This window comes from Peromyscus eremicus, chromosome 3, assembly GCF_949786415.1.
Source record: "Peromyscus eremicus chromosome 3, PerEre_H2_v1, whole genome shotgun sequence".
NCBI lineage: Eukaryota > Metazoa > Chordata > Mammalia > Rodentia > Cricetidae > Peromyscus > Peromyscus eremicus.
The window spans coordinates 90,705,062-90,776,616 of NC_081418.1; the positions used below are offsets into that span (position 1 = coordinate 90,705,062).

At 39.3% G+C, this 71,555-nt stretch overlaps 4 protein-coding genes and 1 pseudogene across 4 annotated transcripts; 3 read left to right on the top strand and 2 right to left on the bottom strand.

Annotated features, from left to right (window-relative positions):
• The first annotated feature begins 16,775 nt into the window (after positions 1-16,775).
• On the top strand, positions 16,776-19,256 carry LOC131905933 (regenerating islet-derived protein 3-beta). The gene is made up of 5 exons (XM_059256724.1): positions 16,776-17,035; positions 17,560-17,678; positions 17,860-17,997; positions 18,589-18,715; positions 18,980-19,256. Exons 1-5 carry the CDS (start codon positions 16,960-16,962, stop codon positions 19,045-19,047), a joined length of 528 nt encoding a protein of 175 aa, XP_059112707.1. The 5' UTR covers positions 16,776-16,959; the 3' UTR covers positions 19,048-19,256.
• Positions 19,257-22,376: 3,120 nt separating this feature from the next.
• LOC131905934 (pancreatic beta cell growth factor-like) lies at positions 22,377-25,902 on the bottom strand (annotated as a pseudogene).
• Positions 25,903-31,233: 5,331 nt separating this feature from the next.
• On the top strand, positions 31,234-33,679 carry LOC131905935 (regenerating islet-derived protein 3-alpha-like). The gene is made up of 5 exons (XM_059256725.1): positions 31,234-31,309; positions 32,012-32,130; positions 32,319-32,456; positions 33,241-33,367; positions 33,612-33,679. Exons 1-5 carry the CDS (start codon positions 31,234-31,236, stop codon positions 33,677-33,679), a joined length of 528 nt encoding a protein of 175 aa, XP_059112708.1.
• A 13,464-nt stretch (positions 33,680-47,143) lies between these two features.
• Positions 47,144-49,351, top strand: Reg1a (regenerating family member 1 alpha). The gene is made up of 5 exons (XM_059256727.1): positions 47,144-47,207; positions 47,749-47,888; positions 48,194-48,331; positions 48,991-49,102; positions 49,284-49,351. The coding sequence occupies exons 1-5, from the start codon at positions 47,144-47,146 to the stop codon at positions 49,349-49,351; spliced, it is 522 nt and encodes a 173-aa protein (XP_059112710.1).
• A 4,304-nt stretch (positions 49,352-53,655) lies between these two features.
• Positions 53,656-55,869, bottom strand: LOC131905937 (lithostathine-2-like). The gene is made up of 5 exons (XM_059256728.1): positions 55,806-55,869; positions 55,125-55,264; positions 54,682-54,819; positions 53,905-54,016; positions 53,656-53,723 (listed from the first exon to the last, which is right to left on the bottom strand). Exons 1-5 carry the CDS (start codon positions 55,867-55,869, stop codon positions 53,656-53,658), a joined length of 522 nt encoding a protein of 173 aa, XP_059112711.1.
• Between the last annotated feature and the right edge of the window lie 15,686 nt (positions 55,870-71,555).

The window sequence follows — 71,555 nt, forward strand, 5'->3', positions numbered from 1 at the left end:
TAGGGCAATAGGAGCACACATTTTTAATTTTCATAAATATGATAAAATTGCCCTACACAAGAGCAAGTATGACATCAATTTATCTGCCCTCTTTTCATGTAGAAGAATTCTATTTTCCTGCAATCCTGCTCACACAGCTTGTAATTAGACCTCTAGACCTTTCCCAGTCTGACAGAGTCAGCATAGTTTTATGTGAATTAACAGAGTATTTTCTAGTAAGTTACAGGTGTATAGTAAAACAGAGCAGAAAAATAGAATATTTCCATATGATGTAGTGTGACTTAATTTGCAATTGTTATATATTATGAAATTTATTATATAGCTATTATAATAATTTTATATGTTTAAAAGAATATATTTCCCTTATTGTCAACCATATGATCACATTCCCTACAATGTTTTTCTGTTGAGTTCCTGGTTTCTTTGCATCAATTTTAAATGATTAATAATGTAATATGATGCTCATAAAATATAATGCATGCTTCCAGGTTAGCTTTAAGAGGCTTCATATTTTTAAATGTTTGATATTTTATTTTTAGAAAAGTATTATTATGTTTTATTGTCTCATGTGTTCATTCTGCAATATTCTCAAATATCTTTGACTATTCATATGCATGAACTCTGAATCCAATTTTTAATTGTTGCTACACTATCTTATCAGTAAGAAAAACTGCAGAGGCTTCTTACCTCTAGTAGAAGCTTTCATAAACTATATGGGTCTGCATGAAGGATATGATCTAAGATTCTCTATCCTATGTGTCAATAAATATAATATACAAATGGATAAAAGGAGCAAAGAAATCACATGTGACAGTGAGATATAGGACCATACAATTAGGGTTCATCAAATATTGAATTCCTAAAGCTATGCAGTACATAGCACTTGTTCACATTTTATAGGCCTATCCATCACGGTGCTGTTCCTTGTGTGACAGATGAGTCTCTGTGCACATGTACCCAGGTGAGATATCCTGTTTGAAGTTTGATTCTCAGTCATTTATGAGCAGCTGCAAAATAGAAATAAAAATTCTAAGAGAGTGAGTTTGAGAGGAATGTATAATTCACACTATATTATAATAATACTAATGGTGATATTTGAGAATTAGTGTACAATGAAACATGAAGAGAAGAAAGGTTAGATAATTGAAGACAGCAGATATCAGAAAAAAGGAATCAAAAATTAATACGTCAGAAAAGAGATCAATCTTGGGGAATGCACATATGATAGATTGGAGTGAGAGGAGAAAGGGGGAAAATAAACTTTAGGAGAATTTACAATTATAGAGTAGCATATGGGAGAAAAGCTTAGAACTTACTTAGAATTCAGAATTAGAACAAGGTATGAAACTCAACCAGGGCTTTGAACTGGGGACCTACTCATGGATCTCAAACTGATCCAAGGGCTTGTGTATGAATAAGAGACATGGCTGTGGATCCTACCCCTGCACTGGATAATTCACTGGAATTAGAATCTGGATCTTTTCATTCTTATGTTGGACTATTATTTTCAAACTTGGACCAGGCTCCAATAAGTAACATTTTTTTCTAGGTCTTAAATCTGAATTTTTTTTCATCTGAATGTGGACATCAGAACTGGACACAACCCCTAAACTTTCTGCCTGCATTTTTCAATATGTTGATTTAGTTATTAAAAATGTTTCTTGACCCTTGTTTTATAAAACAGAGATGGAGAAAAGATGGACTTATTGGCCAGGGAATCAGGTCGGTGATCTCTATCCATCCTGTTCTCCATTTTCAATCCCCCAGTTTTATCCCAAATTCTATAGCAGACCACCTGCTGAGGTTTCCCATTCTCTCTGACCCTATTCAGGATTCTACACAGATCCTGGGGATATACCCATCTTTCTTCCCTATCATGGACCCTCTCAGCCACCCATCCCCATTTCTTCATTTCAGCTCCCAGTACCTAGAAACATGCTCTACCTGGTAATCCCAGTGGTCACACTTGGCATGTTCTCAGAAGTGTTCCCTACCAGGCAAACCAACAGCCACCACACTCTCTAAAGAAGGCACCAGAAACCAAGGAATGGAACATCCTGCCCCCACAAAAAAACCTACAAGAACAGATATTGGTACCTAGGGTTACAACCATTCTAAACCTGGATGCCTACATGACAGTATAAAAACATAATCAATAACATCTAGGTCAATATGTCTCATCTAGAGCCCAGCAACACTATTAAGTAGGCCTTGAAAATGAAACATAAATGAAGCACAAGACAAGTACTTCAAAATAACTATTAAGAATATGCTGAAGGACCTTAAATAGGATATAAGTAAATTTTTAAAGGGGATATAAATAAATCTATGAAAACACACAAAGCATAGAATAAAATGAAGAAAACTGTTAAGACATGAAAATAGAAATTCACTAAACAAAACCCAAGCTAAGGTAAAATTGACAATGAAAAGTTTAAGAACTCTAACATGAACCTCAGAGGTAAGCTTTACCAACAGATTGCATTAAAACAGAAGAGAGAATATCAGGCATTGAATACATGAGAGAAGACATAGATAATTCAGCCACAGGGAATGTTAAATCTAAGAAAATCCAGGCATAAAACACCCAGGAAATCTGAGACACTATGAAAAGAACACATCTAAGAATAATAGGAATAGAGGAAAGGAAAGAAACCCAGGTGAAAGGTACAGAAAATATTATCAATACATTATAGAAGAAAAATTCTCCAATCTAAAACAGGAGATGCCTGCAAAGGTACAAGAAATCTACAGAATATCAAACAGACTTGCCTAGAAAAGAAATTCCCCATGGCATGTAATAATCAAACCTACTAAACCAGCAAATCAAATGAGGGGAAAAAAACCCATACCACTGCAACAAAATGACAGGAATTAAAACTGCTCATTGGTACCTTTCAACATCTATGGTCTCAATGTCCCCAATAAAAAGATATAGACTAATAGATTGGATTAAAAAACAGGGTCCATCTTTCTGAAGCATACAAGAAACACACTTTGACATGAAGGACAGACATTACCTCAGAGTGAAAGGATAGAAGAAATTTCAAGGAAATGGACTTAAGGAGCAAGCTGGAGTAGCCATTTTAATATCTGACAAAATAGGCTTAAAACAAAAATAATCAGAAGGGATAGGAAAGGACATTATATATTCACCAAAGGAAAAATTCACCAGAATATTGCAATTCTAAACATCTATGAACCAAATACAAGGACACTTATGTCCGTAAAAGAAGCTTAAATCACATATCAACCCTCCTGCAGTGATGACAGTTTCAGGATCCCATTCTTTCCAATAGACAAGTAATCCAGACAAGACTAAACAGTGAAATACTTGAGCTTATTGTGAGATATTTGTACAGTTGTGTGAGGATGTATTTGCTGTGAATGGTATAATAAAAAGCTGATTGGCCAATAGCTAGGCAGGAGGTATAGGCCGAGTTTCTGGGGAGAGAAAGAAAGAGGAGGAGGAATCTAGGCGCACAGGAGCCACCAGGAGACACAGAAAGGAAATAGGAAGTTCAAGATGGAAGAGAGGTAACGCCATGTGATAGAACGTAAATTAATATAAACTGGTTAATTTAGGTTGTAAGAGCTAGTTAGGAACAAGCCTAAGCATTAGGCCAAGATTTCATAATTAAGAAGTCTTCATGTCATTGTTTGTGAATTGGATGGCAAGACAGAAAAAGTCCGTTACAGGAGCTAACTGAAATAAAAAACAAATTGAAATAACACCCTGAATTCTATTGATCACCACAGATTATAGGTGAATAACAGCAACAATAGAAACATGAATACTAAATAATTCAATACTGTATGCCAAAAGACACAATCATTTGGAAGTGGTTATAGGTAAACCACTTGGATAAAAGCAAGAGGATAAAAAAAATGAGAATTTTTTTTTTTTTTTTTTTTTTTACCAAATACGTATCTGACAGAGGGCTAATAGCTAAAATATCTGAAGAAGTTAAAAAAAACTGGACATCAAGAAAACAAACAACACAGTAAAAGATGGGGTACAGATCTAAGCAGAATTCTCAAAAGAGGAAACACAAATGACTGAGAAACACTTAAAGAAATGTTCAACATCTGTAGTCATCAGAGAAACACAAATCAAAAGTACTTTTAGATTTTTGTCTTAACACCAGTACAAATGGCAAAAATCAGTACAGCCAATGACAATTCATGCTGGCATGTATAAGGAGCACAGGGAACAGGTATCCATTGCCTGTGGGAGTGTGAACTGGTATGACTACTATATAAATCAGTGTAACTATTATATAAATCATCAGGAAGCTGGGACTAGATATACCTCAAGATCTAGCTGTGTCACTCTTGGGCACATACCCACAGGACACTGCATCCTACTACAGAGTCACTGCTTATTTATGTTCTTGATTTTTCTATTCATAATAGCCAGAAATTAGAAACAACCTAGATGTCTATCAATAGTTGAATGGAAAAAACGTATATGGTAAGTTTACACAGTGGGATATTACTCAGCCATTTAAAAACAGAATAAAGGAAAATGGGTGGAAAACCCACAAAGACAAATGTTTTTACTTATATATAGATGTCAGCTTTCAAATCTTTGATAAGAAAGCTACACTCTATATAATTACAGAGGTTGTGTAGAGATTAAGTGACCTAGGAAAAGGAAATCAGTACTCATGGAGGTAAAGGCATGGAGGGGAAGGAATGAGATCAGATGGGGAGGGTTAGGAAGGAGGGGACAGGGGAGAAAGTAGGAGAAGGGTCAGAGGAAACAAAGGGCCATTGGAAGGGTAGAATGGAAACCTAATACAAAAGAATCTTCTCTCTCTCTCTCTCTCTCTCTCTCTCTCTCTCTCTCTCTCTCTGTGTGTGTGTGTGTGTGTGTGTGTGTGTGTGTGTGTGTGTGTAGGCGATGTAAATAAAATCACCAAATAATGGAGGAGACAGAACTCCATCTGGACATCTCGTCACCAAAACTTTCAGTACCAGGAATAGGTTAGATCTAACAGAGTTTTGAGGTATACATCCTGCCTCCCTATTCTTTCCAGGATTTTTATCATGAAGTGGTGTTGGATTTTTGCCAAATGCCTTTTTCTGCATCTAACATGATGGTCATGCAGTTTTTGTCTTTCAGTTCTGTTTAATCATGTGGATTATATTTATTGATTTAAGTATATTGAACCATCCCTGTATATCTCGAAAAAAAAAAGCCTACTTGATTATGGTGGATGGTATTTTTATGTGTTCTCAGATTTAATTTGCAAGGAAAATTGGTCTATAGTTCTCTTTCTTTGTTCAGTTTTTTATGTGGCTTTGGTATCAGGATAACTGTGGCATTGTAAAATGAATTTGGTATTGTTCCTCCTGCTTCTATTTTGTGGAATAATTTGAGGAGCAATGGTATTAATGCTAAAACTATCTTGCCCTTAGCTCTGATTTTTTAGGTGTGGATGGGAGACTTTTAATTACCACTTTGATTTCACTAGTGTATATAGGCCTCTTTAAATTGTTTATCAATCAAAGTTAAGTCAAGATTAAATAACAGAACTAATATAGGTGTTGGCCAATGAGCCCCATGGGTCCCCCCAAAAACAATCCAGGCTATGAAGACTATTGGTTGCTATCCATAAAACTGACTATAAGACTGTATTACTGAATACAACACATACAAATCTCATTTAATATGGAGAAGCTGAGCTAGTGCCTACCTAAGAGCTTCACTACTTTGAACTAGTGTTGGCTGCACCATGAAGGTACTCTGTATACTACCAGAGTAGAAAAGTCAACACCAACCCATCTATGAACCCTTTGATCTCCTAACATGAATGATCTGCAAGGTACACTAGTCCAATAGTATCACAAAGTTTACAAGAGCAACTTACCAATACCTGATTGGATTTAAAGCCACTCCACAAAAATGGAACCCATACATGGCACTGCTTGAGTAGCCAAGAATCTGAGACTTGATAGGCTAGGGATCTAGAAGAAAACAAAATACTGCTATTTTACTAAAGGAATGTAGCAGTAAGATGACTTCTAATGATATTCTGCTATACTTTGTAGATTAGTGTTTTGATCAGTCATCACCAGAGAAGCTTCCTCATGTAGTAGATGGAAAAAATACAGAGACCCAGAGCCAGAAAATGTGCAGAGAGTGAGAGATCTTGGAACACTCAGTCCTAAATAGCATGGCTGTAGTTGGAGTTTTCTCCAGTCCTGCCCAGGTCTACAGCTGCTCAGACCCAAATAAACACACACAGGCTTATATTAATTAAAACTGCTTGGCCATTAGCTTAGGCTTCCTACTGACTAGCTCTTACAGTTAAGCTCAGCCCATTTCTGTTAATCTATATGTTGCCACGTTTTCTGTGGCTTTACCTGTGTGCCATTTCATGCTGCTCCCTGGATGGCAGGCTGGTGTCTCCTGACTCAGCCTTCCTCTTCCCAGAATTCTCCTCGCTGCCTATCCCACCTATACTTTCTGCCTGGCTACTGGTCAATCAGTGTTTTCTTAAACCAGTGTACAAAAAGCATTATTTCATAACACATGGCTCTATCAAATCCCTTCCCTCAGGGCTGAAAGTGTAAGAGCCAGTGGAGATAGAAGACGCCAAGGAAACAAGGCATCTAAACATAGCATGTCCAATGCACATATGAACTCACAGAGACTGAGGCAGCACACACAGGGCCTGCAGGAATCTATGCTAGATGGAATCCCAGGGCGTGACAAGAAGTGCACATATGTCCCCATCCCTGACCTAGAAGGTAACTCTAGTTGGTAACCACTTACAAACAAAAAATTAGAAATTAGTTCAATTCAATGGAGTCTCATGAGATACAAACTACTCTTAAGGCCAAGTCTCATGCTCAGCAGTAGATGGCCAATGCAAACCAACTTCAATGGCATCTTTCATGATTCTTTGTCTCATAATGCTTTATCAAGGCTTATTTATTTGTTTATTCATTTATTTTAATGTTACAGGTCATTTGAGCATGTATTATGTCTTCCTATTTTGTGTTGGTGGGACTTGTGTGGGTACACATGTGTTGTCTCATCATCATCCGTATGTTTCTTGTGGTTTTTCTTTGGCTCTTTTGCTCTGTTTGTTTGCTGTTTTCCAGTCTCTTCATTTCTGTTTTACCTTATTTTATTTTGTTATTAGTATTTAAATGCCCATTTTCTGATGACAGATTGAAAAGGTGTGGACTTGGATGGGAGAGGATGTGGGAAGGATCTTGGAGTAGTTGGAAGAGAGAAAACCATAACCAGAATGTATTATATGAAAAAAAAAACTGTTTTCAATAAAAGAAAAACTTCTAGAAAAAAATCTATTTTCAATGAAAAACGATGGACTTCTATTGTGTTATTTCTTAATTTCTTTCTGTTTTCTCCTTTATTTCTCTTGAAAAAAGTTGAAGACACAAGCTAGGCTCAGTAACACAGGCTTATAACCTGCTATTCACAACACTGAGGCAGGAGAATCACTAATTTTAGGTCAGCCTGATAACTTAGGGAGACCCAGCCTCAAAGTAAACAGCACAAATAAGGCTGGGTATTTATTTAAGTATTTACATGCTTGCCTAGCATATGTGAGTTCCCAGCACCACTGGATGGGGTAGGAGGAGAAGACACTAAGAAAGATGACAATATGTGATTATTTCTAACTCTAGATTATACATCACAGAATAATTCATGGCAAAAAGAAAAAGCAGCATGGTCAAGGAAGTACTTATTATTATTTTTTAATCTCCTACTGAAAAGTGCATGAAATCATTTTCAGAAGTACAGAGATAGGCTGACATGAGCAAGCTGTTTGAGTAACCATGAGGATAATGAGACTGAAATGTAACCTTTGGTTTTCCTGAATGAAGAACATTTGATATTATATCTAGTTTTCCCTGAAATAAGAACTAACAATGAGCAACAGTCTTTAAAAAATATGTAATTGGAGTATTTTTCCTAGCATTATAGCTAACACAATATACAACATGGAACTATCCCAAGTTCAATGTGTGTGAGTTGGAAATCAGATGAAATCGACAGTTTTCTGATAAAAAAAAAAGTTTATTGGCCCCAATAATGACATAGTTCATGAGATAGGCATAGTTCAATGATTGCATGTGACTTCCTCAATTCCAGTAATCAACATCAGCTTTCTGGTTCTTTAATAGCTTTGCTTATTGGCCTTAGAGATTTGAAAGTCTGTCATTCTGCCTTATTTTACAAGGAGCATATATAGCCTTGTTTTATCCTTGTCACTTTTCCTAATCACCTTAAAATAAGATGCAAGGACTAAAGTAACAGCTGGATAAGATTACTGTATCTTAAAGCAGCATGTTTCAGTGGACTATGTTCAATAAGAATGAGCTCAAGGATATTGTTGACGTGGAGCCTAATACATCTTCCAGTAACTCTCCACATATGCCATGCTTGGAACAAGAGTACTGGGCTCCTGTAAAGCGATCATTTCCCACTCATATTCTAAATATAATTGCATGAAGCATTATTTGACACAGGAGAGAAGATTGATACAAAGTACAAAGAGAATCTCTTATCTTTTGACAGAGGAAACATTAGAATCTAGCTTTGGTCATTCCAAGAATAAGAATTCCTTTCTTGCCAAGAAATGAATTGTAAATATCACAAGGCCAACTCGGTAAGCATAGAAATTGAACAAACTCCTCATGTCTAGCTAGTCAGCAGTAAAACAAAGGTGTTCCATTGCAGTTAAAAACATTGTATCTCAAAGGCCTATTAGAAATCTTATATTATTTCAATTAAAGACAAAATGTGACTGAGGTTTTTTTAATTATTTCTTTTTTTTTGAGATTATGTATGGCTTAGTCTATGTATGTAAAAAGTACTTTTATTTTTTTTAATCCAAGTGGGAATAAAGTCTGCCTAGAACTTAGAAGAGACAGAAACTGTAAAAAAAAAAAAAAAAAAAATTGCTCTCACAGAAGGATGCCAGTGTCATTGTCAGGAGGGGAGTGAACTGTACATTCTATTTACATTTACAAAGTTTTCTCAATTTCAGTAATTAACATCAGATTTCCAGTTTTTTAATAGCTTTGCTTATTAGTCTTAGAGATTAGAAAGTCTGTCATTCTGCCTTATTTTACAAGGAGCATATAGCCTAGTTTTATCTCTGTCACTTTTTCTGATCACTTAAAATAAGATGCAAGGATTAAAGTAACACCTGTACATATGATTACTGTATCTTAAAGCAATGTTTTTCATTGGACTATGTTCAGTAAGGATGAGTTCAAGGATATTTTTGATATGGAGCCTGATACAACATCTTCCAGTAACTCTCCACACATTCCATGCTTGGAATAGGGTTCTGGGCTCTTGTAAAGGGATCATTTCCCACACATCAGATCTCTTGGAACTGTTGTTACAGTCAATTTTGAGCTGCCCAACTTGGATGTTGGTAAGTGAACTGTGATCCTTTGTAAGATCAGCTCACACTTTTAACTGCTGAGCCATCTTCCTAGCCCTGCAAGTATTTTTTATTCTTTGGGAATTTAATCTGTGCATACAATGAAATACAATCATATCTACCACTATTTCCCTCCAACTCATCCCTGAAATGTGTCTTCTGACATTTTTAAATGTTAAAATTCGTCTACTGAGCCTCTACATAAGAGGCTTTGTCTACCTAAGCTCATAACGCTACCAGGGTTTTACTTTATAGTTCCATGTGCATTTTATTTTTAAAATGCATGTATCCTTTTAGGAAATAAATATGATGTCTATCGCTATGATTAGATTACTTAAAGAAGTTCCACAGACTTTTAAGACCTGATTTTACAAGTTATGAACTTATTTTCATAACCTCACTAGAGATGAAGGTATGTAGTAACAATAGCAGTGTGATTTTCAAATTCTGAAGAAATTCCCAGCCTAACTAAAAAACAAAACAGACAACTGCACCCTTTTAGCAAATCCGCATGGAACTGGTTATTTTCCCAATGGAAATGAGGTGGAATTGGTTTTATTCCTAGGCAATGACTATCTTGCAAGAGTGCTTGAGTAGCCTCTTGCTGAAGTAGAGGTGGGCTTTATAATCTATGAAGTATTGCACTGATTTTATACAATGCTGGCTCTGACATTTCTGTAGCCTCTGTCCATTACTCTCTTCATCTGTATCATGTCACTGTAGCCCCATCAAGTGTTAGGTTGCCTGGTTGCTTCTTTTCCTACCACTTTGCCATTATTTATTGAAACAACACACCTGACTCATGCCTGCTCTAAACCTCAGTTTCTTATATAACTTTAAATGTTGGTACTACTTCTAATTTATTTTCTCAACTACACTTAATACTCAGAATTTACATGATCATATTAACTAAATTAAATGTAACTTCTTGTGATTCTATAAGTAATTTATTTTGACATGAACGTTGAGTATCTAAGACTTGATATCACAGACAAACAGTGAAGAAGGAACTGAGGGGAAAAAATCCTCACGGAACTTGAAGAAAAAGCTGACATGCTAATTAGAATGAGGAAGTATTCCTAACAAACCCAGGGGTATTGGAAAATTTCCTGAAGCAATGACGAACCCTACCCATGACCTTATCTTATGCATTCCTGTCACTCACGTAAGTGCCCTTTCCTCAAACACTCTTATGAAATCTCTATTTGCTGGCACTACAAACTACTCTAGATGATAGTTGACAGTCTGATTTGTAGGAGATAAAGAAAGCTAAAAGCCCTAGAAGAGGCTCTTGCTCATGTAGTGGAGGATACAAGCAGTGTCATCATCAGAGAATGAGAAGAGTCTGCAACTCAACAACTCCTGATACAAGATTTCTCAGTGGAAACAAAGAGTATAAACACTCTACTTATATAGAAAACTTTAAAGGAGTTGGGGACCAATAGGAAGGAGATCAAACACGGGCAACAGGCAAGAGGCAGTTGGGTGTTTGGATGTCTTCTTTATGATCACATCCCTTTAAGTGACTCTGATTGCCTCCTCAAAAGTATGATACTGCATCCCATCCTCCAGCATGTTCTCAGTGCTGCTTTTTCCATTTATACTCCCATTTCAGGGGCAATGTTAACTTTCTCTGCTGGCATCACTGGGCACCTTGAGAATGTACACAGCCAAGAAGCAGGTGAAGGTTCCTGAGATTCTCATGTGTTGATGATAAGGAAGGATTTACACACACACACACACACACACACACACACACACACACACACACACACACAAACACACACACACAAAACTGTCCACAACTTCTCCATTACTCTGTCTTCCTCTAGATCACTAACAATGGGAAGTTTTAGACTGCGCCATTATCAGAAACTTCTAATTTATATCAATCAGTGGGTGGATTAAAATGACACCGTGTGAAAGAGGTGAAATGGGAAGTGCAGTGTGGCAACTTTTAGCCCTAGAATGAGATAGAAGAGTAAAATAAAAAGACTTTCTCATAAAATATGCATTTTTAATAAACAAGAATTTCTGAGAGAGAAATAGTGGGAGATTATCAAGATTTTAGACAATCTCAAAAGACAAACCTCATAAATGTTTTCTAAATTTACATCTCCACCTAATGTCCACTTTCCATCATACCTTCCCTGTATTTATCTCCTCCTACCCTAGGTGAAGCCTATCAGAAAGAACCGCCCTCTCCATGCATCAGCTGCCTCAATGGCCCCAAGGCCTATGACTCCCACTGCTATGCTTCATTTAGAACATCAAAATCTTAGTTTGCTGCAGATGTTGAGGACTGACAATTGTGTCTATGGAGGTGGGGGACAACTGTCGAAAGTGTTTGTCAATCACAGGGGGAATATTTTTTTTAGTTTCTGTGCTTAATTAAATCAGCATGAACACCCCATTCTTTTTTCATGTAACCATCTCCCTTTACCTATGTCTACCCTGCCATTTGCCAGGAGAGGTCACTTTGTTCTCATCCCATACCCTACAGAGTTGGCCTTCAGAAGAAGCCCCTGGGGCATATCTTGTTTCTGCTCAGTGAAACTAAGACTTCATCCCCGCCTTTCATGGTGAAGAATCATGTGACCAAGTACCAGCATATTTGAAGGGATTGCCATGATGCTATCCTTGCACAAGTCCATCCTTTCTATTTTTTCTTAAGTGCTGCTGCTGCCCAGGCACACTTTCTGTGCCTCTCAAAGGACCCAGAGGACACCAAGCTTAAATGCTGGGTGACAACTTCAATAAGAAGAAGTGCCCATGGTAAACTGGGTTGCAGAGATTTGTGATCATCTTCACATTTAGACAAAGCTCAGGAGCCTATTGTTTTCTTCTATACAATTCTCATGTGAGGTTGTAGAAATCTCTACTAAGCTCTAGTGGTTGCATGTAGGGTTCCAGTGAATTCCATATGAAGATAAGTTCTGTAATTTCTCTTTAGGCATTAGATACTACCTTTCCAGATGCAAAGGAAACCATACATACAGACTAAATTTTATTTAGACTGAAACATAAATTTCAATGGCTTCAAAGTACTTATAGCAACTTTTCTGGGATTTGCCAATTGAAGTGAGGAATTCAGAGAGAATAGTTTACTAACTGGCTCTCAGTAGTATGTGGATGAGCAGACTAAGCTCTGTGAAGGTGAAGAGAGAACCCAGTTTTCTAGCTAAAGGTATCATGAACATAGAGCCTAATGGCCATTCTCTTCTGATGGCTCCCTCCTCTACATGGCCAAGAATCAGTGGATGTGGATGGGAAGGGAGTAACACTGATATACTGAGCTACACCAATCAGGAACAGAATCCTTCCATTGCCTCAGACCACGGTTATTGCAGGAGTCTGTCAAAAGGCACAGATGAGAAACAGAAACCATCTGGGAGTTGTGTTTCCATTTCTCCCTCCCCATTTCTAGGTCTTGGCATTGGGAATCCCCCAAAACTATGAAATGCCTTGGTGGTTCTCTTGTCTCATCTCCTTTCTTTCTCATCTGCTCATCTCCTTTTTTTCTATCTGCTTGTTCTGTACTAGGACCTTGACCAGAGTCAGAGATGTGGCTTTACTGGGTTCACAAGATCCACCCCCCATATAATTTAGGTCCTCTCTCTAGAATTTTTGAAGTAGAAAGATTACAAGTGTAAGGTACTGAAAGTACAAGGAGTAGGAAATGGAGCCAGCAAACGATTTTTTCCAGTAATCTTGTCATAAAGAAAGAGGCAAGAGTGAAGGCTCACAGATCTGACTCCCATTCTTCATTCTTCCACCCTCCTTCTCTCCATTTTCTGTTGCTTCTCTGTGTGTGGTAGATTGAGTTCTCAGAGAACAACAATAACCATCTTCATTCATACTCTGTGCTTTTGTGTTTTTGTTGTTGTTGTTGTTGTTTTTTGTTTTTGTTTTTTTTTTTTTTTTTGGTTTTTCGAGACAGGATTTCTCTGTGTAGCCTTGCACCTTTCCTGGAACTCACTTGGTAGTCCAGGCTGGCCTCGAACTCACAGAGATCTGCCTGGCTCTGCCTCCCGAGTGCTGGGATTAAAGGCGTGCACCACCACCGCCCGGCTTGTGTTGTATTTTTATAGTAAGGCTCTCTAGAGGAGACTAACTGTGAAATGAAAAGTACTCCCGAGTTCCACCCAGGCGTGAGGGGAAATGTTCAATGATACATGCTTAACTTTTTACTGTGTGGCGTGTGGAGCCAGCTCATGGAGGCTATGTCATGAGAAGTTGAAGACATTGCCCATTCTATGAAAAGTAATTTTCTTCTTTCATTTCGAATCTACCTTGGAAGGAGATATTTGTAAAATGTGACTCAGATTTATAGGTAGTGCTGATATAAGAAGTCTTATAAATTATTTTATCCTTAGTCCAAGGAAAAATATCTGAAGATCCTTTAAACCAATAGATTTTTTTAGGCTAATTAGAGAATTGAAGTGACCAAGCAAATGCTGTTTGGTATTTGCAGAAGCACCAAAGCATTTTAGTTTCTGCTTATATTGTGCAACCTCCAGTGTTACTATCCATTAGGAAAGGCAATTTTAGAAATTCCTGAATTTATAATGTAGATCATTAGTAAGAGTGTGAAATGCTTGTAATCTATACTTCTTGGCAGACCCAGAGTACTGTCGTGGAATTTTCTGCTTCCTTACAAGGACCCATGAGGTTCTGGTGATGAAGAGCCAAGCACAATTCCCTCCTTCCTCTATCAGTAGGAAGAAAAAAAAGTAACTAGTACCTCTTTTCATAAAGGATGTAATAGAAAAAATATAGTATGCTCAAGAAAAAATTGTATAGTGTATACAGAGATATGCAAGCTCTAGGAAAGGATCAAATATCATTTCTATAAAAAAACACAAGAAGAAAAATGAAAAACAGCTGTTTTACAAGTCAACTACTTGTATTCTATAAGGAGTCAGTGACCTTATGGATTTAACATCATCTTACATGAAAACAGAAAAAGATAATGTGATGAAAACATGAAGCAGCATACGCAAAGACCATCAGAAAAAAATAAAACTTATACACAGTAGGAATATTAATCAGAGAGGAGAAAGAGAAAGGAGTAGGAGATATATCAGAAGAAATATGATTTTACACACCCCCACATCAATGACAGAGTGCATCTTGCTCGATCCAGTAATACCAGAGAAAACCCAAGTAGGATTAGTAACACAAGCTAGACTTAGATGCGTAATATTCAGTTTGCAGATTACCAAGAGCAGACAGAAAAATCCTGAAAGTAGTCAGCCATTTGGGGAATAGCTTACACATAAAAGAAGTACAATAACCAAACAAGACTTTCAGGAAGAAAATTGAGTGGAATGAACTAGCAAATGTGCTGGCAGAAGAGACAGATATAAAATGGAATTTTTATTGACTGAAATGTTATTTTCACAGGATAAATAAAGACTTTATGTGGCAAAGCTTGTCTGAATTGATTTCCATCAGAGGTGTCCCACCAGAAATGCTAACACTGTCCATGATAAAGAGGATTGGCAGAGGTCCAGGTTCACAGCTGTTTCAAGAAAAGTTTTGAAAACATACGGAGAAGATACAGTTATTTTCCTACTTTCAACCAATATTAACTGCAGTATTTTTAAAGGAATGGCATAACAGGCTTTTGGGTGAGTATAGCACAAGAATAAGTAAAATAAAGGATGGAAATGCTCTAAGGGATGAAAAAGAGGAGTGAGCACCACCCTATCTCACAATTAATGTTTCCTCTTTGGCTTATTGAAACCAGGAGTCAACACTTGTCTCTAGATGCTATTCATCTGTTAGGACTGCTATAATCAAAGAATCAAGGTGCTGTATCCAAAACAGTGAGTTACGTGTTTGTTAGAATTGTTATTTTTTTCTAGAAAGCAATCATTGTACTTCAGTATGCAGATTTTCCATTTAGTCATAAAGACTATTAAAACATTTGCACACAGGGGTTAACATTTACTTCAATGAACTATTTCTGTCTCTGTTTAATCAAAATAAGGAGTACTTCAAGGCGATGACATCTTTTTGTGTATGTGTGTGAATGTGCTACTGTGGATGGAAACCAAGGCATTGCACATGGTAGGCAAATATTATACCACCAACTTACACTTAAAGGCCTATTTTTATTTTCTGCTTTGAGATAGGTTCTTTAATAAGTTACCCATATTGGCCTTGAACTTATCTTTTAGCCCAGACAGCTCTTAAACTTTCAATCTTTCTGCCTCGGCCTTTTGAGTATCTTGGATTGAAGGACTTGACTGCCAATGGCTATTTGTTACTTAAACATATATAAGTGTGAAGGACACAGGCTGATGACCCTGCTTTAATCAAAGCTAAACCACTAGATCATTTCTTTGGAACCATGAGTATAGATGTCACAAAGTGAGAACTGTCAATAAACACTGAGTATGAAGTGAAGAGTAGACTTATACAGCTACTGTGAAAGGGTCTACATGATCCCAGTGAATGTGAGATCCCACTCTGCAGATGGTTCCCCAAGGCAACAAATTGCCAGACTAGAGTACAATGAACTGAAATTTATTCATAACCTTAGAAAAGTACATGCAGGGTAAATATGTTCAGCTGGTTTTTATTAAGTTTCTAACTTATTGAAAGCTGATTTTACATACTGATATGAAGCTGTATCAGCATATCTAAGTCATTATTTCATCTTTTAGCATTAATTTATCCTTTGTTGTCAATTAATTTATACCTAAAATTCCTAATACGCTCAGTTCTTACTAAGTCATTTTAAGTATTCCAGACAAGTATAAAGAAATGTCTATACAAGTGAGGCTTTCCAGATTGATTCTATTTACACTCTTACATTTATTTTCCTTAACTCTCACTTTTATTTTCCTTAACTCATCAGACAATAATATTTAAAAACTTTGTCACAGCATAATTTGTACTCCAATGCTGCTGTTGTTCACTTGTGTTTCCTGGAATGGACTATCTAGAAGAGGGTGTGGAAGGTTAAACTTCACTCACACCTGAGGGTAAAGCAGGACTACTAACTGGAAGGAGGTAATATTTGTGAAAATTCTCCATCTTTGCCAGGAAGAGACTCCTGCTCTTTCTGGGAACTTCCTTTAGCCCATGCCAAGCACTACCCACCACCCTAACCTGCATCAGCATTCTAGTTTTTCTGTTGGATGTCCCTCCCTCAAATCCTGTTATAAAAGCAGAGTCATCTCTGCCCTGACAAACCACTCCAGATTTCTGCAAGAAGGGTAAGTGGGAGCTGAAAGATGATGAGAGACTTGCAAGGGTTCACCCCTCACTAGGAGAAGGTGTTCCAGAGTTCTTGCTCTCACATAATGCAGAGCTTTGTGACTCAGTCAAGGCTACCTATGGAGCTTTCAGAGAAAGGAGGAAACATCGATTTCTGGACCACGGGGGGAAGATAGGATAGTCAGTATATCCCTACAGGACTAGTAAAAGAAGGAAAGCATGGTTCTTTCTACATGTCCTCTCTAACCACACTACCTGGAGTAACTCTGATTGTTCCTCCCTCATAGACAAGATGCTGTCTCACAGAGCCCTTGCCAGCCTGTCCTGGATGCTGCTCTCCTGCCTGATGCTCTTATCTCAGGTGCAAGGTAAGACTTCTCTGCCTCTAGCACCAAGTTCCTGTGAGTGTTGAGAGTCAGGGAGCAGAGGAAAGTCTTATGAAGAATTTTGAGAAATATCCATACAGGAAACCTGCTGCAACAGCTCCACCATCTTGCATTCCTCCAGGTCATTGGCTGTGGAAAGTCTCATGGTGGTCTGTCACCAGTAAAGGACAAGATATATCATTTTGTTAGGATGCTGTAATTTATGTTGGTAGGATGATAGGGGGAAAATGATGAATAACAATGAACTCTATGGAAGACTATAGATGGACAACTGAAGTTAAGTCTATCAGCTCAGAGTTGGTAGAGTCATGAACTAATATATAGGAAGGAAGAGAAAAATGAGGCTGCACCATTTACTTCATCTGTTGATTAAAAAAAAAGTTTCAAAGACAATAAGGCTTAGTATTGATTTCCTTCCAAGAAATAGTCTACTAAAAATAACCCCTATTTTGAACGACCATCTAAATCCCACTTTTCATTGCTTGATTTATCTTACTCCACTCCAGGTGAGGACTCCCTGAAAGAAGTACCCTCACCACGCATTAGCTGTCCCACAGGCTCCCGGGCTTATGGTTCTTACTGTTATGCCTTGTTTCGGATACCACAGACATGGTTCGATGCAGAAGTGAGTCTTGGGAGGTAGAAAGTACAAGTGGATCATGGGGGAATGTTGGATTCCATTATCTCTCTTTCATTGTGTCTGATATGAATACCTGACTTTCAATATAGCCTGTGCCCTTACCTACCTCTCCCTTGCCATTATCCAATGAAGTTTAAATTTCCGTTTTATTCTGCTACTCACACAGTTGGCTTGTCAGAAGAGACCCTCAGGACACCTCGTGTCTGTGCTTAGTGGATCTGAGGCTTCATTCTTGTCTTCCCTGGTGAAGAGCACAGGGAACAGCTACCAATACATCTGGATTGGGCTCCATGATCCCACCCTGGTATGATTCCCTCTTGTTTGTGTCCTCTCATATGCTATTATGACATAGGCACACTTGCTCAGCCTTCCCAGAAAGAACCCTAAAAGACACAGAGGTCAGACAGTGGGTAACACTGGGACAAGGGAAACCAGCAGGGTCGGTTGTAGAGCTGAGTTCTATGAGGATTCTTAGACTTCAGATGAAGGTCATGTGCCTATTATTGACTTTTACAAAGGTCTCACAGGAGACATTGGAAGAATTCTCCCTCAGTTTCAGGGAGCCTGCACTCAGTGTTGTCAAGAAATACAGAATAAAGAGACAATCTACATTTTCTCTTTATAGAATAAACATCCTACTTCCATTTTAGAAGAAATTGCTAGTTTACCACCATTTATATTTCAAAAAAAATTTAGTGAGTCCTAATTTTATCAGTAGTTTCTGAGTTTATAAATAGAAGCAAAGACAATAATAATTTCTATTGCTATGTTCTTGAAAATTGTGTATGATCTACTGAGTTCTTGGAGGTTGGGGGGGGAATCCAATGTTTCATTGAGGTTTCACACATGGAGAGCTTTCAGGACCCTACCTTTTATCTGGTTACTGCCTCATCAGGGTGAACAACCCAATGGAGGTGGATGGGAGTGGAGTAACAGTGATGTGATGAATTACTTTAACTGGGAGAGGAATCCGTCCACTGCCTTAGACCGTGGTTTCTGTGGCAGCTTGTCAAGAGCTTCAGGTAAGAAAGAGACAGCTACCTTGCCTAGAGGTGCACCCATCTTCTCACATTCCCGGATACCTCTGAGTTAGGAAATGGAATGTGGTCTTGTTCTCTCTCATCTTCTTTATTGGTTATCTTTCTTGGATATCTCCTTCTTCTAGGTTATACCACTGGTGAGCATGAGGAAATGACTTCTAAGTTGAAGCCACAGATTTAGGCATTTTTTCATTATGTTCTCAAGACCCACAGTGCTCAATTACTTAATCCTCTTTCTCTTTCCAGGATTTCTGAAATGGAGAGATAATACCTGTGATGTGAAGTTGCCCTATGTCTGCAAATTCAGTGGTTAGGCTGATCCAAAACAAATAACCAAAATTTGTCCTGAAGCTCATCATGGACAAGAGACTAAATATGAAGACTCACTCAGGAAGAGCATGTTTTATCCACAGTCCCCATCAGATCCCTCATCTGTTCTTTCCAGATCTTGCCTTAGTCATTTCTGTATAGGTTGTGGCCTGAAGTCTCAGAGAGCAATAATAAAACTTGAGTCACACTTTGAGTTTTTGTGTTCCATTAAAAATGTTATTTATCATCAATTTCTATGTTATGTATGCATGTGAGTATGGGTGTGTGAATACCACAGTGTGCCCATGGAAATTAGAGGGTAACTTTTGGGAATCATTTCTTGCCTTCTCTCTGTTGAGACAGAGTCTCTTTTATTTTTGCCACACAGTGAACTTACAAGGGTCAGAGGAATTGTCCTAGCTCCTCTGCTTCCCATTTCTTCGCAAGGGTACTGAATTTACAGATGGGAACCACTGCATCCAGTTATGTTTAATAATTACCCTGAATATGAGGGCAAACCAACTCAGGTCATCAGGCTTGAGAAACAAAACTTTAACCTACCAAGCCATCTTTCTGGCCCTGTGCATCATTTTTAAATTGAAAAAAAATTTTACATAAAATATATTATGATCACACTTATCCCCTCCCCCAACTCCTTCCAGATCATCCCGATGTTCCTACCCACCCAACTCCATGATTTTTTCCACTATCACTTTAAAAAACAACCAAACAAATAAACGAATAAACCAAAAACAAGAAACATACACAACTCTGCAAAGATGTGAAAATGGAAACCAAAATATTCAAGCAAGTGACAAATAAGACAAAGGTTGTCAGGATGGCAGAGGAGACATCTGACAATTGCTCCTCAGTTCCTAAGGGTGCATGCTTACCACTGCATTGTAACTAAGAACATAGGCTATCCTCCTTGAGGACTGTGCTGTGACTTCCTCACAGTCAGTGCTCCAGTTGGGGGCTGATGGCTGATGATTTCAACAAAGAGTCATCTTTGAAGCCTAACATTAAAAAATGCAATCTATACGAATGGTAATTTTTATTGAATATAGTAAAAAATGGATTTACCAGAATAGTGCAGGTAAAGACTCTAGAACCTTCTTGCTCTCTTTTCAACAAGACGAAAAGAAAATCTGAAAGTACTTTAAAAAATTCTTTTGGGACTAATGAGAGAATGCAAGCCTCAGGGAAGACCCCTTTACTGGTGTTTACAGAAGAGCCAAGGGCATAGCTTCTTCCTCCCTCTACACCTATAAGATGTTGGGAGAAAGGCTTAAGGCTAAGTGTGAGCCATTGGTGAGGGGAGGACACTCCTGCAGTCTCTACTTCCAGGGAGACTCCAGTATTCCCATGGGAATTTTTTTTCTCACAGCATTCATCAAGTTCTCATGGTAAAAGGCAAGAATAATCTCTTTAAGACCTGTCAGAAGGAGGAGAAAAATGACACCTTGAAGTCAGCCTTAAAACACTTAATTCTTACCACAGCTTAGGAAAAGTATTTATCCAACTTCTCCATCCTTTATACTTCATATTTTTCTAGAGTGGAGAAAGCTAAGAAACTCCTTGTAAGTCTTGACCTGGGATATGAGACCACACAAATCCTGATATTAATGTTTTATTTATTTTTTGTGTGTGAGTGTGCATGTACACATGTATCAGTGATAACCCCTGTGTTTTTTAGGTGCCTAGGAAGTGTTAGTCCTCAGAATTTGTCTACTTTGTTTTACAATATGGGATATCTCAAGTGGCCTGAAATTCCTCAGTTCATCCCTGATAGTTGAGATCCATCAGTCTTTGCTTCCCTAGTTCTGAGATTACAGACATACCACCACATCCAACTTTTAAAAAACTGTCACTTGAAGACAGATCCAGGACACAACAGTAGTGAGTAATTGGTAGAGGTATGAGGTACCTTCTGTTAAAAGAACAGCTGGGGAGTTCCAACAGGTATAGGTAGCACAGGCAGAACAAAAATCACAGTAGAAAATCATTATGCGAAGAGCTCTGTATTGTGGGACAATTGCTCCAGTACACAATGAAGATGAGACACATTCAGACCATTTCCAGTCAAAGTTAACTAGCACTAGTCCCCTGGAAGCTACCACATAAGAACAGTGTGGAAGTAGAGAGCACCCAATGTTTACTCTGTTCATGACACCCACAGCTTTTGAAGCACAGGGAAAAACTTTGCTAGAGTAGCCATTCTGACTCACTCAACTCAAGCACTTGGACTTGAAGGAAATTTTTGTTTATATTGATTTTTTTTTGTTTTTGTTTTTGTTTTTCGAGACAGGGTTTCTCTGTGTAGCTTTGAGTCTTTCCTGGAGCTCACTTGGTAGCCCATGCTGGTCTCAAACTCACAGAGATCTGCCTGGCTCTGCCTCCCAAGTGCTGGGATTAAAGGCATGCACCACCACTGCCCAGCTTTTACTGATATTTTTACAATCTTTTGATAGACCTTTCCTAGCCTATATGTGGACTTTAACATTGAAGAAAACAAACCAATATTTTGATGTTTTATTCTCTAGTAAACTTTTTCAATATCTCATTTTTCTTTGCTTTTTTCTTTTCTCTTCTTTTCCCATGTTCTTTCTTTCCTTCTAATTTCAATTATTATCTCCTTATTTCTTCTCCTCCTAACTTTTATCCTGTTATCAATTTTCCATTTAAATTTTTGACATTTTATTGGAAATGAGGGAGTAAGAAGGTCCAGGACTCTCTACTTATACCTTTATGGTAAGTCCGTGGAAGAAGTATTTTTAAACCATATTCTATGAAAGTTTGATTACTGAAGGTAGAGTGTATTTTGCTAAAAGTTATGCTGCAGAGATGATATTTGAGGTAGACTACTCAAACAACATCAGACTCCATGTATCCAAACATGAAGAGTATGTATGGATAGTCAGTGAGATGGGAGGGCAACGCCTTCATCTGTTCACAACATCACCTTTCATAAGCCCTGTCCACACTTTTATTGCAGACACATAGTTAGATATTGGTTCTTATGAAAAATGGTTAGAACTGGGATGTAGGGATTATCAGAGTTTCCTTGTGTAACTGCTCTGCAACACTTCACACAGCATTATGCAAAAATGGAGCACAAAAGAACAGATTATTGACTACATTTTATTGTTGTTTTCTTAATTTTTAGGTCACAGTCCCCAGAGAATGTGCTGGTGGAAGAACAGCAGAGATGAGATGAGAGATTAGGTGTGTGTGTGGGGGGGTAGAACTTGCTCTTTCTGGGTGAATCTTCATACAAGCTCCCTTGTTCATGTGAACTTTAGAATATGTTCAAGCTGTTGAAATTAGAACTGCCCTAGCCCTTGAATTTACAGACATAGGGAGGCTGTATTTCACAATTGTAATCTCTCTACTTCTGTTATCCTACAGAGACACAAGAGGTAAAAGGAATGGGGCAGGTGAACCTGTGAACTCAAAGAAAGAACAATTCAATCTCTGCCCTGGACTTAGATATCCCTCCAGCATGCTAATCACTGTTGCATCTCCAAGGGGAGGAGGCACAAAGGAACCATGAAATAAGATGGCAGAGCACAAGTCCACACTATTTCCCAGATCCCAGTCATGCCCAGGAGGTCAAACTGGATGTGAGAAGATGAGTTTCATCAGAGCTGGCTTTTATCTGTCTTACCTGAGGCCTGAGACAAAGCTGCACAATAACCAAGGTCTGCAGCAACTGGAAGGGGTTCCTCTTCCAGTTATAGTAGGTCAGCACGTCAGAGCTGCTCCACTTCCATCCACTTCCAATAGGTTGTGCACCCTATAAAGTGGGAAGCAGTGGGTGGCAAAGATTCATTAGCACTCTGTTTACATGATACCTTTGTTTAAAAACCTGTTCATTGAAAATGCTTCTGGAAATTCAATGGTGAAAAGTCTTCCCAACTTGGTATGATCATACCCAATTGCCAAGAGCCTTCTGGTAGAATATTATTCCAGAAGTCCTTAGTCTTATTTACAAACCCCAGAATCTATAGAATAAGATTGGGATCTACTGAAATCGATCTGTTCTTGGTAAGTACAACTAGTGGTACATTTGAGGTTTCTTCAGAAACAAACAAACAAAAATCTATATTATAAAGGGAAAATATGGAACATTTCTTTGTTCAGTATTGCTTGAAATTGTATGTGCAGATTCTCTGAGGTTAATGAAACCATCTTCCAAGGTCTCATGTGAGAACTCAGAAAAAGTCAACAACAGGCATACAAACTTCATGGGAAGTCTGAGACTTCCATAGAGCTCAACTATAGACAATTTTTTCCTGTCTCCCACCTGGCCTGTGGTCAGGATACATCTCTCTCACCCTCCAGTCCCGCAGCCACTCAGACCCAAGTAAACACACAGAAGCTTATATTAATTAAAACTGCTCAGCCATTAGCTCAGGCTAACTACTGACTAGCTCTTACACTTAATCTCAGCCCGTTTCTGTTAATCTATATTTCACCATGTATTCTGTGGCTTTACCTATGTGCCATTACATGCTGCTCCCTGGACAGCAGGTTGACATCTCCTGACTCAGTCTTTCTCTTCCCAGAATTCTCCTTGTCTGCTTATCCTACCTACACTTCCTGCCTGGCTGCTGTCCAATCAGCATGTTATTTATCAACCCATCAGAGCAACACATTCACAGCATACAGAACATCCCACAGCACTGAGCTCTTCAGCTGATATTTCCCTTGCTCTAATGCCACTCAACATTCAAGATCTATGACCTATTTTTTTTTCTGGGGAGTCAGAGGGAGTCTTCCACAGGGATAAAAGTCACTATAGGGAAAAAGCAAGGCAAAGATAGGATTGCACATGTGTGGGATCATGGAGTCCAATTAAGATGTATTGGTAGGTAGCCAAACTGTTCTTCATCAGGGAGGACATGGAGGTAGTTTCACCAGTCCTGAGCAGAAATGCCACATGTCCTGAGAAATGAATCTGGCAGGCCAGCTGTTTGAAGGACAGACCGGAAAAGATATGAAAATCCCACTGGGAAATGGTAGAGAAGAAATGAGGAAATGGGTTCATCTTACTCAAATAAACCATGAAGATTGAAATCCAACACTCCTCTTGACCCAGAAGTACTTTCTTCTACTGCTCCCAACTATGTCTGTCATCACTCACTTCTGCATTAGTCCAGATCCGTGGTATCAAAATAACAAGGCGGTATTAGTGAATAGCAATAGGAGCCATAGGCATGGGAGCCTTGGGGACAGCTGATGCATGGAAAAGGTGCTTTCATTTGGGATACTTCACCTGGTTTTTAATGAGATATAGACAGTGATAGAGTGAATAAAAGAGTGGAGATAAGAGAAAGGTGGTCAACGTTGAAAATGCTTCTGAAGCCTCACTTGAAATTATGATTCTAGCTGGGCGGTGGTGGCACACGCCTTTAATCCCAGCACTCGGGAGGCAGAGCCAGGCGGATCTCTGTGAGTTCGAGGCCAGCCTGGGCTACCAAGTGAGTCCCAGGAAAGGCGCAAAACTACACAGAGAAACCCTGTCTCGAAAAACCAAAAAAAAAAAAAAAAAAAAAAAAAGAAATTATGATTCTAATCCTGAGTTCCCACTTTTACCCTTTCCCAAATTCTCAGGTAGTGAATTCTCTCTCTCTCTCTCTCTCTCTCTCTCTCTCTCTCTCTCTCTCTCTCTCTCTGTGTATGTATGTGTGCCTCTCTCTCTGTCTCTCTCTTTCTTTCTATCTCTCTCTCTGTCTCTGTCTCTCTGTCTCTCCCTGTGTCTCTCTCTGTCTCCCTCTCTGTCTCTGTCTCTGTCTCTGTCTCTCTCTCGTGTGTGTGTATTTGTGTGTGTGTGTGTGTGTGTGTTTGTGTGTGCGCATGTGTGTTCGGGGGGGGGGGTGTTTGTGCAGGAGTATACATGAGCATGTAGACATGAATGCCAGAGGTCAGTCTCAAGTGTCTTTCCTCAGTCCCTATTCATATTGTATTTTTTTTTTTTTTTTTTTTTTGGTTTTTCGAGACAAGGTTTCTCTGTGTAGCTTTGCGCCTTTTCCTGGAACTCACTTGGTAGCCCAGGCTGGCCTCGAACTCACAGAGATCCGCCTGGCTCTGCCTCCCGAGTGCTGGGATTAAAGGCGTGCGCCACCACCGCCCGGCCATATTGTATTTTTTAAAAGGGTTTCTAATGGACTTCGGAGGTCATGGACATTGCTAGAGTGGCCATCCAGTGATTCCCCATGGATATTTCTGTACACATTTCTCCAGTGCTTGGATTAAAGACATACACCACCATGGCAAGTTTCATCTGCATGGGTTCTGGGTATTCCATGTGGGTCCTTGTGCTTGTTTAACAAGCACTTTACTGACTGAGCTATCATATCCCCAACTTTAGGTTTTTAATTTAGAAAGACTTCTTCATGTGGAAAAGCCTGAGTTTTTATTTTATCCTTCCTGCATTTAATAGCCTTTTATTTTCTCCCTTTGCTGGGGTGACAGGCTGTGGGGTTCATCCTCTGTCCTCTCTCTCCTTCCTTAGGGTTCGTTTCTGACATTTCCATTTGCCTTTTTTAACCTGCCAAACACAAATTAAGACCTGCTGACAACATGGGAAACTTTCCTTCCATGACAAAGAAGCACTGTGGTATATCCCACCTCCCCCATTATCCAGAGGGAGGAAGGATGAGGAAGATTTCCTGTGGGGATACTCCTCATACTTAACACAGGAGACCCTCCAGAGCCTTTTCTCTTCCCCTGGCCGCTGAACACTCATGGGGAACCCAGTGCTAGATGCAGAGCAACTTTACCTTGCACCCAACAAAGGTAATCAGGTAGGAAAGCACCATCCAGGACATGCTACAAAGGGTCATGGGAGGTATCATGGTATCTGTGAGGGAGAAGGAAGAAGCCGCTGATGGGCATGTGGTCAGGGAGGACATGGAAGTAGACCACCGCCTCTTTTTTTCCTGTTTGTCTGGCTCTGCAGGGAAGCACTCGTTTGGGTCTGATCTCTCTCCTTCTGTTCTGGAACAAAATGGAGAAACCACATTCACCTTTCAGCTCCCAGCTCCGCTGAGTTTCAGAGCATAACCTTGTGAGGTTAGAGACCTTACTCCACCTTCTCCTGCAGTGTAACTGGTGACTCCCTGTCAGTCTCTCTGATCTTACAGAGAACTGGGATGGTGTGTCAGGACAGAGGTAACTGTGGGAGGGGCATCCAAGTGAATGAGTGAGTGCTTATGCGGGCCAGGGTGGTGGGCAGTGCTTGGCATGAATTCAAAGAGGTTTCCAGTAAGAACACAGGACTTTTCACGGCAAAGACTGGGAACTGCCACACATGTGGCTCCTTTCCTGTTAGGCCAGCTCTGTCCTCAGATGCAGGTTGAGTTTGAAATCCTGCCACCCTCTACCAGGTGTCAAATTCTGGGAAAGTTAAGTAAACACAGGCAGCCTCATGATGTAGATTATGCAGTTCTGAAAAAAAAAATTATAAAAATTACAATTTTTAGTTTTCAAAGGAAATGTGTATATTTGTATAAAATCAGAAATGCATTTTCAGTTGTACTGAAAAACTGACTTCTGTAGCTACAGGTGCATTTTTCTACCTATCTAATAAGATTAAAGATGCATCAAAAGGATGAAATTTGGTGTTAAAACTTGATTTGTTGAGTGATGGAGATCAAGTATTTAATACAAAGTAGAATTCCTGGTTCAAATGGTTGCTTCAACGTTTTAGGATGAAATAAAGTTTAAAGTAACCACTGAGTCAACATTGTAGCCAGGATTTTAAGGAACAGCAGCTGAATAGATTAGATTCTAGCTACTTCCATGTGTGAATACTAAAAGGGAGTTTGCTAGTGAGTTTTCAGCTCAGAATTATACCTCAGAATAGTATACTGACTTTGATCACATACTCATAGGGGTTTTAAGATTTTCAAAAATGATTCCAGTTTTCTTTTCCTTTAAAGATTTTTTTAAACAATATGCATGCATGTGTCTGTGTGTATGTGTATGTGAGTGTATATCTGTGTGAGTATATGCATGTGCATTCAGGTGTCCAAGAAGACCAGAAGAGGGTTTCATATCATCTATTTACAGACAGTTATAAACTGCCTGACTTGGGTGCTGGAAACCAAGCCCTGGTCCTCTGAAAGAAGAGTATGTGCAATCAACTGCCAAGCTATCACTCCAGCCTCCTACTTTTTATAGCATATATGTTAATGTTATTATCGGTTTCCACTGTGCTGACATTTTTATCCATAAAGGCTAAGAAAACATGGCTAAAAAGTATATGTTAAGTAAGTTAGCATCATCACCCTGTGTCAACTACATCTACACATTTGCCATCGGCAAAAGACATACTCTCTTCTAAATGCCCTTGAACTCGATGACTCCATGGAATAACTAGTGGAGTTAAAGACCTGCTTTTAAGCACCTGTTGTCATAGTCTGTGCGACTGTGTGGGAAGTCTGATATTGAAACTCAGGGTAGCATTGTCTAAGACAGACTGCTGTGCAGTTGTGCGGTAAGTCATGATTTCCTTGATTTTCTAAATGAACAGAGAAAATTCAGTGGTTCATATATGGGAAATTTGTTCAGATGTTTCAAAGCAATAACCCTTGTGAATTAGTAAATATTTTAAAAGTTAACATTTTGCAGTCTATTACTGTTTACCTATCTATAGACAACAATAATTTATTTAATTCCAGAAGTTCTACACATACAAATTCAGTCAATGGTAGGTAAAATATTTTTAAATTTTCATCTGTGTTGAACATGTACAGAATCTTTCTTGTCATTTTTAAATATTATAGCATAACAAATATTTATGTAGTATTTATGTTGTTTAACTTATTATAAGTAATCTAGAGATGATTTAAAACATACAAGGGAATGCACAAGAGTTATATGCACACACTACGCAATTTTATATAAAGAACTTAAACATCTTTGGATTTGGGGTTCCTGGGGACTCTGCATTTTGGTGATTAGAGGGGTCCTGGAACAAATGTCCCAAGGATCCTGAAGGACAATTCTATCATATGTAAGGCCTTTTGTTCTGATCTGTGTGTCTATCTATCTATCTATCTATCTACTTCACATGCAGCAAAAATTTTTGCAGCTCTCTTACTTGCTTTGAGGTATTGACAAGTGAAGCAGAGCCTTGCACATACCAGAAAACACTGGATGACTAATTTACATTCCTAGCCTAAAGCTTTTGGAGATTTGCCCTGTCTGTGGTGTAGAGGCTTACCCCCAAGATCTTGGGCATACCGGATTAGCTTCGTATCACTGAATAAACATTCAAGCATTTTTCTCTGTGAACTTTATGACTATAGGAGTCTTGAGAGAAGACAGTTTAAGAACCCTGATTAACATATAGCATTTATTTCACAAATACATGAAGTAAAATAGCTTGTTCCAACTTGTAGGTATAATCATTAAAATCCAAAAAATAAGAAACTCTTTGAGAGAAGAGGCTTCTCTTCCCCATGGAACAAAAATAATGATGAAAATAATAACTTTTGGTTAAGTAAGAACGAGACCACTCAAATTTAATATGAAATAAGGCATGGTAGGGCATGGGTGTCATCCTAGCCCTTAGGAGGCTGAGGTAGGAAGAACTCCAAGACAGTTGGGCTACATAGAGACACTGAAAAATGAGAATGTTGTATATTGATCTTAGTTCAGTCCTAATTTAACACACAAAAAATAATTGTGATATAGTTCATTCTAAGTTCTGTCATCTGTGTGATAGTGTCCTCTTTAATTCCACCTTTAGGTAGACATTAGTCACTAACATGCATTTACTATTATTTTTTTCAGTAAGTATTATCTCTAGGTTTCATTAAAATACAAAACCTGAAAGGACCAAGGAGATGCCAGAACAGGCTACTCAGTCTTCTCTCAGAGATCAGGCCTTAATTTCAGTTCCCTGAGACTGAGCAAGCAGCTTCTGAGATGGCCATGCACAAAAGACAATCCCTGATGCCCCTGCCAAACAACAGGGAAATAGGATGCACCAAGCCTGGACTACAGAGCCAGACCCCATAGTCAGTATGTGCTAGGTCAGCCTGTCTCCATAGCAGTTCAAAGACAAAGCCTGAGACTTGTCTGGGCCTGCCCAAAAATGGATAACTGTAACCTCCCACTAAACCAAGCCAATTAAAAGTTACTAACATGATTGCCACTCACATAAACCAATCCTGAGTCTTCTCCTATGTAGTTTGTAGATGCCAAGAACCCCCCTTGCTTTGCTCCCTCTAAGTACCCTACCCCCTTGCTACTTGGGGTCTCTCCTGATCTGCTGCTGTGCCAGATGGACGGAGAGGCCCAGGTTAACCGGAAACAGTAAAAAGACTCTGCTTTTGCATAGAATTTGGTCTTTTGATAGTCTTTGGGGGACTCTGGGTACAACAAAACCCATAGTATTTCGTTCCTTTTCCATGCCTTTCAGCACTTTTCTTTAAACAGATGTGTATTATGGGACCTTTATCATTTTTTCATGCTAAATATCCTTTATTATTTCTGCTGGGACTGAGTTTTCTGGGACCTTGTTGGAGAAAGTCCACACTGTTCATTCACTTTGAAGAAATTATTGTAGACTACAAACTTCTGGTTTAATCTTTATTTTTCTGATGAAAGATTCAATTGTTTATTCCACTTGGTGAAAAGTTTGTTACTACAGGAATGATTGCCTGTGTGCCTCTAAAGCTAATCTAGTCAAAGCAGCCAACAAAAACAAAACTAAAAATCTGTCAGAAACAAGGGCTTAGACATGTACAAACGTGACTCCTTGGCAGAAACTATGGCGTTTATGAGAACATGGAATGGTATATTTTAAGTCCTGAAAGAAAATAACGATCACTCAAGATAAATATATGCGTGATGGTTATGCTTCAGGTTTAAAAGAAAAAAAATAACAAGAAAAAACTAAAATTCATAACTATGAAACCATCCCTGAAGAAGATAGGCATGAGAATAATACTCATAGAAGAGGAAGAAAGACAAGCACATTTGTGACATCATGGAAAAGTATATTAACAGGGGAGGAAGCAAACCAATGAGAAATAGGAAGAGACCAACCAAGTTCAACATAGGGAATGACCAAGTGGTTAAGAGCAGAAGAAATGGGCACAGAACACTGAAAACAAGAAGAAATATCAATAAAGTTACAGGAACAACCACATACTTTTCAGTAATAACCCTGAATGTAAATGGTAAAGAGTAAAAGAAAATATAAGTGAAATATTTTTGATGACTAACTATATTAAAAAGCAAGACCCAGTAACATGTTACCTGCAAAATGCTCGCCACATAGGCTGAGAAACACAGACTGGGTGGGAAGGAGTGCGAAGGATATTCTAAAAAAAAAAAATTGAATGCAGAAGTGAGTAGAAATAGCTATAATCATATTGGAAAATAAAGACTTTAAGCTGATATAGTTGAACAGAGAAAAGTATATGAAGTGAATAATTTCTTCTGGGTTGCATACTAAGTGTATGTATGTATACATGTATATATGCATGTGTGTATTCATGTATTACAAAATCACATAAATCTCTATAGCTTGAGATTATGAGGCTACAAGTTAGCCTCACTTAAGTTTCTGAGAAGAAGGTATCTGATAGAGAATACAAGGCAGAATTTCAAACATCACCAGCACCTGGGGACAGAGCAGATTTGCTAAAAGGAAATGGCTCTTGGTGTGGTAGTTCCTGGTGTTTGCCAGGAAAAGCCTCCTGCTGTTTCTGGGAACCTCCTTTAGTCCATGCCAAGCACTACCCACTACCCAGACTTGCATAAGCATTCCAGTTATTCACTTTGATGCCCCTCCCTTAAATCCTTTTATAAAAGCCGAGTTATCTCTGCCCTGACATAGCACCCCAGATCTTTGCAAGAAGGGTAAGTGGGAGCTGGAAGATGATGAGAGGCTTGCAGGGGTTCACCTCTCATACCACAGAAGATGCGGGAGAGTCCATGTCCTGACGGAGAATAGGGCTCTGAGAATCAGCAGTGGTTTCCTGGGGAGTTTTCAGGGAAAGGGGGAAATGTGGATACTTCATTCATTCCAGACCTTAGAAAAACAGAGGTGGGGTTCAGTGTATCCCTGCAGATCAAAGCAAGGCTGGATGGGAGGGACAGCCCTCTTTCCATGTTTTCTCTGACCACATTCTCTCTCGAGCCCTGATTACTCCTTCCTCACAGACAAGATGCTGCATCAACCAGCCCTCAGCAGTGTGTACTGGCTGATGCTCTCCTGCCTGATGCTCCTATCTCAGGTGCAAGGTAAGGTTTCTTTGCCTCTACAACTGAATTCCCTGTGAGTGTTCAGAGCCAAGAAGCAAAGGAAGGTTCTGAAGAGTCTCCTGTGGGAATTGTGAGGAGTTTCCATGCAGTAAAGTCGTCTGCAACTCATCCATCATTGTTTTCTTCTAGGTCACTGGTGGTGAGAAGTAGCACAGTTGTCCAGTTTTTCATCTACAGGGGAATCAGAGGGCTTCCATTTTGCCAGGAGGCTCTAAATTATGTTAGTGTGTTGGAGAAGTGAAGTATGAGGGTCAGTAATGAATTTTACAAATAGATAGTGCAGAGAATTGAGTGTCACAGACTGTGTAATATGTAGAAAATGACAAATGAAAGGAGAAGCTCTTCTACATGAAAGGTGTTATAAAAACATGCCTTTCATCCCAGCATTCAGGAGGCAGAGGCAGGAGGATCTCTATAAATTCAAGACCAGCTTGATATACATAGTGAGTTCCAAGACAGCTAGGGCTACAGAGTGACTTTGTCTCAAAAAAAAAAAAAAAAAAAAAAAGAATAAAAGCAAAAACAAACGATAAACAAGACAGCAAGAAGAAAAGTTTATTGAGGCTATTGCTGTCATGATGGTAGCCACAACTCCAAAAAACAGGATTCATAAACCTTTTCTTAAGTTGAACCCCACTCTCCATCTCATTCCATCTTCTCTTTATCTCTGTCCACCCCCAGGAGAAGACTCCCAGAAGAAAGTGCCCTCTCCACGTATCAGCTGCCCCACAGGCTCCAAGGTCTATAACTCCCACTGCTATGCCCTGTTTATGACGCCCAAATCCTGGTATCAAGCAGATGTGAGTGTTGAAGGGTGGGATTGAGGATAACAGCATAAAGTATGAAATGGTGCCAGTAGAAGTCTCAAGTTTCTATGATTCCATGGGAACCAGAATGACTGTTCTTTCTTTTATGTACTCTTTCTACTCACATACATCTACCCCACCAGTGAAATCTCAGTCTCTCTCTCATTCTCTCCCTCATATAGCTGGCCTGCCAGAAGAGACCTTCCGGACACCTTGTGTCTATTCATAGTGAGTCCGAGTCTTCCTTTGTGTCGGCCCTGGTGAATGGCAGAGTGAACAACTACCGAGACATCTGGATTGGGCTCCATGATCCCACAATGGTGAGATTCTATCTTTTCCTTTGTTTCATCTCCAGAAGCTGATGTCTCCCAAGCACAGTTCTTTGTCTCCAGTCCATGTACAACATGAGGAGGACCTAGCACTCAGATGTTGGGGGACATTAGAGTCCTCAATGCCAGAATGAAGGGTTGAACTCTACAGCAGTTCCTAATCTTCAGCTTTATTTCTTTACCTGTCATCAGCTTTTGCATTTTTCTTTAAGAAATCCGACTGGTGAGCTCTTTGACCTTCAAGCAGTCTTTATAAAGAGTTCTCAGAGCATTGTAAATTAAGACAAGATTTATATTTATTCTTCAAAAATTAGATTTATTTATTTGTATGTTTTCCTTGAATGTATGTATGTGCACCATCTGTATGCCATGCCTAGTGCTTGAGAAAGTCAGAAAATGGCTTCCGATCCCTTAGAACTGGCATTATAGATGGTTTTGAGCCACCATATGGTTGATGGAAGCCAATCTTGTGTCCTCTGCAGGAGCAGGCAGTGCTCTTGACTGCTGAGTCATCTCTCCACCTCCTACTTTTGTAATTTATAGAGAAGATACTGTGAGACTCAGAGGCTATGCTGAAATGTGTCATTCCTCATCATGTAGCCAGTACCTTGTTACTGTAGTTTTGCAGTTCTTGTGATTATTGGCAAGGAGAAGCCTGCAGGGGATAGAAGTTAAATCCAAACTTCCAAGTACAAAGGCATCTCGACAGCATGGAGGAATGGGCCAAATTCCATGAAGCTCTAATGTACTTGCTCTTCACACATCTACTGTGCAGGGTCAAGAACCCAATGGAGGTGGATGGAAGTGGAGTAACTCTGATATAATGAATTACTTTAACTGGGATGGAAATCCTTCCTCTGTTGTAAACCGTGGTCACTGTGGGAGTCTGACAGCAAGCTCAGGTAAAAAATGGAAGCAGCTCCTTTGCCTAATGTTTTTCACACCTCTCCTCTACCACTGAGTCTGACCTTGTGACTATCCTCCTAAACTAGGGAATTCAGCATGGATTTGTGCTCCTCTAACTTTCATGGTTCTTTCCGTGGGATCGGGAGTGGGTGAAGCTGAAATAAAGGCTTCTGAGACTAGTACTGGTTCTGAGGTGCCCCACCATGACATCACAAGATCCTATGTGTCTCTTCTCTCTAGGGTTTCTGAAATGGGGAGATCATCACTGTGATGGGGCATTACCTTTTATCTGCAAGTTCAAGGGGTAAGAAGGCAGCAACCTGAGTTTATCATGAAGCTCAAAACAATGGATTGAATACAAAGATTCACCCAGCAAGGCTGTGCTCACTTCACAGTCCTGAATCAGAGTTATTAGTCTGTTTTTTTTTTTTTTAATCTTTTCCATCCACCTCCTTAAGCTTATTTCAGGCTTTTCTGTATAGTTTGTGGTTTGAGATCTTGCAGGTAAATAATAATAATAATAATAATAATAATAATAATAATAATAATAATAATTAAGAAAAAAACCTTTGTACTTTCGTGTTTTACTTTCTTGGTAAGACTGTGGGGCGTCAGAGTGTGGTCAGGGAAGGAAAGTGCATGTTCACTACAGTTCCGTGCATCCCACCTGGTGTGCTATGATGAGTGTGGATTCTACTTAGTGTTGTCTTATAGATAGATGGAAACACTGTCCTCTCACACATTCACTGATGGGCAGAAGGAGGGTATATTCACCCTCCATATCTACCCAGGGCAGTAAAAGTAGGGTAATCCAGTTAAATCCAGTGCTGTGATTCCCATATTGGTATCCTAACCCTACCCCAAACCTCAGGCCCACTCCTCAGGTCATTTCAACTCTTTTTGCCCACGTTTAAGAAAACCCCCACATGCTTTGGATCTAAACTGACCTTCGTGATCACCAAGGATCTCTTCAGGATATTAAGATGTGCTACTGTCAACTAAATCTCATCTGCTTAATTAAGAGTCCAGCAAGCCTCACAGCCTCAATTGCTATACCACCTACCACATCATCAGGAGGGACTCTGCAGTCTGAGACTCCAAGCTACACCTGTCGTCCTAGCCACCAGACCAGGACTCATGCATATAGACTTTAGAAATGCTGAGTGCCTGGCCAATCTTTTCGCTGTCGATGGAATTTTCCCATTTTCTACCTAATACTGAGTCAATCTCAGTAAAACAGACTGTAGCTAGAGTTTTCCTGCCTTGCCCACAGTCAGGACAAATCTTTGTCACCCGCCAGTCCCACAGCCACTCAGATCCAACCAAGTAAACACAGAGACTTATATTGCTTACAAACTGTATGGCCATGGCAGGCTTCTTGTTATCTACTTCTTCTATCTTGAATTAACCCATTTCTATTAATCTATAAGTTGCCACGTGGCTCGTGGCTTACCGGCATCTTCACATGCTGTTTGTCATCGCAGTGGCTGGCAGTGTCTCTGACTCAGCCTTCCTCTTCCCAGCTTTATTCTCCTCCTTGTCCCACCTATACTTCCTGCCTGGCCACTGGCCAATCAGTGATTTATTTATTGACCAATCAGCAACACATTTGACATACAGACCATCCCACAGCACTAGACCTCAGGATTTGATAATCTCCTATGGCCCTGCCTGTAGGCTATCCCTCATGACTACATGAACCATTCTGATACAGTGATTCACACACATCTGAACTCCCACAAAGTTGTCATTCAAAGCTAGATTAGATTAGCTTTGAATAGACCTAGATTTCTTGTCTATCCCAGTGGTTAGGTTGTCTATTAACATGCAACCGAAAATTGTGAAAATACAGAACAATGATTAAGTGACAGGATCAAACTTTTCAAGAACTAATTGAACAAAAATTACGTCTACATATCCATACATATATCCATACTCATCTGATATCCACATGCAGAAATATGAGCAGTTAAAAATTATTTCAAAGACCAGAGAGATGACTCAGTGGGTAAAAGTACCTGTTGTCAAGCCTGCAGATGGGAGTTCAATTCAGGATTCAAATGGTATAAGCAGAGAACACTGACTTTCACACACATGTAGCACACATGCACCTTTCTCATCACACATATGTACCCAAAATAAACGAAAAATAATAAGACTTAAAAGTAAGTAAAATAAAAATTAATCTAAAATAGATTAAAGACTTGATTGCATTACTAAATTCATGAAGAAATCATTGGTGAAATTTTGATAATACATTAGTTTGGGCAATATTATTAGATGTGAATCCAAAAGTATAGGTAAAAAGCCAAAAAAGAGACAAATGAGTGTACCAAAAATAAAAAGTGTCTACCTGAAAACATAAATACAAGTAACACAATACAGACTGAACAGGTTATATTTAGGAATACATATATATTAATATATATATATATATATATATATATATATATATATATATATTCAAGCAACAACAATTAGTGAAAAAAAGGGGCCAAGAACATGAAGGAGAATGGGTAGGGGTACATTGAAGGCTTAGGAAGGAGGGAAGAAAAAGGAGAAATGTTGTAATTATATTATAATTCCAAAAATAAAAATATGAAAATAAATGAAAAAGTGTCTGTCAAATAATGCAGCAGTTGTCAGAATAGAAAGTGGATCTACAGAACAGAAGAAAATACTTAGAGATTGTATATGAGACCAATGGCTCATACACAAAACATCCAAGGATCTCAAACAATTGAATCATGTAAGAAGAATTAACCTAATTAAAAAGACAATGAATAGACACCACTCAAAAGGAGTTATAATGATCACAGGTGTGTTTGAAAGACAAGGTTTATCATCTCTAATTGTCAGGCATATGCAAATTAAAATCATCATGTGGCCTCTCCTTGCACCTGTTACCATGACTATGAGCAGCAGATGAAAGATAAATGTTGGGGTGGATGGAGAAAAAAAGGAAATGTGTTTACATGTTTAATAGGAAAGTAATTCTACAGCCATTATGTAAAATATGGGGCTTCCTCAAAAAACAAGAAATAGAAGTGTCATGTGATACAGCAATCCCCTGATGAATAAACACCCAAAGTAAACAGCATCAATATGAAATGGAATATCTTTTGCTATGTATTTCTTTCAGCATTACTCATAATTGAAAAGATGTAGATGAACAGACTTTCCTTTAAGAAGATTCATTTTATTTTAATTATGTGTATGGGCTGTGGGGTGATATACATATGTGAGTCATACTCCAGTTGAGGCCAGAAGAGGGCGTTAGAGATTCTGGACCTGGAATTACAGGCATGTGAGCCAGTGGACTTGGGTCCTGGGAATAGCCTAGTCTTCTGCAACAGCATGTCTCCTGGCCTTGATTTTCCTTATATGTTATGTTCACAATAGAATACTATTCAGCCTTTAGGTGCAAGAAAATTCCGTCACCTGTTAGCACATCAGTGAAGCTACAGGACATTATGTCAATTGAAATAATGCAGGCATGGAACTTCAAATTCTGCATGCTCTCACTTATATATGAGAGAATCACTACACAGGGTGTGCCTTAAAAATTCAAAAAGATAATTTTGGGATCAACTATCAGATAACTCTAGCAGTAAGGTTGTCTTTGTACTCTGTTTCTTCAGAGCTCAAATGCTGTTTCTCTGGATGGGGAGTTGCCTGAGCTCTCCTTAATCTACGTCTTTTCCCTGCATCAACTAGGACTACCCATAACCCACCTGCCCTATAAGAGAGAATTTAGTCTCTTCTGAAATTACAAAAGAATTCTGAGCTACTCTTTTTAGACTAGCTTAAGACCTCCTCATGGGCCAGCGACATGTGATGGGCCAGTATTTGAATCACTGTTTCTTAGTATTGTTGTTACAACAAAGAGAGTATGCTATACATAAAAATTGGTTAAATTATAAAAATTCTATACTGCAGATACTTTGAATGTGATAATTATCAACACAACTTCTGGGAGACATAGTCTGTAAGTGTCTTCTCAGAGGAATGCCAGGGTTGTATTCTAGAAAGTGGTGAAGGGGTCAGTGAAGTCACAGATGTAGTAAGGGATTGCTTGTGAACACACTCAGGCAAACAACAGGGATATGGATGGTAAGGTGTGATGTTGTAATCAAACATGACTAAAGGGTATGTGTAATGATGTAAGCCCCTTTCACCTGGTAATTTTCATTTTATTACTGCCATTCAGACAAACAAGGTACAGGCAGGAGGTGAATCAAGGTATCTACATTCTCATCATTTGGGAAGCTGAGGCAGAATAAGTTCTGTGAGTTTGAGGCCATCTTTGGCTACACAGTTGGCTGTCACAAACTACAGTAACAAATTCTGCTAAAAAGTAAACAGAGTCAAGGGATCTGGATGTCGGTAAAATGTCTGGTGCACAACCGTAAAGACCAGAGTTCAGATCCCAACACCCACTTAAAAACCTGAGAGTAGAAGTGTCCACCTGTACCAGTGTGTGGAGGTGGGGGAGGTGGGGGGGGAGTGAGACAGAGGCAGGTGGATTCTTAAAGTTTATTGGCTAGCCAGCCTAGCAGAACAATGAGTTTCAGGTTTAACAAGAGGCTCTCAAATTAAATTAACAATTGAGGAAGACACAAAGTCAACCTTTGGCCTCCACAACCATGGCCATATATGTGAATGCTCACACTATACTCATCCACACTAACAAGGACATTCAGCAACACACACACACACACACACACACACACACACACACACAGAGAGAGAGAGAGAGAGAGAGAGAGAGAGAGAGAGAGAGAGAGAGAGACAGAGACAGAGACAGAGACAGAGACAGAGACACAAAGACACAGAGACAGAGACAGACAGATAGAAACATAGACAGAGACAGACAGAGACAGGAAACCACACAAAAATTTTAAATAAATAATTAAATAAATAAAATGAAACAACCATAACCAAACAAGGCATAGATGTCTTCACAGGGAGTATCCAAACTCAGCAGACCCCAGAGCATCAAGAACCCACTTGTATGTTGTCACTTCACTATTGACACGTGGCAGCTATAAAATACACTCTTCTTTAATAATTGTGATGGCGTATATCCCTGTATCCCATCACTCAGGGTGATGGGGCAAGGAACAGTGAGTTCATGGCCAGCTTGGGGCTAGATAGTGATACACTGTCTTAATTTCCTCTTCTTCCTCTTTCTCAATTCATTTTGCAATTTATGTTGCCAACACTCCCTTACAATTTCTTTTTGCTCAGTTATTTCTGCAAGTGCATCTTGGCTATACCCTGCCTCCTGAAAGTAACTGAACTTAATGATACTGAAGTTTAGGTGATATGAGTTTCACATATAAAACTGCTGATATACATTTTAAGCAAGTAGGGAGTGAGGGAACCATCTGTTAAAAAATGAAATAAAATGGATACTCACTTGTCCTGGGGGTTGAACAGTATATGAAAATTTGTGGTATTATGACTTAATAATATTTTTGATGATTTATCTCTAAGTGTTAGTTGGACATTGCTTCTCTTTTGATGATGGGTTCAATATGAAAATACGTAACTTATAACTCCAGTGAGGTTCCTTGGAATTCTCAGTCTACAGACCAAGTGACTCAAAGTGATTCCTTAAGAATACAGAGAAAAGCCGGGCGATGGTGGCGCACGCCTTTAATCCCAGCATTCGGGAGGCAGAGCCAGGCGGATCTCTGTGAGTTCGAGGCCAGCCTGGGCTACCAAGTGAGTTCCAGGAAAAGGCGCAAAGCTACACAGAGAAACCCTGTCTCAAAAAAAAAGAATACAGAGAAAAGCCAGGCAGTGGTGGTGCACGCCTTTAATCTCAGCACTCGTGAGGCAGAGCCAGGTGGATCTCTGTGAGTTTGAGGCCAGCCTGGGATACCAAGTGAGTTCCAGGACAGGCTCCAAAGCTACACAGAGAAACGCTGTCTCAAAAAACTAAAAAAAAAAAAAAAAAAAAAAAAAAAGAGAATACAGAGAGAAACAAAAATAAACAATTCTATACTGCAAGACATTGTTTTAGAAAGAAGTATTTTTGTGTTAATATGACAAAACCCACACTCACTGTTATAATCACATGTGTTAATATTTTAAGAGAATGTAGTTTTACCTAGTTATTTTGCCTCTTGCATATATGACTTTTAAAATTATTCTTTTTAATACAAGTGTGTGGACTAGAGAGATGGCTCATTAGGTTAAGAGCATGTACTGCTCTGGAAGAGGACCTTAGTTTGGTTCTAAGCACCCACTTTGGGCAGCTCACAACTATCTGTAGAAGCTCCAGCTCCAGGGGATTGCACATCTTCTCCTGGACAACACAGGCACGCACACTCATGTGAAAGCCCTCCCTTTATGACACATAAACACATAATTAGTAATCAAATACAATTTTAAAAATGATAAAGAAAGACACTCAACAAGACGGATGTATTTAAGAAATTAGTCCGAGCTTGTAGCTCACACTTATAACCTATAACCCTTTAGTAGTCAAAGTCTGAGGCAAGAGGACCAATGCAAGTTGGAGAACAACCTAGGCTGCATAGTGAGTTTTAAACTGATCTTGGGTACAGAGCTAGAGAGCCTATCTCAAAGGGAAAATGAGCCGATATTGTTGAACTGAATAGATTTTCACCATTCTTAACAGTAATAAAAATTTTCTCGTTTGTTAAATTTTGAAACAGTAGATGTCAGAGAGAAGCTGAATGAATTTCAGGAACTCTTTTACAGTCTCTCATTCATGGTTCTGCTCTCACCAGGGCACACAGGGAAGATATGCTACACAGCACCCAACATAGAAATGAATGCCTAGTCGATGAATGAAGCACCAGAAGACATTGCAAGGAGAGGCACAGTACAGCCCAGGACACCGAGAGTCACACAGGGCAGCCCACAACACTACCAAGAAAACACACACACACACACACACACACACACACACACACACACACACAAGTGGATAGATCAGGAATGTTTCTGGCATGCTGAGATGCTCTTCCAGGCAGAGGTAAGATAGCCTAATCAAAACAAACTTTTCTTCAAGTAATGCTAGAATTTACCTGCTTTGGGTGTGTACACAGATGCCCAGTTCCCACAGCCTTGAGACTCAGAAGTGTCGAGAAAAGATCTTCCAGGAAAGTGCACAAAACTTGGTTGTAGTAGCCAAGAATACAAACATTCTACAGGGAATCATAAAGACAAATAGGAGAGAACAGATGAAGAGAAGGATAGCAGGGAACAGTGGGCAGAATTTATTTTATTATTTTCCATCTTTTACCCCTATGAATGAAAATGGTGAATTTATACCTGTGTAGAATGTGATGGTTAGAGACTCACTGGTATTCTGGCTCTTATACTTTCTTTGCCCCTTCTTCCATGATGTTCCTTAAGCTGTAGAAGCAGGGCCAGGCGGTGGTGGTGCACGCCTTTAATCCCAACACTCGGGAGGCAGAGCCAGGCGGATCTCTGTGAGTTCAAAACCAGCCTGGTCTCCAAAGCGAGTTCCAGGAAAGGCGCAAAGCTACACAGAGAAACCCTGTCTCGAAAAACCACAAAAAAAAAGCTATAGAAGCAGGAGTCTTGATGTAGATGAAACAGCAATATATATGTATGTGTGTGTGTGTGTGTGTGTGTGTGTGTGTGTATCTGTACATATATATGAATGTATAAAAATCAAGGAATAAGAGGCTATCAAGTTGAGGGAACTTGAAGTAGTTCACAGGAGGGTATCTTGGAGGGTCTTGAGGAAGAAACTTAATTAACTGAGATCATATTAAGCTAAATTAGTCAAATCAATGAAGATAAATATCATGTATGTCACCACATCCTCACTTGTGGAACCTGCATTTTACACACACACACACACACACACACACACACACACACACACACACACAAGCAGGTATACATATGCATGTGTATGTTAAACAGAGAAGAGACAAGAAGAGAAAGGAGATTAGTAGGAAAGGTAATGAAATATGAACATTGTCAAATTATGTTACTATGCAGTGACACACTAAAACAAAAATATCACAAGAAAATACTTTGAACAATAAATAGTTTATTATTTAAAGGAGAGATACACATTGTTTGAATTTGAAGAATTTCATTTAGAAAAATATTGACTAACGATGCTCTCTGCAGAATCTGCCTGCATCTTGGGCACATGCATAAACGCATCAGAGGATGATGGAAGTGTTTCAGTTGTATCATTATTGCTTTGGGCTTCACTTCTATTCCAATGTTTTAACCGTTTTTAAATGTTCTGCGCTTTTCACTGCTACCATCTCAGAGAAGCTTCTCTGTAACTTTAGACTCCACAGAATCATTTTATCTAAAAATCTCAAGCTGCAGTAGAATATGTGTCTAGCAAATATTAAACAAATATATAAAAATATTCTTGGAAAAGCCCTGTGTTTGTTTTGGATGACTGATAATATATTTATAAATAGGTAAAACTCATAAATAATCTCAAATACAATATCTTGCTTGTTTTATTGAGATAGAAAAGTTTGATTCTTTTCTTCTTTTGAGCGGGGTTTCAGGTACATTTGGTCTAACACGTCTTTCAGAGGTTTTGAAGGTGGAGATGACATCTCCCTCTAAAGCAGCAGTTCTGAACCCATGGTCTGACACCCCTCTGGAGGTCAAATTAACCTTTCAGAGCAGTTACCTAAGACCATTAGAAAGCACTGATATTTACATTACTATTCATAACACTATCAAAATTATAGTATCAAAAATTATTATGAAGTAGCAACAAAATACGTTCATGGCTAGGTGTCACCACAACATGAGGAACCATATTAAAGGGACGAAGAGTTATGAAGGTTGAGAATCACTCTTCTAGATGGTCTGTCAAAAGTTTTGAAGGTAGATATGCTAACATCTCCCTCTAAAGCAAGAGAGAAGATTGGTGCACAGTCTCCTAGAGAAGAAAAGACCTGTTCTCTTCCCCAGATAGTAAAAATATTCCTGTAAAATAAAAGGTCACATTGATTATTGCCCATTATAAGTGGTCTGGCTGCTCTCAACTAGCGAAGAATACTCATAGGGGTGAGTTCTTCCCTGTGATATAACGCCTTGCACGTGGAGGCATCTATCAATGTGACTCTCTTGAGACAAAAGCATGAAGAACTAAGGTTATGCTCCCACCAATAACAGCGTATTTGTCTTTCAATATCAATAAAACTATTGAAGAATAACCTAGTTTGAAAACTGGGTAATACCTTAGGGCTTTTTATGTTTTCTTATGTATAGTTCAGTAACATTTTTTGCTTCCCCACCCCCTAGTTCAGTAACTTTATCATGTAATAAACTAGAAGAAAAAATTCTTAACTGAAGGAACTTGAGTCATACCCATTACTTTCTGTGGCTGACTCCATTGAACCCTCCTTCCTGTAAACTGCACATTTCTCATTTATTTCTTACACACAACTATCAGTCATGCTGTCCTTTCCTGTCCCTCTGACTTCCTTTTGCCACTCATCCCACCATGGCATAGTCATGACCAACAATATCCATTCTCTATCTCCCCTGTTTAGTACCTATAACTCTACTAACCTCATAGTGACAATGTCTCTAGCCCTACTGAAACTGAGAACACTCTCATTTTCTTACCTAAAGAACAACTTAGAACCCCAGAGATCTTTCTTCAAAGAGCAGTTGAGTCTTAGACAAACCTTCTTCCAGAACATGTGGAAATATCAAATCTCTGCAGCTAAAAAAGGGAATGATGGTTTAGGATATCTTATAAGACAATAAGCGTGGAAGCAGACAAAAAGAGTATGATTAAAGTTAAGGGTTTTAGGTTGCTCATGTTTGTATTAGCCTGTCCTGAAGAATACTTAAGGAAAGGCATTTAAAATTTTCCTACTTGTAGAAATTTTAGATATTTTGAAAACATCCTTAGAACATTTTTATTTGAAATCTCTATAACTTTAGAACATAAGGTACCACACAGTAGAATGTCTTATTAACAACTCAAACTCTTTGTGGGTTGTAAGAGTTCTTCTGACTTGTCCATGGAGTGATCTTACCAGAGCTTTAAATGTTTAGCATTGTTGACATCACAATCTTTGTTCATATTAAAGGACACAGTCCATGCCTGAAGTCCATTGAGTGACTGTAGGTGCTCGTTTAAAAAGGAAATTAAAAAATGATCTCCTTAACCTTATAATTCTATTTGTTCTGGGAATTCTGAATAGTGAAATAGATCAATAACTTTATATGAGGAGCAAAAGGGACAATGAAGACTTAAGAAGTACTCCATTACCAGGCAGTATAATACAAACTGAAAGCAAATTAAGCAAAGACCCACCCAAATAAGGAAAAGGAAATTAAAAAATGATCTCCTTAACCTTATAATTCTATTTGTTCTGGGAATTCTGAATAGTGAAATAGATCAATAACTTTATATGAGGAGCAAAAGGGACAATGAAGACTTAAGAAGTACTCCATTGCCAGGCAGTATAACACAAACTGAAAGCAAATTAAGCAAAGACCCACCCAAATAAGGTTCTCTCTGCCTTTGTCTCTCTGTCTCTCTCTTTTTTATCTCTCTCAATTTTACTTTAGTTTTTAATTTTGTGTGTGTGTGTGCGTGTGTGCGCGCGCGTGTGTGTGTGTGTGTGTGTGTGTGTGTGTGTGTGTGTGTGTGTGTACAGCCTGTGCACACACAGAGATACCCTGAGAGGCTAGAGAGGGCATCTGATTCCATAAAGGAAGAGTTCTAAGCAATAGTGAGCCACTTGGTGGAGTTTCTGGAAACTGAATTTGGATCCTCTGTTAGAGCAAGGGCCACCTGCTGAGCCATCTCTCTATTCCCCAAAACAAAACTTTTACTGAAAATGGTTGGCATAAAAATGCACCTAAGGATATTGTAACTTAGAAGAGGAGGATGATTACTCTACAGGACTTTAGTATAGAAGCATGGGTTATGGTTTGGATATTGTCAAGGATCAATTTGCTTTTATTGATTACTAGCTATACTTGAACAATCTGAATTTCCTCAAGGGAGGTTCAAAGATGCATTTAGTATCTGAAGCCATTATAGGTGACATTGGTTATAGAATGGGGAAATTATCCAAAGTGACAAAAGACCTGCAAACTCACAGGGAGAATTTCTCAGATTGAAAGTTCTTTCATAAGCATTGAATGTGAATTCTGATTGATCACAAAGAAGTCACACACAGTGAGTGCTCTTTGAATGTGGCCAGAACCTGCAAGAGCAATGGGATATAAACCTCTTAATGATACTATATTCTTCAGAATGAGAAATTCTGGAAAAGGATACCATTACAGTATTCAATTGTTCTTGACTTAATAAAAATAGAGGTTTTGGATATTGTAGGGATGATTACAGCCTAATCGTTTGATCTGCTTAAAAACAGAGGGTACATGCATTTAAGTAGTAAAAGTATCAGTGGGACAATTATTGTCTTAGAAAACAGAAATGATATTGTGCCAAGGAATACAGTTAAGAATGCTACCTATACTGACAGCCAGAGAGGAAATGGGGACCTCAGTGATATACCTGTGTAACTCAGGAAGTGAATTTACTCAGCCACCAGAATGAGAGTAGAAATTTATCACAGAACAGTGATAAAACAATGTATACAGTTATTGGAGGAAGAATATGTTGGCACAGGCTAGAATCACTCTAGAGTAGAGGTTCTCTACCTTCCTAATGCTGCAACTATTAAATACAATTCTTCGTGTTATAATGAACACCAACCATAATTTTTTGTTGTTGTTTTGTTTTTTTGGTTTTTTGTTTGTTTGTTGCTTTTTATTTTTCAAGACAGGGTTTCTCTGTGTAGCTTTGCACCTTTCCTGGAACTCCCTTGGTAGCCAAGGCTGTCTTCAAACTCACAGAGATCTGCCTGTATCTGACTCCTGAGTGCTGGGATTAAAGGCGTGTGCCACCACTGCCTGGCCCATAAAATTATTTTTGTTGCTAACTGTAGTTCTGATAGTGTTATTAATTGAAGTGTAAATATCTGTTTTCTGATGGTCTTAGGAAACCCCTGAGAAAGGGTTCTTTAATCTACTAAGGGGTCAAGGCCCATAGGTTGAGAATAATTGCTCTAGAGAGTCATAATTACTTTCTCCAAAGATCAAGGTCTAGATAACTCTAAAATCTTTTTTCAAAAGGTTTATTTTATTAAGTTTTTATTCATGTGTATGTGTCTGTGTGTTTGTGCACATATGTGCATGTCACTGTGAAAAAAAAAAAAAAGAGGGCATTAGATCTCCTGGAATTGGAGTTACAGGAGGTTGTGAACTGCCTGATATGGACAATAGAAACTGAACTCAGGACTTCTACAAAAGTTGCTAAGGAATCTTTCCAGGCCCTCAAAAATCTTAACTGATAGCTCCTAAGTCAGGTTGTGCTGTATCCTAGGTGTACGTGAGTACATGGTTTGAGAAAAGAAGTATAATTCTTCCTGGTGCATTCTTTAATTTAAAAAGAAATAAAATGTTACTATGAGGGAAAAATCAATACAAAATTTACCCACTGGCAGAATCCAAGGGTAGGCCAGCATACATAATGAGGGAGAGTCTAAGGAGCTGTGGGGAAGTTCTATTGCATAAGGTGAAATGTAATCCTTATTGATATTAAGACTCACTGAAGAGAAGGGATGCTAATGGACTGTCAGTTTGTGAGACAGGAAAAGTTCTCCTGAGCAATTTAGGATTAGGAGGATGACCAAAACAGGAGTAGGCCTGCTACATGGGCAGCTGACATCTAGGAAAGTGAAAAGACAACCAGAATCTGTACACGGGAAAGTTTAGAGAGAAAAGAGTGCAAGTTTGAAATTAAAGAAAAGAGAAAAACAGAAAAGGAAAATACCAGAATAGAAAACATTGAATTCAGCCTCTTTTCTTGTGTAGTGGTATGCTAGAGAAGGTACCTAACTTGTCCAAATCATGAAATGTTTACTTGCTGTCTCCAGCAGGTATGCTCCATATCATGTGCTGCTACAAACACTGCTCCACACCTCAAAAATTGTCCTGCTCTAGAGTCAGACATCTCTTTGTGCTGCTTCTATTGCTCCCACCCCACACATTAGCCATCTTGAATTCCTGGAAGGGTTCTGTTCCAGTTCAGGGACGTGACATGGGAACTCAGAATCTGCATGCTGTCATAGAACAAAATAGTTTTTTTAACTAGAGAAGTTTTCAAAATGTGAATGTGAAGAATTCATCACCTGTGATCCTTCCCATGATGTTCCAGAAATGTGACTCCTACTGCCAGGATTTTTGTATGCCATCTGTGCCAAAGGCAAGTCTTCTGAGACTCCTTGCCCCTCCCCTTGATCAACTGTCATGACCCTTCTACCTTACCCTGTTGCATATAAAAGACCTACCAGTACATACATAGCCTGACGAGATTGACTATTCCCAGCTGTCAGGTAAGTGTTTTTACAAGAGGAAAACTCCTCAATGCAAGCTATTCTAGATAGATCTAGGGGAAGGGATAAAGGGATAGCAAAAAAAAAAAAAAAAGATCTAGATGTACTGGTACCCTAGTAGGGGCTCAAACTGCCTTTATATTCCTAGGGCTATAAATTCCTAACATCTCAAGAGAAGGGGTTGAGTATATTGGGATGCCAGATAGTCTTCTGAACTAAGAAATCAAGAGACAGAAAGGACTTGTGTAGGATCAAGCTTGCTGTGTTCACCACTCCTAGAGTTTCCTTCCCTTTCTTCTTCAATAGAATTGTCGATTTGGAATTCAAATCTAAGACTATCTGCTACTCAGCATGGCTCAGAACAATGCATACCATATCTTGTTTGCATGCCTGATGCTCCTGTCATGCAGCCAAGGTAAGCTTGTTGCACCATGATCCTACAGACCTGAAGGCTTTGCTTCATCCCTAAACCTGCTCATGTTCTTTGGGAAAGAGAATGTTAAACATTGGAAGTTATTGCTTCACTGATTACAGTTAAATACATCCTCAACTACTAGAAGATTTGAGTTGGGATATTAAATTATCACTTGTTCATGTCCACTAATGTTTTCTTAGTTGGTCTGGTTAAATCTAGAAGTCTTTATTAATTCATGGAGGCATTTTTGCAGAGAATATAAAATTATGGAGAATACAAGATGCAGATGAAAGGTAAGAGCTTCAGAAAAATAAAGGAACAACTGTGGAGAAATAGCAACAGAAAGTAATAGTGATTTCTTGTCTCAAGGAATGAAAGCCTAGGAGAAAAAAGCAAGAATGGAAGGAAGTAGAGTAGGCAGTCACTCTGCTGCCTGCTTTACATCCTTGTGTATCTATAGAGCATCTTCAACAATGGCTGTCTCATATTCCAGGCTTTGTCCCTTCCTCAGTACCTCCTTTATTTCCCTCTCTCTTCCTAGGCCAGAAGGCTGAGGAAGGCTTGCCCATGGACGAGAAAGACCTTCCTTCTGCCAGGATCAACTGCCCAGAAGGTGCTAATGCCTATGGTTCCTACTGCTACTACTTCATTGACGATCGTTTGACCTGGGGGGAGGCAGATGTAAGTTAAAAGAGAAATATGGGGGGAGAGAGGTATCTGAAGGTAAAGACAGTTAACATTTCCTGGTAGCTTCATAATAGAGGGCTGATCACCTATTTTCCCCATCAGCAACCTTAGGATTTCCCTTGGTGGTGACTTTTGCTCACTCTGAATCTTTCCAGCAGAGATCTTGATGCTGAGTCACAGTATCATCAGGAACATTCCTTCACTGTCCTTTTTCTCAAACATTCCTTAGTAAGACTAATATATTGTTCAATAATGCCCTTCTCCATTGAGTAATCTATTTTCTCTCTGAACACCCACAGCTCTTTTGCCAGAATATGAATTCAGGCCACCTTGTGTCAGTGCTCAGCCAGGCTGAGGGCAACTTTGTGGCCTCTCTGGTTAAGGAGAGTGGTACTACAGCTTCCAATGTCTGGACTGGACTCCATGACCCCAAAAGTGTGAGTGTGTGGCCTCTTTATCTCCCAATAATCAGGTGAAGGAGAAGTGGAAGAGTCTAGCCTGTGCAAAGCCAATTTTACAACACATGTAGAAAAGTAATGTGTTTGTGGATGCTACAATATATAAGCATGTGGAGTTTCATTGAAGGAGTTATAAAGATAGCTGGGAATCAACTTCTTTAGAGCTCCTTGCGTTCATGCCCAATTTTATTGTATTTCTTGAGAAGTGTTTGTTATGTACTTATTATTATTTACTATGTATCTTGATGACTTCTGTGTTAGAAGAGAATCCTTTTGAGATGACAGAGAAGAAAATAATTTATTGCTTGTTTTGGTGAAGCTTTTGCTTTATCAATGCATCTAGTACTCTCTAGTGATATGCTGAAATAGGCGAGGTTTGATTCTCAAGATAGAGACACCTTTCTGTGATACGTGTTTAGGGGTCTTTGTAAAATTCAGAGCACTTACTTCTCTGAAGGACAGTGGAAGTAGTTGGATATATCAGGAAGGTATAAAAGCAAAGGAACACTATGATTCTCAATGGGACTATGATATTTGTTTTTGTCCTATATTTTCTTCCATTTCTGAATATACACACATGGTTCAGGTGTTTCTACCACTTTGAGTGACATTGGCTCGATTTGATTTTTCCACTGTAGAATCGCCGTTGGCACTGGAGCAGTGGATCTCTGTTTCTCTACAAATCATGGGCCACTGGAGCTCCCAGCAGCAGCAATCGTGGTTTTTGTGTGTCACTGACTTCAAACACAGGTAGGAGGCAAAGAGATTGTTGTTTGCTTCTTCTGCTCAGCTCTGGGGACAGACCTGGGGCTGCAGCTAGACCAAGGGTTACTTATGCAGGAAATAGAAGTGTTCCCATTGTTTCCTATCTTGAGTTTAGAACTAGGTGGGACCACACTCTCTCCATATGACCTTTTTCATTGACTTGTAGCATACAAGAAGTGGAAGGATGAAAACTGTGATGCACAGTACTCCTTCGTCTGCAAGTTCAAAAGTTAAAGTCACCTGAACAACAAATGTCCAGAACTCTGTCACTATGGATTAGAAAATGAAACAAGACCATCTGTTCACCCCAAATTAAATACTCTTTTCTGTTGAACTTACAACAGATTTGCAGTTTTTGTATCCACCCCATTCTTTAGACCCCTGACCTAATGAAAATAAAATTGTATCCCCCACTTGTGCTGTCTTCTGTGTTCACTCTGTTCATTGCCAGTGGTTGGCTACATGAGATAGAAGGGATTCTAGCACTGTCAAGCTTGCTCTGGAATGGTTGTTGTTAAAATTGCAGCCTTCACCAAACCCTTGTGCCTTTTTTGAATATTTTTAAAGAGCATGCATTCCTTGCAATTGCTTAGAGTGTAATTTATATAAATTGTGAATAGCATGGGTACTTTGGTACTCTATGGTATTTTACAAGCTTAAGTTCTATGGAAGCAACTTTTCTGTATTCATGTATCTCAACCACCTTCATGCTGCAATGGATCTAGTTGCCTCCCAATGCCTCCCAGCCAGTAGGAGCTGCAACTTCCTTGGGTTCCATTGCCTGCTCTGCCTGTGGTCTTGCATGCAGCACTCAGAGTTTGGGAGGCCTCAGTAGGTTCCCCTGCTTACACAGCCAATTTTCACCCTCAGGGCAGCTCCACCTTACTCTGCTGCTGGGAGCTCAGGCTGGCCTGAGTTTCAGTGCATCTCTGACATTCAGCCTGGAGAGCTGCTGCTGCACCACACTGCTGCTAGAGACTCAGACCCTCTGCATTTCATTGCAGGGAGGATTTCAATACTCTGCTGCTCTCTCCACTCCAGGGCTCATCCTCTCCCAGGCATCCTATCAGCCAGCAGTTTCTCACACGTCCCATACTACCTCTGCCATGGTTTTGCCCTTGGAGATACTGCCTTGTCTCTGCAGGGATCACCAATCTCTGCTGCTCATGTAGTCAGGCCTACCTTAGTATCCCTGAATGCACACATGAAGATGCAAAGGCACCTGTTTCCTGGTCCTCTTGGTGTGCACCCTGCAGGCATCTTTCTCTGGTGACTTTGTCCCTTGCACAGCTGCCACAGCACCCTGCACTCTCGCTCTCCAGCTGCCCCCATGGTTCTGTTCGTGTTGATGGGGGTCTGAAGTCTCTGCTGCACTCCAAACCACTGCCACTGCCTACCATTTGCCTCTCCTACAGGGTCTCTGCTGGGCTCTTAAAGATTGAGTGTAACCTCCTGCCATGTCTCTCTGGCTGGCTGACTGCATTTTCCCTCCATGGCTCTTTCACAGCACAAAGCATGCAGAACCCCTCAGCCACACTAGCTCATGGTGTCTGCGGCCTCGCTGATGATGCCCCAAGGTTTTTAGCCCATGATGCCTGTCTAGGGCAGCCACTCATTTTGCTGCAGTCTGAAGCCAGTAGTCTCCAAAGTGGCTTTGCATTCTTGGACTGCCAGGTTCCCAGTGTTTGCACAGTCCTGGATGCCACTTTGTGTGCCCCAGGTCCTGCTTGGGAAAACCTGCTCTTAACCTAAGTGACACTCTTATTAAACCTTCACCATATCCCTAAAGCCTATATTTCTCAACTTTTGTGAATTTTTTTTTACAACTTTAAACCTAACTTAGTAAATAGAGAGAGAGAGATAGACTTGCTGCAGCCTAACTTTAACTACTCTGCTTTATATTTACAATTTTACTCCTGAAGAATAGAATACCACCACCTCAACTTAATTATTACCAGGAGTGCCCCCTCCTCTGAGGTGCCCCCTCTGTCCTAGCCTCTGCACCTACATCCCTGTTTGGGCACCATCTGTGGGTATCTAGCTCCCACTTTTTCAAGGGTACTTAGGTGGAGGAGAAGAGATAAGTAACTATCAGATAGAAAGTAAGACCTAGCCAATGAGAAGAAAGACAGAAACACAGGATAGCTGTGGTGATATATTGTGTACCCTAATAAAATTTACCTGAATATCAGAGAACAGAACAAGCCACTAGATTAAACACAGAGGCCAGGCAGTGGTGGCGTACACCTTTATTCATAGCACTCAGGAGGCAGAGGCAGAGATCCATCTGGATTTCTATAATTTTAAGGTCACTCGGGGCTACATGAGACTGACCTAGTCCAGGAGAGAAACAGAGCCAGGCACTGGTGGCACATACCTTTAATCTCAGTTCCTGGTGAGTCACATGTTTTTAATCCCAGCACTTGTGATCTTATGCCTTTGCTACCAGTATTTGGAAATCACACATTCCTTTAATCCCAGCACTAGGACGGAAAGAATATGGCTGGGTGAAGAAAGGTATATAAAGCATGAGGAGACAGGAAATAAGGATTTTTGGTTGAAGTCTTTGCAATAAAAGACCTAAAGAAACTTTAGGAATGTATTTCAACATAATGTAGGTTACATGAAACAAACAAAGGTATATTTAGTCAACATTATCTTACATGGACAAAATTGGAAACATTTTCAGTAAAATAATGGAAATAAATGAAGAACATCCATTTTTTCCATTCTGATTCAATGCATTGTTTCACATGTTAGCTAGAGTAATAAGACAAGACAAGGAAATAAAAGGGATTCTAGAAAAGGAAAAGGTCTAGGTCTTTTTTCTTTGGTAAAGGTATTGTTGGGCACAGTAGGCATTTTTAAAATTATTTTTAACTTCCATATAAAATTTAGGTAAACTTGTCAACTCTGACAGAGACATATGACAATTGTATGGGTGTTATGATATATTTGTACATCAATTTATGAAGTTCAGCCTTTATCTCACCATCTAATCTGTAAAAATGAGATATATGATTGATTTTGAGATATGGACGCTATGAGCCCAAGTTGTTTTGTGTGGGAGCCCACAGAGGACATCTAGTGAAAACTTACTCAGGGTCAGAGAATCTGAGCTTGCTTTTCCCAGCAGGGCTGCATAAATAAATGATTTGGTCACGAGAGTGCTTACCAGGTGTTTGGAAGAGTCCACTTGGCTGTATTGTGTTGTTTGATCTAGCAAAGGGGAGTTCTTTTGCCTCTCCCCTTGGCATGCTATAAAAATCCTTTTGAATAAACCTTTGAAGCTGGTGGGTATTGATCTACACCCTCCCAAAGCTATCCTGTGTTTCTGTCTTCTCATTGGCTAAGTCTCTCTTTCTATCTGATATTTTCTTATCCCTCTCTCCCCCACCTAAGAACCCTTGAAAAAGTGGGAGCTAGACTCCCACAGTTTTGACAATCATTATGTGTGATTTTATTTATATGTTATATTACATTTTGTTTTCAGTTGTATACTGTAGCCAGGGCTCTATCTTATAACATTTTTTCTTACTTTGCCTCTCATCTGATAGGGTCCCAGCTATAACATCTTAGGTAATCTTATATCAATATGCTTTAATTCTTTTGTGGTTATTTCTATCTTATCTTTCGAAAATTTTTGTTTGAAACTATTTATATCTTTCAGTCTAACATATATCTCCTATGGATATGTGACTATCCAAACTATATCTTAGTTGTTTTTCAGATTGTGTGGTTTTAGTTATAATTCAGACTGACAATGAGTGTTCTTTGATTGGATTGAACTGTTTCATCAAATTTTATTTAATGTTCTCATTGGTATAATAGATGCTTATGGCTGAAAAATATTGCTAAATTTGTTAAAATTCTAATTCTTCACTGAATTTGGAAATAGCTTCCTTAAAGGGGCAATTAACTATTCCTATACATTTTCTTTATTTAAATCATCATGTGTTTATTTATTAGTTCATTCAAAGAATATTATTTAACAAGATATGCTGGCCATTAAGCCTCTGGTCTGTTGGTGATGAATTTATTCCTTAAAATCTAAAATCAACTATGTCTTCAAATTGTTTCCTTGAATACAGAAAAGTGGCTTCCATAGAACTTAAGCTTGTAAAATCCCATAGAGTACCAAAGTACCCATGCTATTCACAATTTATATAAATTACACTCTAAGCAATTGCAAGGAATGGATGCTCTTTAAACATATTCAAAAAAAGGCACAAGGGGTTGGTGAAGGCTGCAATTTTAACAACAACCATTCCAGAGCAAGCTTGACAGTGCTAGAATCCCTTCTATCTCATGTAGCCAACCACTGGCAATGAACAGAGTGAACACAGAAGACAGCACAAGTGGGGGATACAATTTTATTTTCATTAGGTCAGGGGTCTAAAGAATGGGGTGGATACAAAAACTGCAAATCTGTTGTAAGTTCAACAGAAAAGAGTATCTAATTTGGGGTGAACAGATGGTCTTGTTTCATTTTCTAATCCATAGTGACAGAGTTCTGGACATTTGTTGTTCAGGTGACTTTAACTTTTGAACTTGCAGACGAAGGAGTACTGTGCATCACAGTTTTCATCCTTCCACTTCTTGTATGCTACAAGTCAATGAAAAAGGTCATATGGAGAGAGTGTGGTCCCACCTAGTTCTAAACTCAAGATAGGAAACAATGGGAACACTTCTATTTCCTGCATAAGTAACCCTTGGTCTAGCTGCAGCCCCAGGTCTGTCCCCAGAGCTGAGCAGAAGAAGCAAACAACAATCTCTTTGCCTCCTACCTGTGTTTGAAGTCAGTGACACACAAAAACCACGATTGCTGCTGCTGGGAGCTCCAGTGGCCCATGATTTGTAGAGAAACAGAGATCCACTGCTCCAGTGCCAACGGCGGTTCTACAGTGGAAAAATCAAATCGAGCCAATGTCACTCAAAGTGGTAGAAACACCTGAACCATGTGTGTATATTCAGAAATGGAAGAAAATATAGGACAAAAACAAATATCATAGTCCCATTGAGAATCATAGTGTTTCTTTGCTTTTATACCTTCCTGATATATCCAACTACTTCCACTGTCCTTCAGAGAAGTAAGTGCTCTGAATTTTACAAAGACCCCTAAACATGTATCACAGAAAGGTGTCTCTATCTTGAGAATCAAACTTCGCCTGTTTCAGCATATCACTAGACAGTACTAGATGCATTGATAAAGCAACAGCTTCACCAAAACAAGCAATAAATTATTTTCTTCTCTGTCATCTCAAAAGGATTCTCTTCTAACACAGAAATCATCAAGATGCATAGTAAATAATAATGAGTGCATAACACACACTTCTCAAGAAATACAATAAAATTGGCCATGAATGCAAGGAGCTCTAAAGAAGTTGATTCCCAGCTATCTTTATAACTACCTGCAATGAAACTCCACATGCTTATATATTGTAGCATCCACAAACACATTACTTTTCTACATGTGTTGTAAAATTGGCTTTGCACAGGCTAGACTTGATTCTCCCACTTCTTCTTCACCTGATTATTGGGAGATAAAGAGGCCACACACTCACATTTTTGGGGTCATGGAGTCCAGTCCAGACATTGGAAGCTGTAGTACCACTCTCCTTAACCAGAGAGGCCACAAAGTTGCCCTCAGCCTGGCTGAGCACTGACACAAGGTGGCCTGAATTCATATTCTGGCAAAAGAGCTGTGGGTGTTCAGAGAAAAAATAGATTACTCAATGGAGAAGGGCATTATTGAACAATATATTAGTCTTACTAAGGAATGTTTGAGAAAAAGGACAGTGAAGGAATGTTCCTGATGATACTGTGACTCAGCATCAAGATCTCTGCTGGAAAGATTCAGAGTGAGCAAAAGTCACCACCAAGGGAAATCCTAAGGTTGCTGATGGGGAAAATAGGTGATCAGCCCTCTATTATGAAGCTACCAGGAAATGTTAACTGTCTTTACCTTCAGATACCTCTCTCCCCCCATATTTCTCTTTTAACTTACATCTGCCTCCCCCCAGGTTAAACGATCGTCAATGAAGTAGTAGCAGTAGGAACCATAGGCATTAGCACCTTCTGGGCAGTTGATCCTGGCAGAAGGAAGGTCTTTCTCATCCATGGGCAAGCCTTCCTCAGCCTTCTGGCCTAGGAAGAGAGAGGGAAATAAAGGAGGTACTGAGGAAGGGACAAAGCTTGGAATATGAGACAGCCGTTGTTGAAGATGCTCTATAGATATACAAGGATGTAAAGCAGGCAGCAGAGTGACTGCCTACTCTACTGCTTTCCATTCTTGCTTTTCTCTTCTAGGCATTCTTTCCTTGAGACAAGAAATCACTATTACTTTCTGTTGCTATTTCTCCACAGTTGTTCCTTTATTTTTCTGAAGCTCTTACCTTTCATCTGCATCTTGTATTCTCCATAATTTTATATTCTCTGCAAAAATGCTTCCATGAATTAATAAAGACTTCTAGATTTAACCAGACCAACTAAGAAAACATTAGTGGTCATGAGCAAGTGATAATTTAATATCCCAACTCAAATCTTCTAGTAGTTGAGGATGTATTTAACTGTAATCAGTGAAGCAATAACTTCCAATGTTTAACATTCTCTTTCCCAAAGAACATGAGCAGGTTTAGGAATGAAACAATGCCTTCAGGTCTGTAGGATCATGGTGTAACAAGCTTACCTTGGCTGCATGACAGGAGCATCAGGCATGCAAACAAGATATGGTATGCATTGTTCTGAGCCATGCTGAGTAGCAGATAGTCTTAGATTTGAATTCCAAATCGACAATTCTATTGAAGAAGAAAGGGAAGGAAACTCTAGGAGTGGTGAACACAGCAAGCTTGATCCTACACAAGTCCTTTCTGTCTCTTGATTTCTTAGTTCAGAAGACTATCTGGCATCCCAATATACTCAACCCCTTCTCTTGAGATGTTAGGAATTTATAGCCCTAGGAATATAAAGGCATATTTTAACCCCTACTAGGGTACCAGTACATCTAGATCTTTTTTTTTTTTTTTTTTTTTGCTATCCCTTTATCCCTTTCCCTAGATCTATCTAGAATAGCTTGCATTGAGGAATTTTCCTCTTGTAAAAACACTTACCTGACAACTGGGAATGGTAAATCTTGTCAGGCTATGTATGTACTGGTAGGTCTTTTATATGCAACAGGGTAAGGTAGAAGGGTCATGACAGTTGATCAAGGGGAGGGGCAAGGAGTCTCAGAAGACTTGCCTTTGGCACAGATGGCATACAGAAATCCTGGCAGTAGGAGTCACATTTCTGGAACATCATGGGAATGATCACAGGTGATGAATTCTTCACATTCACATTTGGAAAACTTCTCTAGTTAAAAAAACTATTTTGTTCTATGACAGCATCTGACAGCATCCAGATTCCTAGTTCTCATGTCCCTGACCAGGAACAGAACCCTTCCAGGAATTCGAGATGGCTAATGGGGGCAGGGGCAGCAGGAGCAGCACTAAGAGATGTCTGACTCTAGAGCAGGACAATTTTTGAGGTGTGGAGCAGTGTTTGTAGCAGCACATGATATTGAGCATTCCTGCTTGTGAAGCAAATAAACAATTTAAGATTTAGACAAGTTAGGTGCCTTCTCTAGCATGCTGCTACACAAGAAAAGAGGCTGAATTCAATGTTTTCTATTCTGGTATTTTCCTTTTCTGTTTTTCTCTTTTCTTTAATTTCAAACTTGCACTATTTTCCTCTACACTTTCCCGTGTACAGATTCTGGTTGTCTTTTCCACTTTCCTAGATGTCAACTGCCCATGTAGCAGGCCTACTCCTGTTTGGATCATCCTTCTCATCCTAAATTACTCGGGAGAACTTTGCCTGTCTCACAAGCAGAAAGTCTGCTCTGCCTCCCTTCTCTTCAGTGAGGCTTAATATCAATAAGGATAACATTTCACCTTATACAGTATAGCTTCCCCACAGCTCCTTAGACTCTCCCTCATTATGTATGCTGGCCTACCCTTGGATTCTGCCAGTGGGTAAATTTTGTATTGATTTTTCCCTCATAGAAACATTTTATTTCTTTTTAAATTAAAGAATGCACCAGGAAGAATTATCCTTCTTTTCTCAAACCATGTACTCACGTACACCTAGGATACAGCACAATTTGGTGTCTGAGTTAAGATTTTAGAGGGTCTGGGGAGATGCCTTAGCAATTGTGACCTCTTGCTCCTCTTGTAGAAGTCCTGAGTTCAGTTTCTATTGTCCATATCAGGCAGTTCACAACCTCCTGTAACTCCACCTTAGGAGATCCAATGCCCTCTTCTTACCACAGTAACATGCACATATGTGCACAAACACAGAGGCACATACACATGAATAAAAACTTAATAAAATAAACCTTTTGAAAAAAAGATTTTAGAGTTATCTAGACCTTTATCTTTGGAGAAAGTAGTTATGACTCTCTAGAGCAATCATCATCATCCTATGGGCCTTGACCCCTTTGTGGATTAAAGGACCCTTTCACATGGTTTGCTTAAGACCATCAGAAAACACAGGTATTTATAATTTCATTTGCAGGATATGTTTTCTTTCATATGGACAACCTATGTTTTAGATGCACACATACACACACATACACACACATAGGGATATGTGCACACAGGTGTGTATGTGTGAAGAACATAATGCAAAAATGCAGGGGCTACTATTTGAGTAGATGAAGGCATCTAATGCAGTGAAGTTGAGAGCGTAATAGGGATTGAATATGTTCAAAATACATGATATACTTGAACAAAAATGTCATTGTGAAACTAATAATTGTTGGGGAGTTCTTTCTGTTTTCTGTGAATGTGTTGCTCTTATTGATTGATAAATAAAATGCTGACTGACCCATAGCCAGGCAGGAAGTATAGTATAGATGGAATAAGAAGAGAGGAGGATTCTGGGAAGTGGAAGGCTGAGTCAGGAGACACTGCCAGTAGCTGCCCTCATGAGAAGCAAGATGTGAAGGCAGAACTGGGAAAAGGTACCAAGCCACATGGCTAAAAATAAATAAGAATTATGGTTTAATTTAAGTGTAAGATCTAGCTAGCAAGAAGCCTGAGCCATTAGGCCAAACAGTTTTAATTAATATAAGTACTGTGTGTTTATTTGTGTCTGAGTGGCTGCGAGCCGGGTGGGACCAGGAAAATTCCAACCACAAATAATTTTCCACAATAGTTGTCAATAATGCTTTCCAATTTAAACTTTTTAAAATATGCATTTTCCAATGTGTATGGTACACAGTTGGGACAATTAATAAATAAGAGAAATTTTCCTAGGTAAATGTGAACAAAAAACTGTTCCTTTGGGAGAGTCCCATATCATCTTAGGTGCTACTGAAAACGCTTCACAGGAATCGTAAATTTCTTAGCTGCACAATGACTTATGCATGCTCCATTTCAAGTTCATCATTTTAAAGATTTCAAATGTTCCACACTCTCTCCTTCTACCCTGAAAAGTCAAGGTCTAGATAACTCTAAAATCCTACTTGAATCCCCAACTCATTTTTGCTGTATCCTAATCATAGTGCCTAAGAAGAGAAAAAAAAAAAAACTTGGAGGAGGAGAATGTTTTATTCTTTGATCAAAAAGGAAAATACTACTAATGAAAAGGAATCAACCAGAAATTTAAACCAGTTCATGTGAGGACAGGACAGCAGAAGCAACTAGGGAGAACCCCCAAACTGCCTGGAGAGCCTCTGGAAAAATTGGGTATTATCTTTCCTGTTCTTAAAACACATGCATGAAAGAAAGACAGTCATAGAATTCTTTCTAGCTGCTAGAAAGTTATCAGCAATTTGAAAAGAAGAAGGAAATCACAAGACCAGGAATATAGATGGCTTCACAGAAGATTGAGATCCTAAGCAGAGCAGTAAGTGAGGAAGCTCTGAGATTTTAGTTCTAACACTTTCCTCAAACAGTAGGGTGGGAGAAGAGTCATCTAAATAATCTGAAATTTAAACTGTTTTCCTCATTGTCTCAAGCAGGGGTGCTCCAAACCATGTCTCGCTACATCCACTTTTCCTGTCCCTGTCCCCATTGATGGCCTTGCTCTGAAAGTACAAAGGACATTCCTCTCTTCTCCTGCCCCAATTAACCTTCTTGAGTTTCTGGAAGGGCTTTGCTCCTACCTGGTCTATTCAAGGATTTGAGCACCAGGCACTTGTTTACTTCTGGGAAGAGACAAAAACTGGTCTTTAACCTGGGAAATTCGCCAGGCTATGTGTGGGAAGAAAACCTCATCTGTGACTGCTCCCAGGGTGTATCAAAAAGGGGCTGTTACTGCTGCCAGGTTTTGCATGTCAATGCCCAATGCAGGCTCTCTGACATTCCTTACCCCTCACATTCTTCCACTTCCCTAGAGTTTCTATTCAATCCTGCTATATATAAAAGACCCATCTTTTCCTAGCCTGAGAAAACATCTTTTTTTGTTTGTTTGTTTTTTGTTTTTTGTTTTTTTTCGAGACAGGGTTTCTCTGTGTAGCTTTGCGCCTTTCCTGGAACTCACTTGGTAGCCCAGGCTGGCCTCGAACTCACAGAGATCCGCCTGGCTCTGCCTCCTGAGTGCTGGCATTAAAGGCGTGCGCCACCACCGCCCGGCTGAGAAAACATCTTGATCTCAGCCTGCAGGTGTGTACTTTTTACAGGAAGGTGTTGGTTACATAAATTAGCCCTCTTATGTCTGGGGAAACTAACATGGGGATTTTTATACAAAAGCAACTAGCCATGATACCTCAGCAGAGCCAGAACCACCTTTATGTTTCAGGGTCTGTATGATCTTCTGAAGAGAAATATTTGCACATGAATGGTTCTCAGATAGCCTTCATGCACTGAAGAATGGAGAGCAAAGAGATCTTGCCAAAGATCAAGTGTGCTCTATTCACTTCAGAGTTTTCTTCTCTGTGTTATTTAATAGAGATAGTTGATTTGCTTCCTAAGCAAATGATAGTCTGCTGCTCAGTATGGCTAGGAGCATAGTATACTTCATCCTGGTCCCATACTTGATGTTCCTGTCCACAAGTCAAGGTGAGCTCTTTTCCTATAACTTGTATTCTGATATTATCACCCTATCCCTATCACCTGATGCATTTGGAGAAAGACAGAGGCAATGTCAATCATGGGTTGATCCTTACTACTGTTCTAAGTCTATCTCTTCTGGGATTTTGAGAAGAAATTTAAAATCACCTCTTATCTGTGGCCACTGATGTTTACTTGGCTCATCTTGTAACTTTACATCTTATGAAAGGTCTGGGGGGGGGGGGCTTGTGGGTTTAATAAAAGGGATGGGGAAGTGAGGGGATTCCTGTGTAGGGAAAAGTGGCAGTTATACTAATGAAATACATTTCATTGGGCGACTCATTGTGAGTTCTTCTCTTAAGGAATGAGAGATGTGAGAGAAGAACAAATATGCAAGGAGTGGAGTATGCAGTCATCCATGCCCATGCTATGTCCTTGAGTTTCTATAGAGGAAGTCTACCAGTTGTTTCATCTTCTAGCTTTAGCCCAGTCCTGGGCATCTCCTTTAACTGTTTTCCTTTCCTAGGCCAGGAGTCTAAAGAAGACCTGCCCTCTGCCTGGATCAGCTGTCCAGAAGGTTCCAATGCCTACAGCTCCTACTGCTACTACTGTATCAAAGAGCATTTAACTTGCACTATGTAGATATAAGTGAGTAGAGAAGTGTGGGGGAGGGAGGCACCTGAAGGTAGAACCCACTGACATTTTTTAGTGTCTTCTGAGGCTTCATTAGACCATGTAATTGCCCCATCACCCAGGTTTTCTCCCCCAAGCCTGCCTTTTATTTTGAACCTTCCCAAACAAAGATCCTGGTGGCAAGTCATAGAATCACGAGGAATATGTATGCACTGTCTTTTTCTGTCTCATTTCTTAGGAGGACCTAGGATATTGCTCAAAACTTCTTTCTCCATTGAGTAAACAATTTCTCTACCACTTGCTCAGCTTTTATGTCAGAACATGAATTCAGACTATTTGTATGAGTGCTCACCCAGCCTGAGGGCAACTTTGTGGCCTTTATGATTAAGGAGAGTGGTACTGTAGTGGCCAATGTCTGGAATGGCCTCCAAGACCCCAAAAGTTTGAGTATGTGGTTTCTTTTTCCTGATAGTCAGGTGAAGTGAGAGAGGTCTGTGGTGCAAGAGATAGCTTTTACAGTGTTCCTAGGACACAACAATCTCTCTATGGTTCCTAGAACATGTGGGGTTTGTAAGGATCACTGCAAGTAGCTACAGAAATGGCTGAAGCTTCAGCTTCTTCAGCATTCCTTTCATTCATGAACAGTACTTTTCTATTTCAGGAAAAGTATCTTTTGTGTACCCCAGTCTCACTTGTCTAGGTAATCTTTGTGTTAGACAGAAACCCTTTGCAAATGACCCAAGAGAAGAAATCCTGTCAGTACACTAGCAGCTAAAAATGTGCTGGGTTGTTAATTTTTGCCTCCAGAAAGAAAATTTAGGAACCACATTCTGTAATGAGTGTTTATAAATCCTGTAAAATTGAAAAACATAAATTTTTTTGGCACAAAAGAAGCACTAGGATATTGAATTAAATGTGAAGCTGAGGCCAGATGGTGGTGGTACATGCATTTAATCCCAGCATTCTGGAAGCAGTGGTAGGCAGATCTCTGAGTTCAAGACCAGCCTTGAACAGAGTGAGTTCCAGGACAGCCAAGGCTATACACATAAACCTTTGAAAAACAAAATAAAGCAAAGCAAAACAAAAATAAAAACAAACAAACAAACAAACAAAAGTGAAACTGAGAACAAAAGCCTAAGTAATCTCAAGAAATTCATGAAGACTGTGTGTGGTTCATTCTTGATTTTTTTTTTTTTTTTTTTGGCTGGGTTCCAAATGTTCACTTAAGACAGATCCATTCACTCATTTCTGATTTGCAAGTGCTCTTATTTTACCTGTTGTCTTTCAGAATTATCTTTAGAACTGGAGCAGTGGGTCTCTCTCTGTCTACAAATCCTGGGGCACTGGGGCACTGGGTCTCTAAACACTTCCAATCATGGCTACTGTGTATTCCTGACTTCAAACACAGGTGAGACGCAAAGAATCCCCATAATATTTTTGCCTCTGTTCAGGTCTTGGGATGAAGCTAGGGTGGGGCTTGGACTAGAGGTAGGCCAATTATACATTTGAGAAATGGAAGACAGTCTCTCTCATTTCTCATCCTGAGTCTTAAGGCTTGGTGGGGCTATGTTCTTTTTTGAATCTCTCAGTCTGACATTTCCCATTGGGCTTATAGGGTCCATGAAGTGGAGAGATGACAATTGTGATGAACAATGTTCATTTGTCTGCAAGTTTAAAGGCTAAAGTCACCTGAAAAAAAAAATGGACATCTAGAACATGACCAGAACTTACTATGGAATAAAATATTAAACTGGACCATCTGCCAAAGCAAATTAGACTATCTCTCCCTTAACAAGCATTAATGTATCACTGGCCTATGATATCCTTATCTACAATATTATCTGGAATCCTGCACAATTAAAATAAAAACGCCTTCTCAATGTGACTTTTCTGAATCGGTAATGTACACTGATGATACTTGGGTGTTGTTTTTTTTTTTTTTCTCTTTGACTATTTGGGGGGCCTATCACCCAGCTCCCAAATAAATGCACAGAGGCTTATTATTTCATATGAGTGTCCAGCCGTACTTTGGCTTATTTCTAGATAGCTTACCTTAACTTAAATTATCCCATCCATCTTTTGCTTCTGGGCTTTTATCTTTATCCTATATACCTTTCTTTCTTTCTTACTCCATTGTTGGTTGTGTAGCTGGGTGACTGGCCCCTTGTATTTTCCTCTCCTTCTCCTTTTCTTGTTCCTTGATCTTTTCTTCCCAGATTTCTCCTCCTATGTATTCTCTTTGCCTGCCAACCCTGCCTATCCTTTCTCCTGCCTTGCTATTGGCTCTTCAGCTCTTTATTAGACCAATCAGGTGTTTTAGACAGGCAGAGTAACACAGCTTCATAGAGTTAATCAAAAGAATGCAACACATATTTGCATCATTAAGTAGATATTCCACCACATAAACAAATAAAACATCTTTAAATAATATTCCACAACATTTACCCCTTTTTGTCTAAATAAAAATGAAAGGTTTTAACTTTATCATAGTAAAACTACATACATCAAAAACAGTTATCAAGTATGAATTACATTCACAATATTCAGTTCACCTGTAATCAGCAAATAGAGAAAATACTCCAATATTTATCTTATCTTAGTGAATCCAAAGTTTTATCCCTAATTTACTTTTTGTCATTACTTAAGGAAAAAAATAACTATTTAGTCTTTAATGCCATCAAAACCCAGAAGGATGCAATATTACCTAACAACAGATAAATCTGGCTGTCTTGACAATCACTCAAAGTTCCTCTGCTATGTTGAGGCATCCATCTTCACACTGCAGGCCTAGCATAGCTGGCAGCATCTTCTATGAAGCAGGAAATTTGAGAGACTTTCCCACCTTGTTTTGGCAAAGTTCAGGAGTTACTTTCCTGTGGGTCCTGCATGTTCAGTTTTTACAGCATACTGTCAAGCAGTCAAGGCAAAAGCAGTTTCTTGCCCAAATGGCTAGCCTTGCCACAATGAATGTAAACTCCTATGGAGTTTCTTCAGTGCCCGCTATCCTTCTTTGAAGTAAATTGATGCTGCCAGGAGCAGATGTGTCTCATTGTTATGAATAATCTTAGGTTCTTAAACATTTTAAATGCCATATTCTGTAGATCTTTGAAGTGTTTGAAAATTGTCTGTCTAAAATGTATCCATTTAACTTTAAAAACATACTTAATGTGATTGTAAGTTTTATTATTATAGATTAACTGCAAACCTCATTTCTTTTTTATACATTGAATTTTTAAATGAGTTGCATTGGCACAATATCCCAAACAACAGTAGAAACATATACATTGTAACAAAATTAACTTTAAATTTGTACCAATATACCAAGATCTATACCAATGCAAAATATCTGAGATCAATAGTTGTCTTTTTATCCTATACACCTATATTCCCCTAAATGATAACAAACCCACAAATCACTAAAGTCCACCCACTCTATCTTTTGGGAATGTGGGTCTTCTCCAGACTACTTCCTGTTGTCCATGGGTGAAGACATCTTTAAGGGTCCCTGAAAAAAAATTAGAGCTAATGGCTATGTCATTGGAAAGCCAGCTATAACCTTTATGATAAATATCACCTGTCAAGTTTTAGGAGGTCTCCCTTGATCAAACCTGATCCATATGAATCCTGAAGGAATCCACCGTCTCTTGTTTCCTGTAGAAATAAAAGCAAAACCTCTTCCCTAAAGCATTTTTGACTTCTGTTTTAAAATTAAGGCATTCTTAAAATATCTAAGCTGGTTTATTTCAGCTGTTCCTCTTTCAATCCCAGTCTCTTAACAGCTGTAGTTTGCTTATCACCATTTAAAAAATTCAAAATCAACACAACACACAGGAACCAGACTCCATCTTACTTGGCCTTTTTTCTTTTATATTACTTTTACTCTCTCTTTAAAAATTTTACTTTATTATTTTTTCAACTATTTCTTTCTATGACTGTCCATATCCCTTTTCTTTCTTTCTTAAGCCTACACATCTTTAAAACACACAGGAAACTACTTAGAGGTTTTTTGTTTTGTTTTCCAATCTGGATCTCTTTTACTGTGTAAAAGAGACCATGGGAGCAAATTTTAAAATGCTAAGCTACATGGGTTCCTCCATGTAGCTCTATTGGCTGGCTCTGCTCAATTCTTGGTTCACAAGAGCCAATACTAAAGCTCATAGTCCAGCCAGAGGTGCATGACCAGGAACTGCATTCAACTCCCCAACTCTAGAATGCCAGTGCCCTGCACTGTGGCAGATATTTTTACTTAGTTTTTTGTTCCTACTTAATATACTGGCTGCTCAAAGGCTCACTGTCCAGCAGAAATGCAGAAACTGTCTTGTTCCACAGAAATTCTTAAAGGAGCCATATCTTTTTTTTTTCCAGTTTTTTCAGGCCCTACATGGAAATAATGCCTCACATTCGAATGCCAAAATGTTGTTGATTTTGTTTTGTTTTGTTTTTTAATTTTGACTCTTTTAGGGGCCTACCACCCAGCTCCCAAATAAATGCATAGAGGTTTTGAAAGGATGAAATGGCACTGTTTGGTAGGTGGAAAAGTCACAAGCCAAAGCTACTAGAGTTAGAATGGGCTTCATTAGAAAGAAGAGGAGAGAAGGAGGGAGAAGCCAGGCCTGGCAGAGGGAGGGAAGTGGGGCAGAGCAGACAACAGAGAGGAAACAGAAAAGGAAGGGGGTGGGGGTTCGCATCAAGCTTTTAGGCGGTACACAGTTGCCTGCTCTCCTCTGATGATGTAAGATGTTAGACAGGGAAGAGTGAGGGCAAGATCCTAACAGGTTTATTATTTTGTATGAATGCCTGGCCTTCGCTTGGCTTATTTCTAGACAGCTTTTCTTAAATTATAACATCTATCTTTTGCCTCTGGGCTTTTATCTTTTTATCTTTGTCCCATATGCCTTCTTTCTTTCTTTTTTAAAGTTTTTTTTTTAATTCATTTTACATACCAACCACAGATCCCCTTTCATCCCTCCTCCTGCTTCCCCCTCACCTTCCCCACCACACCCCTCATCCCCTCCTCCAACAGGGTAAGTTCTCCCATGGGGGACAGCTAATCCTGGTACATTCATTTGAGGGAGGACCAAGCCCCTCTCCAATTTATGAGGCATGAACAAGGTGTCCAACCATTGGTAATAGGATCCAGAAAGCTGGCTCATGTACCAGGGAAAGATCCTGATCACATTGCCAGGAATCCCTCAAATAGACCCAGCTATACAACTGTCTCCTGTAAGCAGAGGGTCAAGTCTAGTCCCATGCAGGTTCCATGGCTGTCAGTCTAAAGCTTAGTTCCTTTGAGCTTGGTTCAGTGGTCTCTGTAGATTTCTCTATCATGATCTTGACCCCCTTTGCTCATATAATCCCTCCTCCCTTTCTTCGACTGGACTCCCTAAGCTTGGCATGGTGCTTGGTTGTGGATCTCTGCATCTACTTCTATCAGTTGCTGGATGAAGGATTTATGATGACAGTTAGGGTATTCACCAATATGATTACCAGAGTAGGCCAGTTTAGACAATCTCACCGTTATTGCTAGTAGTCTAATCTGGGGTCATCCCTGTGGATTCCTAGCAATTTCTCTAGCACCAGGTTTCTCCCTTACCCTATAATATCTCCCACTATCAAGGCATCTCTTTCATTGCTCTCTCACTCCAACCCTCCCCCAGCTCGATCATCCTGTTCCCTCATGTTCTCATCCCCTATCTCCTATCCTCTATTGCCTCCCCTCTTATCCCCAGTTTACTCATCAGGATCTCCTCTGTTTTCCCTTCCCAAAGTGAACTATACATCACTCTTAGGGTCCTCCTTGTTTCCTAGCTTCTCTGGAGCAGTGCGATGTCCGATTATCCTTTTTTTTTTTTTGGTTTTTCGAGACAGGGTTTCTCTGTGTAGCTTTGCGCCTTTCCTGGAACTCACTTGGTAGTCCAGGCTGGCCTCGAACTCACAGAGATCCGCCTGGCTCTGCCTCCCGAGTGCTGGGATTAAAGGCGTGCGCCACCACCGCCCGGCCTATCCTTTTCTTTACACCTAGTATCTACTTATGAGTGAGTACACACCATATTTGCCTTTCTGAGTCTGGATTAACTCACTCAGAATGATATTTTCTAGTTCCATCCATTTGCCTGCAAATTTCATGATGCCATTTTTTTTTCAGATGAGTAAGACTCCAATGTGCATACGTACCACATTTTCTTAATTCATCCTTTGGATGAGGAGCATCAAGGTTGCTACCAGGTTCTGGCAATTACAAATAACGCTACTATGAACATAGTTGAGCAAGTGTCCTTGTGGTATGCTTGAGAATCCCTTGGGTATATACCCAAGAGCGGTATCACTGGGTCTTGAGGTAGATTAATTCCCAATTTTCTGAGAAACTGCCATACTGATTTCCAAAGTGACTGTACAAGTTTGCACTCCCATCAAGAGTGGAGGAGTGTTCCCCTTGTTCCGTATCCTCTTCAACATAAGCTGCCATCAGTGTTTTTGATCATAGCCATTCTGACAGGTGTAAGAAGGTATCTCAGAGTCATTTTGATATGCATTTCTCTGATGACTAAGGATGTTGAGCAATTCCTTAAATGTCTTTCAGCCATTTAGGATTCTTCCATTGAGAATCCTCTGTTTAGATCTGTAACCCATTTTTTAACTGGATTGTTTGGTATTTTGATGTCTAGTTTCTTGAATTCTTTATATCTTTTGTTTCCACCATTCCCTTGGTTTGTGTCATCTTCATTGCTTCTATTTCAATTTTCAGATCTTGAACGGTTTCCTTCACCTGTTTAATTGCTTTTTCTTGGTTTTCTTGGCTTTCTTTAAGGAATTTATTGATATCTTCCAATTTTTTTCCCCTCAATTTCGTTAAGAGAATTTTTGATTTCCTCTTTAAAGGCCTTTATCATCTTCTTAAAGTTATTTTTAAGGTCATTTTCTTCTGCTTCTTCTACATTGGGTTATTCAGGTCTTGCTGATTTAGAACCACTAGATTCTGGTGGTGCCATATTGCTCTTTATGTTGTTGAATGTATTTTTGCACTGGCATCTACCCATCTCTTCCTCTAATTGGTGCAAATGGGGCCTGTGTCTCAGGGAGCCACTCTTGGTCCAATCATATCTCTTGGCCCAACTGGAGCTGGTAGAGTCTGTATCTCAGGCAGCAGCTGCAGTCTCTGAGGAGGAATGGAGTTGGGGAGTGGATTGGGGCTTGTAGGTTACAGGGTCTGGTGGGGGTGGAGTAGTTGAGCCTGCCTGAGGAGTCCTGTCTGCTGGCCTGCAACTGGGGTTACAAGGGGTGGGGTATGTGGGTACTGATTGTACTTCTGGGCCTAAAGTCTAGAGGCTGGGGTGATCAGCTAGGAGAACAAAGATTCACCTCTTGGTCCAATTGGAGGTGATGGAGTCTGTGTCTCAGGGAGCAGCTATGGTCTTGGAGGGTTTGGGAGTGGATGGGGCTTATAGGTTACAGGGGCCAGTAAGGAGTGATGATAGTCAGACCTGTCTGCAGGAGTCCTGGCTTCTGGCCTGCAACCAGTCCTGCAATGGGTGGAGTATATCCTTCCTTTCTTTCTTACTCCAATGCTAATTGTGTAGCTTGGTGACTGCCCCCTTGTGTCCTCCTCTCCTTCTTTTCTTGTTCCTCAATCTTTTCTTCTCAGGTTTCTCCTCCTATGTATTCTCTATGCCTAGTCTTTTTCCTGCTTTGCTATTGGCCATTCAGCTCTTTATTTGACCAATCAGTTGTTTTAGACAACCAAAGTAACACAGCTTCACAGAGTTAAACAAATGCAACATAAAAGAATGCAACACATATTTGCATCATTAAACAAATGTTCCAAAGCATAAACAAAATGTAACACATCTTAAATAACACTTGGGTATCTGGGGTCAAAGGGATTCGAGCATTCTCATGCTTTCTTTGTTAAAGAAATTTTTAAAATTCCATCTACATAGTTTGTATATTAGTTTATGAGCATAATATTACCAAAGTTGAATGAATGAATAAAAATTCTACCTAAAATCTTTATGTTTTCATGGGTTTATAAGAATTATTAGATGCATGAATGCCTGGGTGTCTTGGTACTCTAGAGGGATTCACATAGTTAAATTTTAAAAAGCCATTTTCCTTGCTCAGTTAAGCAAATTAAAGCCATAACCAATTTGGAAATGTCAGGAGACTTCTTGGGTTTAGAATGTTTAATGAATCAGTGGTAGAAAAAAATTGAGGACTGGAAGCCTATATCTGATGTTAAATGGCAATCTTTAAATTAATGACTAAATAAATTTATGATGAATGAGGTAAGCAAAATATACTGTCATACTTAATTGCCTCTTCAAATATATAAAATTCTGCAATATTAAGGGTAAAGTTTTTTTTGTTTTTTAACAGTTTTTAGGGAAACAGCTCAGTCCTAAACATTGACTCTCATAATGGTATATTTGTAATTGCAAGTTACAGGCCAAGTTAGGCATGTGGGTTTCAAGTCAGCTTGGGATACAGAGTAAGACCTTTTCGAAGAAAAGCAAACATAGAAAATTGGCTGCTTTTGTCTCTTTGCTGTCCTATGGTTTAGGGTCCTCTGAGCCATCTGCGTTGGTAATTGAAGTTGCAGTGATACTGATGTTGAAGGGGCTGCTGCCAGTGGGGCCTCTTCATGATTTTCCTTGTCTTCTTTGCCATCCTCTCTAGACTGTCTTTGGAGAGGAGGGAACCTATGGAATATGATCTGTAACCCAATATATATTCTGTCTCATTGATCTACCTTGCTCTTCCATACCCTGGTTGTCAGCACCCTCCATGACTTCTCTTTAGACTAATTTCTAAATATTCTTATTAAAAAAAAAAACAACAACATGGAGTCAAATATAGGAGTGAAAGCCTTAGAGAGATCAGGGAAATAGGGAAAGCCAACAGCCAATCTTACGTCACCAACTCGCAGCTTCCAAATGCAAGCTACTTCCTGTCTTACCCACACCTTTATTGCCTTGCTGTTCTGCCCTCTCATTGGCCATCTTAGCCCAGCTGCTTCACTTCCTTGTCACTGTCTATCTGTACAGACCTCCAGGTCTCTATGGTTGGTACTGGGATTAAAGGCACATGTCATTCGTGCTTGGCTCTGTTCCCTAGTATGGTCTTGCACACACAGAGACCCTGCCTGATAAATGATAGAATTAAGGGTGTGTTGCCTGACTTTTTGTTTGCTTAAAATGCCTGGCCTTTTCCCCTGATCTCCAGGAAGCCTTTATTAAAGCACAAATAAAATATCACCACATTTCCCATTTTTTGCCTAATAAAAATAAAAAAATTAAAAAGTTATAACTAGTATAAGAAAAAACTATATACAATAAGTACAATAACTATATAGAATATATACAGGCAATAAATACATCAACCATGTCTAGTCCATTTGCGTTTGACAAATTCAGAGAAAATATTCCATTATCTATTCTATTTTGGTGAGTCCAAAATGTACCTAATTCACTTTCTATCCTAACTTATATTACCAACAGAAAACTATCTTAGGATGTCTTTCAAACTTAAACACTTAATATCTCTCTTAGTGAGTTTCTTTTCTGAATTTCTTAACAAGGAAAACTGTAACTACAACTATCTAATCTTCAACTCCCTCAGAGACCCAAGAAGGAAATAATATTACCTAGTAAAACAGGAAATACAAAAAGCAACTTCCAAAACAATGTGAGTTGTCAGAAACAGCCAGTTGCCTTGACAGTCACCTGAGGTTTCTCTGCACGTTAGGGCATCATCTGCTTACGGGCTTAGCATACCTGACAGACTTATTTGTGAAGTAGGATGTACACAAGGCCTACAGCTGAACCTCACATTCAGTGTGAAATTCCATGTACCAGATAAACTTGAATTCCACCAGTGTCCTGTCAGAATTCAAGATTTTAAATTCTGGAATTTGCTGGTGTTTTTGGAATTCGGCTGTCCATTCTTCTCGGCTTCTGAGTAGCTTCATCTCAGCATCCCATTCCTCTTGGCTTGTGGGTAGCTTCATCTCATTTATTAAACGCCAGTCTGCCATTGGGAAGTTAGAATCCATCAGTCTTGTTACTCTTTCAAGAATAACTGTTTCAGCTACTGTTCCATTGTACATCAGAAGCCATTTGTCCATTGCTTGTTCAGCTGCCTTCAAAGAAAGGGGCACTGTAATTTTGACAGATTGCAAAGCCACTTCAGCAATGGTGCCATATTGTCCTGGCCTCAGAGGACACCTGTTGCCAAAGCTGCAGCCATACTTGTCTTGGCAAGGCTTGGTAGTCCCTTGTTTTGTATTCTATTTGTCCATTTTTGACAGCATACTTTCAGCAGTCGAATCGAGGGCACTTTGTTTCTCAGTGGCTAAATCAACTTCATATGCATTTTTTTCAATGCCTATATCTTCTCTGAATTGGTGCTGCAGATATGTCTCATAGTCAAAAAGAAAGAAAAAAGAAAAAAATCTATGTTATTAAAATATTTTAAATGCCATATTCTGTAGATCTCTGAAGAGTTTGAAGATGAACTATCTAAAATTTATCTCTGCTTGACATAGAAAACATACATAATATGACTACGAGTTTGATTGTAATGCCTAACTACTAACTTTCATTTCTTTATATCCTAATAGTTGGTAATAATAACATTCAAGGGTTAGCAAATTACATTACTTTGTTAAATGAACTGTATAATTACAATATCCTGAACAAGATTAAAAATATATGTACAGCATTTTCTAACAATATTAATCTCAATATATATAATTTATATACAATATATAAAAATAT

Excerpts from the sequence above, each read along its gene's own strand:
- LOC131905937 (XM_059256728.1), bottom strand. The coding sequence starts at position 55,869 with ATGGCTCAGAACAATGCATACCATATCTTGTTTGCATGCCTGATGCTC. Across the intron at positions 54,820-55,124 it reads TAACCTGGGGGGAGGCAGAT|CTCTTTTGCCAGAATATGAA; the intron begins GTAAGTTAAAAG and ends GAACACCCACAG. Across the intron at positions 53,724-53,904 it reads GTCACTGACTTCAAACACAG|CATACAAGAAGTGGAAGGAT; the intron begins GTAGGAGGCAAA and ends ATTGACTTGTAG.
- LOC131905933 (XM_059256724.1), top strand. The coding sequence starts at position 16,960 with ATGCTGTCTCACAGAGCCCTTGCCAGCCTGTCCTGGATGCTGCTCTCC. Across the intron at positions 17,679-17,859 it reads AGACATGGTTCGATGCAGAA|TTGGCTTGTCAGAAGAGACC; the intron begins GTGAGTCTTGGG and ends CTACTCACACAG. Across the intron at positions 17,998-18,588 it reads GGCTCCATGATCCCACCCTG|GGTGAACAACCCAATGGAGG; the intron begins GTATGATTCCCT and ends CTGCCTCATCAG.
- Reg1a (XM_059256727.1), top strand. The coding sequence starts at position 47,144 with ATGGCTCAGAACAATGCATACCATATCTTGTTTGCATGCCTGATGCTC. Across the intron at positions 47,208-47,748 it reads GCTCCTGTCATGCAGCCAAG|GCCAGAAGGCTGAGGAAGGC; the intron begins GTAAGCTTGTTG and ends CTCTCTTCCTAG. Across the intron at positions 48,332-48,990 it reads GACTCCATGACCCCAAAAGT|AATCGCCGTTGGCACTGGAG; the intron begins GTGAGTGTGTGG and ends TTTCCACTGTAG.
- LOC131905935 (XM_059256725.1), top strand. The coding sequence starts at position 31,234 with ATGCTGCATCAACCAGCCCTCAGCAGTGTGTACTGGCTGATGCTCTCC. Across the intron at positions 31,310-32,011 it reads GCTCCTATCTCAGGTGCAAG|GAGAAGACTCCCAGAAGAAA; the intron begins GTAAGGTTTCTT and ends GTCCACCCCCAG. Across the intron at positions 33,368-33,611 it reads GAGTCTGACAGCAAGCTCAG|GGTTTCTGAAATGGGGAGAT; the intron begins GTAAAAAATGGA and ends TCTTCTCTCTAG.